Source organism: Panthera uncia, chromosome B4, assembly GCF_023721935.1.
Source record: "Panthera uncia isolate 11264 chromosome B4, Puncia_PCG_1.0, whole genome shotgun sequence".
Classification (NCBI taxonomy): domain Eukaryota; kingdom Metazoa; phylum Chordata; class Mammalia; order Carnivora; family Felidae; genus Panthera; species Panthera uncia.
This window is the reverse complement of record NC_064809.1, coordinates 2988477-3060565: the sequence shown is the minus strand read 5'-3', so window position 1 is coordinate 3060565 and position 72089 is coordinate 2988477.

Below are 72089 nucleotides of genomic sequence, written 5' to 3'. Positions count from 1 at the left end.
TGTGGGTTTGCTGGCTGCAGATGTTCTCCTTAAAAAAATGGGCATTGCTTTAGCTCAAAACACAGGTGAATGTTCTTTTCACAGGACATGGCCTATTTGGATCTCATTTACAATCCTGTTTGCAAGTGACAGTCTATTTGCAGACTTAATACAGTCCTGGGAAATCACAGGAGTTGCAGGTGTATTATTGAGAGCACAGAGAGTTACATCATCTATTTGCACTGGAAATGTCCTTTGAAATGATTCGGGGACCCAAAACAATAGTCGTTTCAGGATATATTTATCTTTTATGACTCAAATGCCTGCCCCACTTTTCAGGAGACCTTGTGAGGTAGACATTATGTGTGGATGAAAGATAAATTGGTGTTAAAATGCCACGAGCAAGGGCTGACGAAATCACCAGTGATATCACACATTTATATATTTATCAGCAGCTATAAACCTAAATTTTAGTTTCCTTGAAAACATAACAATCATTGCAATCTACGCTGGCTGTGAAACTTTGAGGTGAAATGAGCATGCAACGTAGCACAGGGTCTGACAATTTGGAAATGATTCCAGCAGCTAACATTTCACTCGTTCTCAATCTTGCCTTTTAGTGGGAGTGTCTGTCACCAGTAGATGGGGTGGGTTAACCCTCTTGGCAAAGCAGAGCTCCTGAAAGGGAAAGGACGCCACGAGTCCTTTGCTCCTAGACAATTGTAGCAGAGAGAGGGGTCGACAAGCATTAACTTCGACCGGGCAGAGGTCTGCGCCACCCCACGAGCTGTGGTCGAGCCGTGCTTGGGCTCACCCCACGGTGCCTCATCACACCCCGTGCGTCAGGGTCAGAACCTCCCCAACACGGCAGAACCTGCACCCTGACTGCCACTGCTCCTGATCGGGTCTCCCTGTGTGTCCATATTCGCCTTTGAAATAATCAACTGCATGATCTTGCTTCAAATGAACAAAATCCCAGTTCTCCTAAAACCACAACATCGTGCTGTCTAATTCCACGACCACGGGTGATTTTCTATGGTGCTTTGTCCTCTCCAGCTGCCAGTCGTGGCCACGTGGACTTGGCCTCTGGGCTAACAGGTGTGGGCGTGGCCTCCCGAGTCTCTAGAGAACTAGAATTGTGATCTGTTTCCCAAAGAGTCTTGTACCAGGGCCTCGTGTTTCCCTTTGCTCAGGGGCTTACGGGGGGGGATCTGTGCCTGTATGCTGACTGGCCAGTGGCAATGTTAAAGACACTATAAATAATAAAACTTGTCAATTATGTTATAACACTTGATCAATTTACCGCTGCCACGTAATCGCTACGACTCTGAGATGTAGGACTGAGCACTGAAAGATCTGTGCCCAGGGCCTTTCTTCGTGTGTCTCCTGCAGACGCAGGTGTGAAAGTGCCCGGAACGGGAGTGAGCCCAGGGAAGAGCCTATCCAGGTGTTGAGTCCATGGCCCCATGACTTCCTTACAGAATCTGCACAGCCAATCGGTCCGGGGCTTGGACGGGAGCAGCCTTTCTCCAGCATCAGTGTTGGGACCCCAGGGACCCCCAAGACAGAAGCCCATCAGGTCAAAATTATTTTTATTATTAATCCAAGACTGTTTTGTCCTTCTCCTCTCACGGATGAACGTAGGGTGGAGGGCTCACCGGCCGTGTGGGGCAAGGTCTCGCAGCTGAAGGCAGAAGCAGACCGGAAAATCCGGCTGCCTCATTTCAAGTCAGATGTGAAAGAGGTTTGTGAAAACATGAAGTGACACGTTCTGCTCACTAATGTTTTGTGGAAAACAGGTATCTTTCATGAAAACATTTACCCATATTAACATGGAACAGGTTCATTATTCTTTTCTAAAAAATGTTTATTATTGAAATCTACTTGATAATTAAAACTATGCAAGTTTTAAGAGCCTAGAGGCGTCTTATGACTGAAAGGTTTAGGGGCGCCTGGGTGGCTCAGTCGGTTTAGCGTCCGACTTCGGCTCAGGTCATGATCTCACGGTCTGTGAGTTCGAGCCCCACGTCGGGCTCTGTGCTGACAGCTCGGAGCCCGGAGCCTGCTTCCGATTCTGTGTCTCCCTTTCTCCCTGACCCTCCCCCGTTCATGCTCTGTCTCTGTCTCAAAAATAAATAAACATTAAAAAAAAAGAAATCTACTTGATAATTAAAACTATGCAAGTTTTAAGAGCCTAGAGGCGTCTTAAGACTGAAAGGTTTAGGGCACCTGGGTGGCTCAGTCGGTTAAGTGTCTTTGGCTCAGGCCATGATCTCGCGGTTTGTGGGTTTGAGCCCCGCATCGGACTTTGTGCTGACAGCTCAGAGCCTGGAGCCTGCTTTGGATTCTGTGTCTCCCTCTCTCTCTGCCCCTCCCTGCTCACAATCTCTGTCTGTCTCTCTCTGTCTGTCTGTCTCTCTCTCTCAAAAATAAATAAAAATTAAAAAGACTGAAACGTTCAAAAGCCATTGGATTTGAGCAGCCTTGTTCACACTTTAATGACCAAATAAATGACCCAGGGTTTTGTTAAAGTACAAGTTCTGGGTCAGCACAGCCAAGTGGGGCCTGAGAATCTGCATTTCTTTCTTTCTTTTTTTTTTTAATGTTTATTTTTGAGAGAGAGACACAAGAGTGCAATCGGGAGGGCAGAGAGAGAGGGAGACACAGAATCTGAAGCAGGCTCCAGGCTCCAAGCTGTCAGCACAGAGCCTGACGCGGGGCTTGAACCCATGAACCGTGAGATCATGACCTGAGCCGAAGTTGGACACAACCGACTGAGCCACCCAGGCGCCCCCTGAGAATCTGCATTTCTAACAATGTGCACACACGCCTTCTAGGATGGTGTTGACGCTGCTGTTCCACGGTTTGACTGGAACAGCCGTCTGCCTTTGGTCCACCGATTTTTCTCGGAATTGGTGAGAACCGAGGTTCCTTTCTGGCCTTATCTGCCATAAATGTAGGTCTTTGCCTCCAGAGCTGGCTCCCAGAGCCACGGGGGGGTTAAATCCAAGCTGTGGCTTGTCTTCTGGGCCTCCGCAAGTTCCACAAACATTCCCGGGGCCCTGGGGTGTCCTTGTACATCCCGTCACGCGGTAAGCACGTCAGCAAGACGGACAACAGAAGGCTGTGGGTGAGCGGAAGGGGGTTCGGTTTCAGGACTGGGGAGCCCGTCGATCCCGGCAGTTGGAGAGAGAGATGGACAATATCTGGTTGGGGGTAGGGCCTTTCTGTTCTCACTGACTTCGTTGACTTCGCAAGACTTTTATATTGTTCCTCCCAGGACGGTGTTCATTACAAAGCAGGAGTTTCTCCCTATTTATTTGGGTCTCCATCCACTCACAGTTACCCCGAACCATTAATAAATACAGACCTGTTGCCTCTTGAAGACTCATGAACACTTTAGTAGAACTGGTTTCTGGGAAGGCGGGGCCCCAAGGTGTCTTCCGCCGGGTGGCTGAGTGTTAAAGTCGGGCGGGGAAGCCCAAACAGCGTTCACAACCTCTCAGGGGGTGCTGATGAGGTGGAGAGAACAGAAGTTTGTCACCCAGAGGAAGAAACGGTTGAGAATTGCAGCAGAGGTAGACACTGAGCTCACGTGACCGGCTGGTCATCCGATGGGATGTTGGCAGACTGCTCTGTGCTGGCCCGTAGTCCTGAGTCAGGATTCCTGGAGACGGGGGAGGGGTTGGGGTCAGCATCTGCACCGACACAGAGGAGACTGTGAGGAGAGCCTCTCCAAGCAAGTGCTGGTCGACAGTAAACGAAAGGGGAGGCTGTCTCTCGAGCACATTGACTTCCTTTGGTGGCACACTATTCTGTTCCAGGTGGAATGAACCTCTCTACTGAGAGATTCAGTGCATTGCTCTATATTATTGCCCACGGACTTTAATGCCTTATTTCCTATGCTCTGATTGCAAATGCTCCTTTTGCGTGCTTCTGAAAAGGCTTGTTTGAGGGGCACCTGGGTGGTTCAGTTGGTTGAGCGCTCGACTTCAGCTCAGATCATGATCTTGTGGTTCATGGGTTCTAGCCCCACACTGGGCCCTGTGTTGACAGCTCCGAGCCTGATCCTGCCTCGGATGCTGTGTCTCCCTCTCTCTCTGCCCCTTCCCTGCTCTCTCTCTCTCTCTCTCTCTCTCTCAGAAATAAACATGAAAAAAGGCTTGTTTTAAACAAGACCCATATTTGGAGAAAACAATACCCTTGGAGTTTTGTAGAGCAGTGGGTGTCTGCCTGCTGGAACCAGACATTCATGGGTACATGTCCTGTATACATTGCTTTCTTCGTGAATATGCTTTCGATGTCTCATTGCAGCACAGAGATTTCAACACTCAATTCAGTGCACACCCTTTACAACAGATCTGCGCTAGACAGAAACATATCCGTGTGGCAGAAAAACTCATTACTTCTCAGCATTAAGCTTTTGAAAGTATTTCGGGTAGAGTAAAGGAAGAAACCTAATGTAGCTAAGCACCTTTGTAATAGTTTCTATACATCAAATTTCAAATAGAAAGAAGGACCATGAGCTTGGGCGGTGCCTACATATCACTCTCCAAAAAGGGAAGTGTCTGATTTAAGAAAAGACATGGTGTTTAAGTGGCTTCGGTAGAGCAACGGGCAAGAAGCGGAAAACACTAGGGGAACCCAGACGGGGCCACTGAGAGCCACGGATTTAGGGGTTGGACTATCACTGAAGCCTTAAGTCTGGGAAAGCTATGCAAACAAGCACTCAGAGCAGCACTCTAAATTTCTGGGCACCCTCACCCCAAACAGCCTGCTCTTCCCCCTCCTCCCAGCCAGCTGCCCGGAGTCCAGCCCACTCCATGCTTATACATCGGGGACGCCAATGTGAGGTTGAACTCATTAAATAAGTGTGAGTTTGTTAGCTCGTATCCTTGACAGCCCGTAGTGCCCCCTGTTATTTAAAGGATAACCAGGAAATTTCTCAATTAGATCATCAAAACCTTGGACAAATGAGGAGCCTAGATCACATCTCTAGCCCCTCTGACCTGTCTCTTCTCCACCCTTTTCCCCTTCAGTTGAGCAATTAGTCACCGCGTGAGAAAAATGTGCCATGCTGAGTCGATCTCCAGCAATTTGCCACCATCTAGTCTGTTTCTTTTTGGGGGTCCTGGTGATTACCTCAAATGATGCCTTACCCAGCCTCCCTCATCTCTGAAATAGGGCAGCATTTCAGTAACAACTGCATGTGATTTAGCACCTCATTATCTCCGCAATTTCATTGACATTAGTCTTGACTTCCTGACTTAGATACAAAATCCACAACACCTTGACCATTGCTGGTATCTCTGCTGCATCCCCATAAAACCTGGAGCAGGACTGAACACAGAACATGTTGATTGGCTAGTTCATGTAGCCACATGACCAAGAGGACCTGGGGTCAAAACAGTAATGACATGACATCATAGGGGATCGAGCCAATAGTCTTGTAATCACTCTGTGCAGTAACACATGGCAACTTCGCTTCTCATGTTGAGCTTTTCATAATATAGATAATTGTTGAATCGCCATGTTGTACATCTGAAACTAATATTATATGTCTGTTATAGTTCCACTTAAATAAAAAAAAGCGGTAATGAAATGAGATCAACATTTCATGGAGAAGAACATGCCCCGCTTAGCACTAAGATTTAACTTAAAATTTTTGTTTTAAGTTTATTTATTTATTTTGAGATAGAGAAAGTATGAGCAGCGGGAGGGGCAGAGAGAGAAGGAGAGAGAGAATCCCAAGCAGGCTCCACGCTGCCAGCCTAGAGCCCGAGGCAGGTCTCAAATCCACGAACCGTGAGATCGTGACCTGGGCTGAAACCAAGAGTCGGTGTCTAACCAACTGAGCCATACAAGTGCCCCTAAGGTTTAATTTTTAAAAATTGAACAAACATTTTCCATCACTGACAAGAAAATGGGAGACCCAAATAGAACCTTGCAATCCAGATTGGCTGGAACCTGCCATTTATGCAGTAACTATAAGTAAGTCAATGATGAGCATTATAACCATAGTCATGTGATTGGCATAAGATTCAGACAATAAAAGAGAAATTTCTACAAAATCAAATAATTGGATCTGGAAGGTGGCCACCCATGAACTAGGTAAAGGGGTTCTACTCAGTGAATCAAGAATACATTTCCCAGGGGCACCTGGGTGGCTCAGTCAGTTAAGCATCTGACTTTGGCTCAGGTCATGATCTCACGGTTCGTGGGTTCAATCCCCACGTACTCTGTGCTGACAGCTCAGAGCCTGGAACCTGCTTCATGTTCTGTCTCCCTCTCTGCCCCTCCTTCATTCATGCTCTTTCTCTCACAAAAATGGATAAACATTTAAAAAACTAATAAAAATAAAATAAAATGTTTAAGTAGAAAATTTGAGTTATGGTGAGGCCAACAAAGCAAGAGATGCCTGTCAATGAAAAGATTGTTAGTCATGGTCCCAACAGGCAGGGGAGTACGCACCATTCGGGGCCATGTGGGGAAGCACCAGGAGACCCTGGGAGTGAGGGGACATTGTAGGCAAGAGCCTTTATTGTTTCCACGGGAATGACGGGCAAGGCAGGGTGAGCAGACTTAGGTTTGGCTGGTTGGAGTAATTTCAGTGGTCTCTGTCTTGTTCTTGGGCCTGGGCGATTAGGGAAGGGGGGTGGTGGCCTGGAGTGTGACAGTCCCATAGAGGGAGTGGTCGGGGAGTGCGTTCAGGATGGGTGAGCTTGTACTTGAAAATACAAGAGGGAGGAGTAGGACTGCTCTTGAGTGTGTGGTGATGAGGGCGCCAAGGCACAGGGACTCGGGAAATTGTCTGGGTGTGCAGAACAAGGGCATGCAGGACAGACGTTAAAGCATCAAGTTTACAAAAGATGGATATGTGGTTAATACAATGACATTGATGAAACGGCAGTTAGACAACACAGAAAATGTAACAAGGAAAAATTAGTGTATGAATATAAGTATTTTGCCCTTAATGGGTTTAGGTATCAGGGCACCATTAAAATAGCAGAAAACTACCTCCTTTTGAAATATTGAAATATGGCAGAAAGCCTGCTGTCTGCACACTGGCCTGGTCCACTTTCTCCCTGGGTAAAAAAGCCGATTTGCAAAGTCACAGGAAACTAACAAGTGACCAAAATAGACCTTGATTGTAAGGGAGATTAAATGTAAGTGCAACATTGAGCCCATAGCCGAGGTAGTAAAATAAAATAAAGTGGAAGAAGTCACTCTGTAATAACGATTTAATATTCACCAGATTGTAAACCAAATCTAGGAGGAATCATTGTACATGCAAGAAGAAAATTACCACCCAATATAATCTGTGATGAGATATATTCATTGTCACCTAGAGAACTCCAAAATCTGAATGGTGATTTTCTTTAAAATGATGATTAGAGGCCGGTGGTACTTAATTCATTTCTCCAGGTCTCCCCGACCTGAGTGGTGCCCCACTCAGCTGTGCCTCATGTCAAGGATTCCTGCTATGACCAACTCAGGAGGAGCCGGGCTTGGGGACCCCCCAGCGGGGGTGGTTGCATGTTGGAAAGACACTGGCTGAGAGTCAGAAGACCTAGTTTTCACAACAGCCCTGACAGTAGGTAGCTGTTTGATCCTTAGTGCATAACTTAACCCTGTGTTCATCTGTTAAAATTGTGGGGATTTTCCATCTTCTTGAGGGGAAGGGTAGGATTAAATGACCTTTAAGCCTTTTTCCCACTGAAGCGTTACATTTATGTATGGTATTCAGGATCGAGTGTAAGAGAATTCTGTCATCTCCTAGACCCTTACTCCTTCTTGGTTCATTGGTCAGGAATGCCCCAAATCCCTTCACTGTTCCTCAGAACTTTTTTAAAACATCCATAAGCATATGGGATGGTATATAAGAGCGTCCATTATCAGCAGGAAGATCTTATTGGGCCACGATGAGCACATACAACATTCCAATCATGATGCAGAGTTGTTCTTCCTTTATTCCCATTGATCATGCGTTGGTCCACTCACAATTCACTTCATGTGGACCTTCACCCGTGGCCTCTTGAAGTTTATCCCCGCATCTCCTATCTTCCCAGCTCCCTGTCTCCATGCTGGGGGAATAACACCAGGTATTATAAACACCAACCCTGTACATCCCTAAGGCTTCTGGTTCTTCTGAATTCCATCCTACTAAAGATCTCCACCCTGGAAGAGCCTGGGGGGAAGGAAAGAAACACAGAGGGAATGGAGGGAGAAGAAAGGAAGGGAGGAATGGAGGAAGGGTGTAGATGGAGGAAGAAAGCCCCATTCCCTCGTTGTCAAGACAACTTTGTGAAGAAACTCTACTGCTGTTTGAATATGAGCTTGTCCTAAAATTTGGATATTTGTGACGCCCCAGAGTCCACAAAGAGCGTGATCCAACTGTGCATAAATGAAGTCTGCTCCCTGGTCTGGTAGGTGAGACATTTGGCCACAATTCTAGCTTTTTTTTTTTTTTTTTTTTTTTTCATTACGAGCTGGACTCCTACTGTTAGATTTTAGGAAGTCTGCAGATCCTTGCTCTTGATGGACATCTTTCCTGTCCAGTGTCTACATTAGCATGGTTCACTTAAGATGGTCATTCTTTGAAGATAGCCGATGAAAGGGCACAGATCCTTTGTCAGCATTAGAATTCCCTGTATCTCAAATGCTCCCTCAGCTACTCCTTCTGTGTCCTTGGCAAATGTTGGCAGACACTCAGCCTTGCTCGCATCTAGAAACTTTGCCTTGTTGTCCACAGGTAGGGCCACTTCACCACCTACCCACTCTGACCCCTTCATCTACCCACATCTGGTCGCAGCCTGTCTTCCTGTTTCCAGTTTTCCCCTTCAGTCTCCCTCTGACCACGGCCACTGAAAGAGCCTTGACCCTCTGTCAAAAGTCAGATTTTCCACACATTTTGCCATTTCCCTCCCGGCAGACCCTGCTGTGGCCCTCATTGCCACATGTCTCCTTTGCGTATCTATGCTGTTAGATGTATAGTCAAGGAACATTTATATTCTCCAAAATACCTAGTGCTTAGCTATTTCTTCGTTTTTTTAAAAATTTTTTAATGTTTATTTCTGAGCGAGAGAGAGAGAGAGAGAGAGAGACAGAGTGTGAGTGGGGGAGGAGTAGAGAGAGAGGGACACACAGAATCTGAAGCAGGATCCAGGCTCTAAGCTGTCAGCATAGAGCCCGATGCGGGGCTCAAACCCATGAACCACAAGACCATGACCTGAGCTGAAGTCGGATGCTTAACTGACTGAGCCACCCAGGCCCCCCTACTGCTTAGCTGTTTCTAAATACGTATATATTGAATTCCTACAAATGACAACTGGAGACCATTGTAGTATGGCCAACTGTGTAGATCCTGTTTTCAAAACTGTGGATGACATAGTCATCCCTCTTTCTACACCAGCTCTTAGCCCTCTGGGTGATGCTGGCACTGAGGCAAGGCAGTGGCCAAGCTGGAAAGAGGGCTTTGGAGACAAAATTCCAGGGCTCCCTCTGTTGCTAAGAGTTATATCACCTTAGACTAGTGTGCGCCCATCTACAAAAGTAGGGATTGACCCAGTTTCATGGTTTTGCAGCAGGATAACCCACAGAGACCTGCAGCCAACCCTGGGGCCCAGGCAGCCAGCGGGCAGGGTGCAACCAGCCTCCACCCTTGCCCCACCGAACAGCCCCATTGCTGCAACACATGCACAGCCCTGCTACAATCTCGTTTAGAAATAAGTTTGCACAGAACGCTCAATGGTTTGAAAACAGTGGTCTAGGTGACCCCCCAGGACCCCCAGCTTCTGGCGTGAATGTGACAGTTATGACAGCACTTGGCTGCCACAGCACCGCGGTCCTGACCAGACCCGTGCACCGCGGCCAGGACACGGCTCTTGGGCCAGGCACGCATGCCAGTGTCGCACAACATCAGGTCACGGTCACACTGCCCAAGAAAAGGCCGGTTTTAAGCCAACGAAAATGCAGAGTGGAAAAGCCCACTGACACAAGCTGAGAATTACTAATCATCAGGGAGATGCAAACCAAACCCACAATGTGATGCCACCTTACAGGCATCAGGATAGCCTTTATCAAAAATACGGAACACAACCCGTGTTGGCGAAGATGCGGAATAACTTAGAATCTTGGTGCGCTGTGGGTGAGAACGTGAAATGGTGTAGGTGCTATGGAAAACGGTACGGAAGTTCCTTCAAAAAAGAAATTCAAACCTAGAATTACCATATAGTCCAGCAATCCCACTTCTGGGTAGATACCCAAAGGGAGAAAAACAGGGCCCCAAAGAGATATTAATACCCCCATTCCATAGCAGCATTGTTCACGATGCGCAAAGGGTGGAAATGGCCCAGGTGTCCATGGACAGAACAACGGATTAACAAGATGCGGTCTATACCCACAATGGAATATTGTTCGGCCTCAAAAAGAAGGAAACTCTGACATGTGCTACAACACAGCTGAACCTCCAGGACGTTAGGCTCAGTGAAATAAGCCAGACACACTGGCTTAGGAGAAACACTGGAAGATTCCACCTGTAGGAGGTCCCTAGAGTTGTCAAGTTCACAGAGACAGAGACCAGAATGGCGGTTGGCAGGGGCTGGGAGAAGGGAAGGGCAGGTAGCCTTTAATGAGTATGGGGTTTCAGTTGGCATGGTGAAAAGTTCTGGAGGACAGTGGTGATGGTTACACAACACTGTGATCGTCTGCCACTGAATTGTACACTTAAAAACGGCACATTTTATGTCATATATATTTTCTCACAATAAAAAGAGTCCTCTGAGTCTCCTTTTTTGGTAAGGATAAGCTGAGAGACAGTAAGACAGGAAATGCATCCCGGATGACAGCTGGACTTCTCTAGCTGGGGAGAGTGATCTAAGCGGATTGGTCAGTATCCCTCCTTTTGGTAGCAGAGACCCAGCACCACAAAGGCTAGAATGTAAAGAACAAAGATGGAACCTCCATTCTTAGCAAGGTTGGAAGCACTGGAACTTTCGTGCAATCAGCAATATTTTCTTCTGTGTCCTCTTAAGAAGAGTCAGTATTTGATAAAGAATATCTTTTTGTTGTTGTTTATTTATTTATCTTTGAGCGAGAGAGAGAGAGAAAGCAGGGGAGGGACAGAGAGAGGAAGAGAGAGAATCCTGAGCAGGACACGGGTCTCGAGCCCACAAACCGTGAGATCATGACCTGAGCTGAAATCAAGAATCAGACACTTAACCAACTGAGCCACCCAGGCACCCCGATAAAGAATATCTCTTGACTTTGTATAAACCAACTGAGAGGCGCGATATAAATGAAATAGACACGTTCAGATTTGATTTCCTAAAATCAGGTTTGTACCATTCGGTTCCTACCACCTCTGGGGAGCCCGAACCCATAGGCATCAAATCCTACTTTCCAAAATACATTCTAACCAGAAATGTTTTTGCCTGAGGAGCAAACTTGGTGAGTTTGTGCCCCATCATTACCTCCACGCACACAGTGCTGATGGGTTTGCTGAAGTTGTGGGAGCCACACCCTTCCAACCAGATGGAAGGCTCAACAGGGTAACCTGAATGCCCAACTATTCTTGTTTCTCAGGAGCAAGGCCATCAGATGACAGGGTATTCTCTGAAGTTCTAGAATTATGCCCTACTTGTTACAGACTATGCATTTATCTGACACTTGCATATTTACTCAGTAATCACATAATGCAGCTTCATATGCTCAGACAGAAGTTCTATGGAAGCAGGTCCTTGACCTGGCGTTTTCAGCCTGTGTTTCTGGCACAGAGTTTAAAAGAGGTGGTCAAGAAATCGGGCAGTGACTTTTGCCACTATTTTTTCCCTTGTGAGCCCCTTCTTTCATATGAGTATGAGTACTCATATGAGTATTATCCACGATGAATTCTTATTTTATGAGACTTACTCTTTCCTTCTTTTTTACTTTTCTTTAATGTTTATTTTTGGGAGAGAGAGAAAGACAGAGTGCAAACAGGGGAGGGGTAGAGAGAGAGGGAAAGAGAGGGAGACACAGAATCCAAAGCGGGCTCCAGGCTCTGAGCTGACTGCACAGAGCCTGACGCAGGGCTCGAACTCCCAAAGCGTGAGATCATGACCTGAGCCAAAGTCGAACGCTTAACTGTCACAGCCACCCAGGTGCCCCCCTTCTTCTTTTAAAAGGAATTAGTATTAAAACATGTCCTTGAGCTCTTGAAAGTGCTGTCTGTGGCCCTGGGTAGGTGCCCAAGGAAGAAGTCAGTGCATTTGTCAGATGGGAACACACACAGCACAGGAGATGATGGCCCCTGCCCTCCTATGATGTGTGCCCTCCTACGACGTGTTGACACGCAGGTGGTGGTTTTGTGTCACAAAGGGAAGGCGTAGCTCATCAGCTAAAACCCCACTGTGGCACAGAAAGCCCTCCATCCACTGTTCTGTAGTGTTTACGGGTCAGAAACCTTAAACACAGAGGCGTTGAACTTCTCCAAGGCCACACAACTAGTCAGTAGAAGAATTGAGGACTAGAACTTACAAGTCGGGGCCCACTATGGGCTGAGTGTCGGCGTCCCCCCGAAATGCCATTTGTTGAAACCTAATCCCAAGGGGATGAAGTTAGGAGGCAGGACGTCCTCTGGAAGGTGATGAGGTTATGAGGCTGGAGCCCCCTTGATGGCATTCGTGTCCTTACAAGAGAGACCCCAGGGAGTCCTCAGCCCCTTCCACCTTGTAAGGACACAGCGAGAAGATGTCATCTGTGAACCAGGCAGCAGCTCTCACCAGAACCTGAATCTGTCGGCACCTGGATCTTTGGACTTTCGGTGAGCATCTGAGATCTGCCTTCAGCCTGGTGTTGGAGACTCCCTTCCTCCGGTTCCAGGTGCTCTACTAGCCAAATTCCCCACCTTTTCAGAACACACTCATGTGCACAGCACCAAGCCCTGCATACTGGGCCCTGGGAGGAGGACGAGGATATAAAACCACGCAAGACATAGACTTGAGTTTCAAGGAACTCCCAGCCCTCCATGGCCTTCGCTCCCGTCAGGTACTTGTCCTCCCAGAATGCCCTTCTGGAATGCTCTTCAAGACTTCCTCCACCTTATAACTCCTCTCAGAATGGACTCCAACATTGTCTTCTGTATGAAGCCTTTCCTGAGGCAGTCATAATTAATCTTTCTCTCCCGTCAGCTCCCACATTATTTACAATATTGTGGCCATTCTGTTTGTATGAAAGAAAATTGCAAAGAGTTTATCTTCCCTTTCGTATTGCAAATTCCTCGAGACAAAGACTACATTTAATTAATTAATCAGAGTACCTAGGCACTGGGCTTGCATTCATTCATTTACCCATCCAGTCCTTTTTTTCCCCCCTTTCTAATCAAGTATTTATTAAGGGTCTACAATATTTTATATGCTCAAGAAACAAAAAAATTTAATTACTCTTTCAGCTTCACTGTGTGACGTTTGCAGTTCGTGCAGCACAAGCCTAGAGGAGGGAAAGAGCTGGTCTCGCATTTTCCTGCAGTCACCGATCCCCTGGCGTGTCCGTGTGCAATGTAGGCTGTGCATAAAATAAATACCAGTGGCACGTAAGAGACGAGAGGAGGTCTGGACTGGAGCTGTTGAAGACTTCAAGAAGGTGGAATGTCTGCTGGGGTGCAGACTGATTCCTGAATGCCAGGGGGATTTGGAAGGTATGCAAGGAGAGAACGGGGCGATCGGAAGCCCCAGGCTCTGAGACGGGCTGAGCGGAGGCAGAGGAAATCCAGGAAGACCAGAGGAGTGGGCTCCTGTCAGAAGGATGTGCAACATTCACAGAGGTGGAATGAGAGCCAGATTCAGGACTTTGAAAGGCCGGCAGACACATTCCATTTTAACAGGGATCAAACCCTAAGCTAAGGTGTCGAGTCTCTAACAGTGGAAATTCAGGCTCTCTTTACTATTTGCTGGGAGTTTCAACCTGGCCCCAGAAAAATCAGCGGCCCGCCTGGATTCCTCACATTCCAAAGCCTCCTTCTGGCCACGAATGGGGTGGGTCAGTGGACACCTGCAGGCTGCCCAGGGGTGGAAGCGGAGTGCGCACACCGCGTCAGAGCGAGATCCGGTCCACTCGTCACATCCTCAGCACACACAGAGTTTCAGGATTCGTGGTGCAGGGTGGGGGATGTTTGAGGGACCAGAGAGGCTAGGGGAAGAGGTTTTCAGTTGTTCAGTGATGTTCTTTATTCCCTTCTTCCCAAGCTCACACAGACCCAAGAAAGAAGACCTGTCTTGACTTCATATTTCCCCCTCCTTGGAGATCCACACAGCCCAGTAGATACCATATACCATCCTGTTTCGCCTGTAAACACCTGGCCTTCTCAGAAAGCCCATGAGGAGGTCATGTTACCTTCAGCACACGGCTGAGAAACAGAGTAGACAAAGGAAGAGATGGGCCCACTCACATAGCTGGTATGCACCTCAAGTCCCTAGGGGTGTGTGCCCCCCGCTGGTGGGAGCCATTGTACTGCGTCCCTTCCCCCACCCCCACCCCCACCCTGGGCACACGGTTTCCATCCACGGTTTCTTTTTTGGGTTCATTGAAGGTGTTGGGATAGATGATCTCAGCTATGCATTTCTTTCTTCCTCTTCGTTGCCTTTCCAAAAAGAGTAATGAGGGGAGGGGTGCGGTATAAGGGTTGGGGACAAAAAAGAGAGGTATGGGCAATGGTGGTTGGGAGAAAGGAAGATTTTGTTTCTTCTCAAATCACTTGAGATGACAAAAGAAGGTAAGAATCTTGGGACTCAGAGGGGCAGTGCTTGCTTTTTCCTTATGGACAGTTCACTTACGACAAAAGTTCTGGGAGTCAGCCCTCAAGAGAAATGAAATCACAAGACATAAGGGTCAACATGGCCACATCTCATAGTATAGCACAGGTATTTAAAAATAATTATGACATGTCCTTCTGATTAAAAAAAAAAAAAGATCTACCAGAATCCTTGTAGGTGGTGATACGAAACTATTACTGTTTGAATAATCCACTACAGTTGTTTCCGTATTTAAATAATCATAATATTTCCATAAAACTGGCTCGAAAGTATTTTCATGAAGTATTAGTTTGATTCGTTTGCCATATCTATAAAGAATATATTTATCCATGTTTTTTTCATTTAGATGAATTTTTGGAAAAGTTTACTACGATAATTTTATTGCCTGGCACTGTCTTGAGAAAGCAATCCTTGTCCAGTACTTGAGAACAAACTGTTACGCACAGTGCATGATTATACTCACTTAGATTCTTTACCTAAACCCTATTTTACAATTTGCATACTAAAATTTGTGTACTGCTAGGATGATGAAAGGAAACAAGCAAAGTACTTCATTTACAGAACGTATTTCTTTTTTTTTTAAATTTTTTAATGCTTATTTATGTTTTTTTTTAATGTGTATTTATTTTTGAGACAGACAGAGCACAAGTGAGGGAGGGGCAGAAAGAGAGGGAGACACAGAATCCGAAGCAGGCTCCAGGCTCCGAGCTGTCACCGCAGAGCCCGATGTGGGGCTCGAATTCACGAACCTCGAGATCGTGACCTGAGCCGAAGTCAGACGCTTAACCAACTGAGCCACCCAGGCTCCCCTACAGAACATATTTCCAGTTTAGGAGACGTTTCCAGCATTCTGGAATTTTAATGTGGATTATGTATATATTTCATAGGGTTCAGCTACCAGGAGCAGAGTTTTCCAACCTGGGTTGCCCAACTTAAAAGTCACATGATCTCTAGCCGTAGTATCCGCTGAGATGCTTTCCAACAGTGGTGTCAGAGGAGCAAAACTTAACTGCAACTATGATACCTGAGAAGGAAACCCCAAATGTGTAAGGGAAACGGGAAGGAAACGTTGATTTATTAGAGAAGAAGCCGCAGTTCTCTGCTGTGACTTCTTTTTATTTCACGGCTTTGTTTGTCCCATAACCGGGGTTACCTAGTAATTTCAGGGTTTCCGCTCAGTGATGCTGAACACATACAACAGACCTACATTTTCTGTGTCTCCAGGAATGTATTATGTCATAAAATAAACATCCAACCATATCAGAATAGATTGTGTGTCTTGGTTAATATGGCTTCAGAGGAGCCTAAGTATATTTCTGATACATAAAATGGACGCTCCTTTCCATTTGCTGGATCCGCATTTGAACTTCCCAACAGAAAGACTGGAAGACCGTCAACTTGGAAGCCCATGATATTTATGACTTTTTAGGGAGTAGAAGAATCAAAACAGCCTGGGTGAAGGGGAGGTTTGTGGACACATCTGAGGACCACGAATGCACATTTACCTGTAGTCTCAGGCAGTTCTTAAGATTAATTAGTTTGTTAACATGAGGGACGCGGTTGGCCCCAGACTTAAAGAACTTTGCGTATGTCAAACCTACTGAAATCCATGGGATTAGCCAAATCTCTGCTGATTTAAAGCACCTGGGACCTCTCCCATCCATATGTTTTCATTTAAGGGCCAATTTACCCCAGAAGAGCTCAAAAGAAATTTCCAGGGTATATCGCCGCAACATTAAATTTAACCAATTGGCATCCGTTAAGCAGTATGTAGGCATTTCACATGATATGCGTAAATCCTTTATTAACAGTGTCAGCTGTTGACAAATGACGTGTAATTCTGGCATAGCAGGAACCGTGTGCCCATATGCTGTGCTGCCCCCATCTCCGGTGGTGAAGGGAAGGGAGCGCACAGCCATTCAGGGGCTCATATCAATAAGAGCTGCCTGAAAAGGACCTTATTTAAATGACAATGGCCTTATGTGAATATCTGTTAGGCTCCCCAACTGCCCAGATCTGATTCCTAATCTGCAGAGAAATCTCCCTCCTGGGTTGAGGATGGCTCCTAGCCGCCCCCTGGTAACCCCATACTCTCTTGCCTCTTGAACACCCAGATGAGCCGGAGTGGGGGTGGGGGGGCAGGGGGCTGTGCAGGGCTGCTGCTGGCATCCCACCAGCGGTCCACAGGCCTGGTCATCGGTCTAAAGAACTGTGCCAACAATAGTTCCATTATGGCAATCGTGCGCTCACTGTCTTCACACTTCAAATGCTAGATCCAAATAAGCATAACTAATGGAGCCATCAAAGAAATCGGCTGAAAGTCCCGATTTGAAAACACCCACAATTGCACATTCCCCACCAAGTCTTTTCCCAGGGGAAAAACGGCCCCGGAGAGGCGGATGGGACACAGCCAAGAAGGCCGCAGAGTGCTCCCCGCTCAGGTTGCTTTCTTGGGGCTCTCATCTCACCAGACTGAGCGCATCCCCAGGGTCGTGGGGAGTCCTCAGCAGAGGGAGGGAGGCTGAGGGCGTCCGGGTTTCTCACACATCCCAGGGAGCGTGGGGACAGGGGGACATCCCTGGGCATTGTGTCCTAGGAGGGCCGTGCAGTCAAATGCCCGCGGTGCCGGGATGGAGAGCGGATGGACCACGCAGCAGAGCGAACAATAAAGGGTGTGGGTCAGGATCAAAAGAAGCTCACATTCAAATGAGGACACAGTATGCAGTTTGGCCGTAGGAGCCAGATTCCCACCCCATGCAAATGCACGGAATCCACTGCTGAAGAAAGGAGTAGTAACCATGGTATTTGTAGGCACTTTAAAAATTTGGTCCGAGAAAACCAAGTCTGGAAAGGGTTCTCAAAAGCACAGCGGTCTGTTTATTCAGACCGGTTAGCGGAGTCCCTCGAGCGTCTAAGCAAGAGACGAGAATGCTAAAATCCAGCTCTAACAAGAACCAAGCCGGCCAGAATGCATCAAGAGCAATCGGTCGCTTACGGACGATGGAAAATTACATTAAAAGGCAGACATGATGCTATCACGTTGTTGCAGCTTCTTCAAAATGACCCAAGAGTCTTGATGACAGATCGGACGGTTGACAAGCTGTAGGACTGCTTAGGCGGGCACTGCTTCATGACACACGTACTCCAGTTAATGAAATGAAATGGATTTGGCAGTCTTCTGCCTGAGCCACAGGTAGCAGATGACGTCCATTTTCCTGGGTGGCGATTCGGAACCACACCACTTTGCCATGGGGCTTGGTTTGCTGTTTCCCCCTATAGGAGTGTGCATGTTTTTAAAAAAAATGTGACGTGGGGAAAGCCAACGCTTTGCTCTCCAGGATTTTCCCATACTTTTTACGTTTTCTTTGCCAGTCTGTGTTACAAGGTGGCAAAGGAGAGGGGCCCCAAGGTGCTCTCTTAAACCTTCTGTCCCCGAGAAGAGAAAGCCAGCCCCCGGGATCCTGGACCTAGCGTGGGACTCCAAGCTAAGCCTTGGTATTCTCTCTGTGAGCGTAAACACTTGCCCCAGACACCAACATCAGTCACGGCCACTCTGACACCAGGGCGGGTCAAGACAGACATAAGACCTCAGTGTAATTATTTCTGAACACAGACGACTTACGAACACTGTACAACCCATAAAAATGACCAGACATCCCCTTATCCTGGTGAATAGAACAGACTGAAATGTCTTTACTAATTACAGCTTTTCTCTGCTTCCAGGTAAGATTTATGAAGCCTGATCAGTTATCAAGGCTGGGGATTTTCACTAAGCCGACAGGCAGGATTCGTGCTGGCACTGGACTGCGTGGCCCAAGGACAGAGCCCAAGTTGGGAGTCTGGTCGAGAACAGGAGTCAGAGGAACCTGACCCAGGTCTGGTCAAGGACAGTCTGTCTCCTTGTCTAGCCTTACTTACTCTTCTTTTTTTTTTTGTAATTTTATGAATATTTACTTCTCAGGGAGAGAGACAGAGCGTGAGCAGTGCAGGAACAGAGAGGGAGACACAGAATCCGAAGCAGGCTCCGGGCTCTGAGCCGTCAGCACAGAGCCCGACGCGGGGCTCGAACCCACAAACTGCAAGATCGTGACCTGAGCTGAAGTCGGACACCTAACTGACTAAAACACCCAGGCACCCCCCCTCCCAAAACAGTCTTATAAGGCAGGTACGATTATTTTCCTGTTTTTCCGATGAACAAAATGGGAGCCAGAAAGTTTAAGTGATTTGTCAAGGATACTCTATTTCTGTGTCTACAGCCTTGTTTATTCTCATTTATTTTTCAGAGAGAGAGAGACAGAGCACAAATAGGGAAGGTGCAGAGAGAGAGGGAGACACAGAATCCCAAGCAGATTCAGCTGTCAGCACGCAGCCCAACGTGGGGCTTGAACTCATGAACCAAGAGACCACGACCTGAGCCAAAGGTGGGCGCTTAACCGACTGAGCCACCCAGGCACCCCCCCCCCCCCCGCCCATTCATTCTTAGCATCTCAGTTTCTTCATCACGTGTGAAATGCTTTCAGGGGTAGGTTCAGTCACGTTGAGCATTCTTAGCAATTCAATGATCTTTGTTTAATAGAAAATTTAAAACCAAATGGCAGAAATGATAACATAAGTGTTTTTGGTAGAATCAAGGAAAAAATGAGACGCCTGGAGTTCTCTATTGATTTTATGTAAAATGCACTCCTCCTCCTGTGACTTTTCTTATTCTCATTCTTGTTCATCAGTTTACTGTTTCAATATCTTACAAATGCTTTTGTGAGTTGCCCTTGTCAACGTGATTCTACGCTTATCTATTCCTATGATGATCCTCCTTTCTAGACCATGAGGTTGGGTAGCTCAGACACAAGGCTGCGTTTATACTTGACCCTTTCCCTGCCATAGTATCTGAGACAGTATAGGAGTCAATACCGTCTTTATGACAAGATGGACGTATGAACAAGCACGTGAATGGAGAGATGGGCTGTCACTGAGAGAACGAGAAAACAAGACAAAGAGCGTCTTGCTACCCCACTATTTTAAAACATGAAAAGATTTTATTATATCGCAGGTACCTTTTAATTGTAGCTACTTACACATGACATAAAACCATCTTACCCATTTCTAAGTGTATATTTCTGTGGCATTAAGCACACTCACGTGCTGTGTGCCCAGCTCCACCATCCACGTCGAGAAACTCTGGACTTCCCAAACTCAACCTCTGTCCCTGTTAAACACTAACTCCCCATTCTCCTCACACTCCCAAGCCCCTGGCGACCACTGGACCCTTGGGTCACTTCCGCCTTTTAGCTATTGCAAATAATGTTGCCATGAAGATAAATGTACAAGTGTCTGTTCAAATCCCTGCTTGGATCGTATGATAAACGCGTGCTCAGTTTCGTGAGGAATCTCCATACTGTTTTCCACAGCGGCTGCACCAATTTACATTCCCGCCAGCAGTCCGCGGGGCTTCAGTTTCTCTACATCCTCCCCAACACTTTTATTTTCTGTTTATTTTTTCTGATGGTAGCCATCCTAGTGAGTGTAAGGCGGTAACTCACTGTAGTTTTCATTTAATTTCCCCAATGATTAGTTGATCGTTTAGATGAAACGATACCGAGCATTTTCTCCTTTGCTTCCCGGCCTTTTGTTATACTTCATCTTCTTGAAGATGTATTTATAGTAGTCAACCCCACAAGCAGGTATTTGAACTCCTTGGTCATACAATTCAGTTGTTCTATCACTGCTCTGAATGGTTTGGGACTAGCTTGGCTTTATCCTGTTGACCAGTTGTCCGACTGGTGCCTGGAGGTTTGCATCGGTTATGTCCTCTGATTGTCACTGAAAAAGGCAGTGGTACGGGCTGGTGTCTCCCATTTTGTAGATGAGGTCACACAAGCTAAGTGACCTCTCCAGGGCAGCATATCTCGTTACTGGCCCACCTGGAAATCAAGCTCTGGGTATCTACCATCAAGATAGTTGATGTGCATGAACAAGTAGGGTTCACAGGCACTGACCATCACAAAAACACAGACCCTCCCCCCAAGATCACATGAATACTCTTTCCTGTTTAGACTCATCTTAAGTAGTCTGAAAACAAACCCCGAAGACGAAATGTGTGTCCCAGGGAAGCCCTTTTGTTTCAGGGCCATCCTAACCCAGACTAGAACCCCTGGCACTTGAAGCCTACACGCAGCCTAAAACAAGTGCTTTAAGCTTGAATACAGAGGGTCCTTCAGATTGACTAATGCTATTAAGTAAAATGCCGTTATGCATAAAGAAAAAAATAAATATAAAGGCCTAGCTAAGCATTTTTTAAATTAGCCTTAGGGCAAGCTCATTAACCATGCCGAAACTGTTTTGCGTAATTTATGTGCAACGTGCACGTACGCAGACTGCCATATAAAATAGATCATTTACTCAATTAATAATAGCGGCCTCACCTCTCCTGCTGGGCTCAGGAATCTCTCGGAGTTTCTCTGATGAATCTAGTTTTCAGTAGTTCGCGCACGGGAGCGACCTTCCGACAAGAAGCATATATTTGGGTTTGGAAGAGGTCGAAGAGCATCTTTCAGCGGAAGGTGACTGAAGCAGCAGCATCAGCGGCTTTAAGTAATATTCTTCAGTATCCACACTCCTTCCACCTTGGGGGCTGTGTGCCCAGCTGTGAAATCCATTTCCTCAGCGGCTTCCTTTTCTGCTAGTTTCGCGGGTCCCTTGTGTTTCCTCTGGGTCAAAGAGCCGTTTTGAAGGCACTTGAGATAATTTCCCAGGAGTTCTGCCACATGAGGTGTCTTCTAACAGCTCTTGGTTGACTGTCAGGTCTCTGGGTCTGTGAAATGGGTCTCTCCATGACTTTTTTTTTTAAGTTACACTGGATTCATTCTATTTAGAAAGCAGCCCGTTGCTTTCGGGGTGTCTTCCTATTAGTATACAAACCCCTGAGAAAATTGGCACGTATCTCCCGCCTTTCTCCACGCACGCTGGCTCGACTGTCAGGGGACAGAGCCCATCAACCTGACACCTGGACAGGTGTCAGCACCTGAAGGTCATCCACACGAAACTCCTGTCCCACTCGGTCCCCAAGTGCCCCTATTCTACCACTCATGTATCTCCGTAAGGGCTTCATCGCTGTTGCCAGGGAAAATAAAATAAAAGTCGTATGTGAACAGAGGTCTGGTCTTGCCAGCGCAGCTCAGGACCACCCCAAAGAGCACAGCAAAGAGCAAGGGAATTTGATGGAAGAAACATCGCCCCCTGGGGACCCTGAAAATGACTGAGGGCTGCTTGAGATCACCAAGTTTCTTAGCAAAATTGTGGACGCTTAGGGAGCAAAGGGCACTCCAAGAAGGTGTCAGGTGGACGAGAACGTAGTTTTACTGTCATGCATTTGCCCAGCACGTGCTGACCTTCCTAAAATGAGCTCAGTGTACAGGAGGGTGTGGCGTCCGATCGTTTTCAGAATCAAAGCGGATGTTTGTGTCAGGAATGGCAGAGATTGCTGAAGCCCGACCCACGTGTGAAACGGTGGGCCTGAGCAGTGTTACACGAATCTCCTCCATAGGGGATCGTGGGGTCCAGTAGGGTCTGGCCACTGCTGGCCGCAGTTCATGTGAAGTGTGGCCGTCCGAATCGAGATACGCATAAGCGCAAACATGGACACCGGGTTTCTCGGTCTAGACATGATGAGAGGAATGTAAAACATCTCATTAACGTTTTTATATTGATCATGTGTAGGTTATTGTCTGAATTATGCTATTAGTATTCATTTCACCTATTCCTTTTTTTACTTTTTCTAAAAAAAAAAAAAAAAAAAAAAAACGTGGGAGAATCCTAGATGGATTTGTGATTCCCATTGCATTTCTGTTGGACGGCATTGATACAGGACTTCTCAGAGCCTTTCATATGCTGCATGACCTTGCCTGTCCCTAAGAGAAACTGGGGCACCCAGCATTTCCAAAACGAACTCGACCTCTAAACTACTTTGTAGAATGTTCACACATCTTCCTTGAAATGCCAGTTTTCCATGGTAAACAGTTTCAGAAAGCTGTCATAATAACATTTTCATCTTTGGCTCAGTCTAATGCAAACTCAACTACCTGTCACACTGCGTCTTCTGACAAATCCACAACAATTGTATATTTGATATATTTGTCAGGACTAAGCTGCACCCAGGAAGGCAGGTCCTGCTGGCGATGCCCGCTGTAACACTTCATTGATTTGTCTTATAACCTATTAAATAATTAATACTCTTTAAATATTAAACCATCAATGTTCCTCTAAATATTTGCATACCTTTACAGATATTTAAACAGAACAAATTTATGCCATTCAACTCCCTAAAACATAACTAAAACCATCAGCCTATTCTATAAAATTATTGCCAATGCATTAATCATCCTAAAACACAGGGAAAAAATATGCAAAATGTCAAATGGCTTGCGAGCTTTATTATTAGAAACCCATAATTCAGTTAGTCTCAGGAATACTATTATTTAAGTTAAACTTCATGTAAGAGGTGCATTTGCACAGTCTTTGGGTGGCCTTGGAGAGCTCATGCATCGGGGAGGTGGACTGAGCAAAGGCCAGAGGAGAAGCCAGAGCTGGCTAGGAAGCTCCGCCCACAGGGTCAGGGGGCGGGGCCACCACACCGCTGGCTCCACTCACCAGGACAGGGGAGCCAAGGCTCACTCTGCAGGGCCATCCCCGGAAGCCCGGGTAGCCCCCAATCACATCTTCATTTCTTTAGGAGATTAAATTAAACCTTTTGCACCACAAAATAGGTAAGGATTCGTGCGTGTTGCAGGAGAAGTGCTCATCAACTGGTAAAATAACATATCGGCCGGTCCAGTCTGAGTGGCGCTGGAATCACGGGGGTTCGTTCCTTTTCAAATGCACGTGGCTTTCAGCCTCCAAGTGACAAAGGCATTGGCACTAAATGCACCCACGATGTTTGTTAAGTGCCTCGCGGAGTATTTGCCTCAACCTTCTGCTTCTTTCAATAATCCCTACCTCGGCCACGTCTGAGTGCACGATTTGGGGAATGACCCACCGTGTTTGGGGACTTGTATTCTTCCAAAACGCTGGCCCTATTCACAGAGCCAGCTGCCACAAAGCTGGAATGTGTCTCTTTAGCTGACTCTGGATTCGTACGTGAGACCCCGGCAGAGGCCAGCAGGGACTAGGAGCTGGCGGGCGTGGGTCTGCTCTGGAGTCAGCTTCTGCCGCCATGGCATCTCTGCAAAGTCCGTCCCCAGCCCCTGAGATGAGAGAACCAGGCTTCGAGGCCAGACAGCTGGGTGCAATTCTGGTACCTTCTCCCACCTGTCCTGAGATCTCCTCTGAGCTCCCCACCTGTCTGTGTCTCAGTTTCTTCATCTGAGCAGCCATGATGATGATGATGCCCACCTTGCAAGTGTGCGAAGGGCGTTGAATGCGCCAGGAGACGCGCGACTCTTACACCGGCATCTGGCTCACTGCCCGCACTCCATTAAACACCAGTTGTTGTGCTGGTCTTCGCGGCATAATAAAATGATAGGACGGCAGAGAGTAAGACCGCCAGGTAAAATACACAACGCCCAGCTGCATTTGAAATTTCAGATCAACAGTGAATATATGTATATTTTTTTGTATGAGCATATCCGTGACATATTTGCATTTTCATTTGGCTAACTCCGCAGCCCTCACCCAGAGCCGGGCTTCTCAAACTCAGATTTCCAGGGGCCAGGGAGTGCAGCAGCCGCGATCTCCCGCCCCAGGAAACACAGTCCGGCCTATGTACTTTGCAGGGCTCAGTGCAGACTGAAAATGGGGGTCGCCGTGTTCATAACGCATGAAGACTCTCCAGACGGATTCCAAGCTCGTCACCTGCCAAGGTTGCTCCCGGAAGCTGGCCCTGTGCCCTGCGTGGGGTGGTTTGCTGTGGAAAAGTTTAAGAAGCTCTGAGCTATTTTATCTCTAAGGTTCTTGTAAATAAAATACTCTTTGATCCTTTGGCACAGGGATCTCTCCACGTTGGCTCTGTCTCTTCGCCCGTGTTACTCGTTTGCATGACCAGGCTGTCGGGATTAGTGCGGTGACAGTATTTCTTATGTACTGAGCACTCCAAGCCACGGTTTGCAGTGAGGGACCAGCCTGAGTCCGGCCCCTGCTGTGTCCAAACTCCGCTTTTCATCACCGACTGTGCCTCCCAGAAAAGCTGATTAACAAACACCATTCTATCCTCAATTCCGTGTCCTACCATTTAAAAAAAAAACAAAAAACAAAAAACAGAGGCACCTGGGTGGTTCAGCCAGTGAAGCGTCTGCCTTCGGCTCAGGCTCAGGTCACGGTCTCACGGTTCGTGGGTTCGAGCCCCACATCGGGCTCCCCGCTGACAGCTCGGAGCCTAGAGCCTGCTTCCGATTCTGTGTCTCCCTCTCTAGACTCTGCCCCTTCCCGGATCGCTGTCTGTCTCTCTCAAAAATAAATACAATTTTAAAAAAGAATACAGAAACTGGCCTTGAAAACTGGCCCGGTAAAGACTGACCCCGTGGCCCCGAGTAGTGAGGGTGCAGGAGTGGCCAGCACCCCACATGTGCAGGGAGAGGGCTGGGCACTTCCAGGAGCATGGTCCATCTTGTACGATTCCAGAATCTTCACCCCCCCTCGAGCTGGAAGACCCCCAGTTCCTTCTTCCTCGGCCGGCCTTGTTCAGAGACGTGAAGCTTTATTGCATCTTTAATTCTTTTTATTTTCTAAGCTGGATTGATTCCAGATAAGCATTCCTTTTAATTATTCATTAACGTTTATTGCCTTTCCTTATCAAAAGGTGGTGGCGAACTTAAGAATTCTTTTTTTGTTGTTCCTGCAACAAATCAGGGGGCTTGCTCTCCAGCCCTTGCTGCATTTCAGCCCCTGGCGAGGAGGATTCCTGGGGTGCCAGGGGACGTCCTCCCCCGACAGCCACACCGAGGTCAGTCCAGAACCCGGTGGGGCTTCCAAAGCTGCTCATCTACAAAGAGGTTTCACAGCCTTGTAAACAGCTCTGTCAGCAAGAATCTCCCCCTCGGAATGGCCAAATAAAGCAAGATTGGACTCATTTGATTTTCTTTAAAGTGGGCTTTTAGAAAAGAAAACAAAAAGCATTGACCATAATTCGGTTTATTTGTTTGTCTGTTTAAGCAGCTAATGTATTTATGGCCTATTGTTTGCGCAGAGCTGGCCTCTCCCGGTTCCACTTCATACCTGTGTGTGCAAGGGAGTGATCTCAGGACACTGGGACCATTTCTGAGCAAGGTCTCAGTGCATCCTTTATCCAGAGAGCAATTCACCGTCCCCCTTCTTCCTGACGTCAATAATCCACATAATAACGTCTGGTTCTTAATCGCATTTCCACACACTCCGTCCCCACCAGAGACTGCGTTATCCGGGACGCAATGCACCAGACTCCAGATCTGACGTACAGACCTCATTTGGACTGGTAGGTACTGTGTGTGCTCCGTCCCCTGCAGACCACAGAAGGGGCTCATGCCTCTTAGTTTTACCTCCGACGCTGTCAGCTAATGACGTAGCTGTGCCACGCTTAGGTACCTCCTGAAACTCTAACCACGTAGCTGAGTACCTAAAGCAGAGCCATCAAGGGACAGGTGTGATAAGCTAGATGTTTTCACTTCGGTTCAGACAACATCCTTTCTTCTGTCTGTTGAAATATCACCCCGGTACCCTGACAAGAATTCTGTAAAGCAAGAACTTGGAGGAGAGAGGGAAGAAGAAAGGAACAGGACAGAAATGATGTTACCCGGGCCAACATTTTCCCTGAGTTCGCTCATGAGTGACATGGCAGTAAACCTCCAGATTTCAGAAAACGAACAGAGGCCAAAAATAAACCAGGCACAGGACCGGGAAGAGGAAAGGCGAGCAGGGGTGCCGCTCTGGGACCATCTGCCTCAGTGTAGGGGTGGATGAAACCATTGGATTCCTGCAGATCTGAGGAAAGGGCCACGTGTGAGGTATGCCCTGAGAGATGGAGACAGAACTCAGACAGACCTGGGCCTGATCTTGACTTACTAGCTGCTTACACCCTTGGGACTAAGGTTCCCCACTCAAGGGGGATAACAATAGCACCTTCCTTACAGTGCAGTGGTAAACATCAAGTAGGATAGTTCCTGGAAAGCATTTTGTGTCACTCCCAACACAGAGAAGATGCTCCCCAAAGGTCTGTGATTCCTACCTACCCCTCTCTATCTCCTGCCCCTCTTTCCCTTCACCTTGAACAATACGGAGAGTCAGCGCTGAGTTTTTTTGTGTTCAGGGAGAAACTATTTTCAATCAAATGAAAAATGAGTATCTCTTTTGGGCTTAGATTTCATACTGAGAATTGAGGAAATGTCTTTGCCTTCCATTCTGTAGGGATTTACAAACTCAAGCTCTGAAACAAGACTAATAATAATAATATTGAGTAATATTGAATAAGAATGAATCAATTGGTTTTATTATACATTACCAAATATTGAGGAACACAAAGTATGTGAGATACTATATAGAAGAATCCATAAAACCAAAGCCACATGAAAGGAGAAAATGTTGAGCAAGGTAGTTTACTGTGCATTGCTAGGTTTAGAGGAATAGCGTCTGTGCAGTATCGCATACAACAGGAAACTGATGTCTCAAGGAAGAGGAAATTTGTGCGGGTTGGAGCCACCTAGGTAGGATTTCCTGTCATCCACTTGGTATTGTTCACTCACCTGTTTGCTGTCGGGCTGTGTTACCATGGCAGGGGGTGTAGTTATGGGCGAGGGGAGCTGGGATCAGTAGATGACGCCATGGGATGGAGGCCGTCAGGCAACTGTTGGCCCCAGAAGGAGCCTGTACTCAGGGAGACCAGAGAGATAATGATAAGGGTCAGATCATGGAGGTCTGCTCTTCCAGCTCTGAGTCAGAGGCCTACTCACTGTTGACTTCCACCATTCACCCTCGTATTGGTCACCTAGTCTTCTGACCGAGCACTTTTCCCCAAGGAAGACCGAGTAAGAGAGAATTTCAATACCTCATGCAAAACTCTCCAATCTTAGGGAAAACTCAAAACACATACACCATGGGAAGAGTGATGCCATATCCCATACAGTCATTAAAAGAAGCAAGATTCAATAGAAAAAAAAAGATTATATCACTTATCAGATAGATGTATATATACTTATGTATATATACTTAGTGCATATACAGCAGCCCAGTGTTCATTATCTGGAAGAGAGCCACCAGAACTCTCCTCAGGTTTTAGGCCACCCCCAGCACCTGTGGGTGGGCTTCTGTTCTGTGTTCTGGAACTTCTGACCTGGGAGCACTCTGGCCCCTTCCTGGCAGCTGTGTTACACATCATGTCATGATTCCCCCTTCTGGCCCTGCAGGTATTTCTGCAGCCGGGTTGCTCGGTTTCCCATGCCGGTGCTCTGCAATTGTAGATGTCAACACACTCCATCCACATGGGGGACATCACGTTTCCATAGCAACTAATGTATTTCAACAGGGGGAAATGGAGGGCCCTCAACTATAAATAGAGTAAAGATTGAAGAAAATGAGTAGGAACACAGCGCGTGATAGGCCGTCTTGAGGCAGAGAGAGGTTGGGTGTTGGGCGGATGTGTAGTGAATTCCAGGCCGGCTTGGTCTCCATCATCAGTTCATGGCCGGGTCCATAGTCACCAGGTATTTCACTGTGTCCTGGGAAAACTGTTCTCTTCAGACACTGTTTTTACTAGATGAAGACAAGAATTACAAAAGACTCTAAAATTTTAATATCGTTGGCCATAAATTACCGAGGAGAATCCACGGAGGATGGAAATAACTGTCTTTCTCCATGATCCGTTGTTTCTCAAGAGAAATGGGAAGAAAAGAACAAGAAAAGCACTGTTGATTGGTTAAAGGCAGGTCGGTAGGGGTGCACTGATGACACAATCTGAAATGAAGTTCCTGAACCACATACATTGACTCACAACAGATGCAAGCAGGCAAATCCCAACACCTCAATGACCCACTGGAGTGTGTGTAGCAAATATTCCTCCATAACTGCCTTTATGGATACCGTCTACCCTGAAGGGGAAAAATAATTACAATTTAGAGCATCAATTATTCAACTAATCACAGAATCACAGGTTTGGAGGGACCTTGAAAGGCTGTCCGGTTTTCTCTCCGGCCCCCAGGCTGCATTGTATTAAACACGTCCAAGACAGACTGGTTCCCTCCTGATCTATCATAATAAATTATCCGTCATGATAAACACTTCCCAACAACGATTCTGCAGCTCCCCCTAGTTGCACGCAAGCCCTTCATTCCACCGGTCACTTTTCAAATTTTTAATCCAGATGCTTCTTGTGTCTTAAACAGAATCATAGCCTCGGAGAATTCTTTGCCAAAACATTGTGATAGCCTTTCCTACTACACTTTAATTTAACATCGTCTTCTTTTAGTGCCAGACGCAGGGAGAGAATGTGTTCCTCCTTTCTTGTTCACACTCCACATATCTGCAGCGACTACTACATCTCTCGGCATCCACATATAATGTCATTTTATATGAATGATATCTGCAGAATGTGGCTAAGTGAAAAAACAAGGTCATATTTCTGGGGGGGCGGGGAACTAGCAATAACGGGAAAAACAGAGCAGTGGAATAGTTCTAACCTGGCACAGAACCGGAAGACCAGGAGCATGATGGATGCAAATGGTATCTCTGGATCCTTGAATCTGGATCCTTGAAGTAAGAGCTCAGGGTAATCTGTTAGTCTTTCTCAATATTTTGAAAGCTCCGCACATATTTTGGAATTACAGCATTACTGTTGTAATAATAATAATAAAAATAATGGAAAGGAATGAAAAGATTTATTAAAGTCAAAAACCAAAGGAACATCAGAGCCTGAGTGCAAACGCGGGGGGTTGTGGGCTGATTCCGAATCATTAGGTCTGTGCTCTGTGAGCCAGGTTCTCACAGGCTTGCCGTGGGAGCAGAGGAAGTGTGACAGCTTACCTTCTCCCCCTGAATGAGCAAATCTCTCCACTTCCAAACCCCTGTTGGGATCAAAATTACTACCTAAATGACCAAATAGCTCAATGTGTGTTAATATCGCAAGATCTAATTTTAGCCGACAGGATTGCATTTGGCAATCAATAGGGCTATGATTAAGGTTTCATCTGATGAGGGACAGGATGAGTAATTGTGGCTACGTCTTTACTAGGACCCATTTGGCCCTTGTGTAATTACCAATCTTTCTAATAAATTGCCACTTCCGAAGTGAATACACGTTTAAGTTAAGTCTTTGGCCATCTGAATTCGAGAATTCCTAACATAATATGGCTACGTACTAGAGAGACCTTTTGGTTCAAATTAATCTAGTGTCTGAATCTCAGATGATTTTCCACCAAAGGAATACTCCTAAATTTAGTCTCTCACCCTCCTTTAGCAACGCCTGCAAAAAGAAGGGGAGGGAGAAAGGGAAGAAAGAAAAAAAACACTTGTCCACTGTTTATTTGTCCATTGTCCGTGGCCAACCTCAAGCTACCATGGCGACATCACTGACCTCAGAATTGGGAAGGAATGTGCACAATTCACCCTTATGAGTTTGGTGAGCTTGTTCCAGCTTAGTTCCAAGGCCATTACAGAGGATTTCCTGAATTGCAACCTGTCTATGAAAACAGAAGAGCTCTGTGTAATTAAAAATCGTATTACAAACCAAAGACGATCTAAGTAAGTGAAAAACCATGCTGTGTTCAGGGATTGGAAGAATCAACCTAGGAAAGATACCATGCCACCCCAAAATGATCTCTGTAATTCCTGATCCCAACACAACACTGTGCAGATATAGACAAGTTTATTCTTTTATCGTGTTTTTTTTTCAAGGTTTTATTTAAATTCCAGTTAGCTGGGGTGCCTGGGTGGCTCAGTCGGTTAAGTGTCCAACTTCGGCTCAGGTCATAATCTCACAGCTTGTGGGTTCGAGCCCCGCGTCGGGCTCTGTGCTAACTGCTCAGAGCCTGGAGCCTGTTTCAGATTCTGTGTCTCCCTCTCTCTCTGACCCTCCCCCGTTCATGCTCTGTCTCTCTCTGTCACAAAAATAAACGTTAAAAAAATTTTTTTTTTTAAATTCCAGTTAGTTAACATACTGTGTGATATTAGTTTCAGGTGTAGAATTTAGCTACTCATCACTTACATACAATACCCAGTGCTCATCACAAGTACCCATCACCCATCAAGCCTATCCCCTACCCACCTTCCTCTAGCAACCCTCAGTTTGTTCTCTGTTGTTGACAGTCTGTTTGATGGTGTGCCTTTCTGTTTTTCCTGCCAATGTTCATCTATTTTGTTTCTTCAGTTCCACATAGGAGTGAAATCATATGGTATTTGTCTTTCTCTGACTGGCTTATTTCACTTAGCATAATACCCTCCAGTTCCATCCACATTGGTGCAAATGGCAAGATTTCATTCTTTTTATGGCTGAGTAATATTCCCGTGTGTGTGTGTGTGTGTGTGTGTGTGTGTATCACAACATATATATATATCACACATTCTTTATCCATGTATATGTATATCACACATTCTTTATCCATATATATATATATATATATCACACATTCTTTACCCATATATATATATATATATATATATCTCACATATTCTTTATCCATTCATCAGTTGATGGGCACTTGGGCTGTTTCCATTATTTGGCTATTGTTGATAGTGCTGCTATAAACATGGGGATGCGTGTGCCCCTTCGGATCTGTACTTTTATATCCTTTGGGTAAATACCTTATAGTGCAATTGCTGGATTGTATGGTAGTTCTATGTTTAGTTTCTTTTTTTTAAATTTTTTAATGTTTACTTTTGACAGAGAGAGGGAAACAGAGCACGAGTGGGGGGGGGGGTGTTGGGCAGAGAGAGGGAGACACTGAATCTGAAGCAGGCTGCAGGCTCTGAGCTGTCAGCACAGAGCCCGATGAGGGGCTCAAAGTCACAGACTGCAAGATCGTGACCTGAGCTGAAGTCAGACGCGTAACCAACTGAGCCACCCAGGCACCCCAACTATTTTTAGTTTCTTGAAGGACTTCCATACTGTTTTCCAGAGCGGCCGCACCAGTCTGCATTCCCACCAAGAGTGTAACACCCAGTGCTCATCCCGACATGAGCAAAACATAAGAGACTCTTAAATATAGAGAACAAACAAAGGGTTGCCGGAGGGGGTGTGGGTGGGGGGATGAGCTAAATGGGGAAGGAGCATCTAGGAGGACACTTGTTGGGATGAGCACTGGGTGTCATACATAGGGGATGAAACACTGGATTCTACTCCTGAAATCATTATTGGCACTATATTAACTAATTTGGATGTAAATTTAAAAATAAATAAATAAATAAATTTAAAAATAAAAAATGAAATAAAATAAAGTGATAAGTAAGAAATTGAAAACAAAACTAGTGCTGGAACTATTACGTATACATGGGGGGAGAACTTGGCTTCAACTTCACATTGTATAAGACACGTTTTTCAGTGGATTTAAATGTAAACATAAAACTGTAAGACCTTAAGAAATAAAAATAGAACATAGTCTTCAGGATCCAGGGCTGGGAACAGAGATTTTAGACCTGACGAAGACAGCGTGACCCTCCCCCCCACAAAAAGCAACCAATGAAGTGGATTTCACCAAAGTTAAAAACTTTCACACTGTGAAAATCCCCATGAAGAGGATGAGATGATAAACCTCGGGCTGGGGGTTACAGTTTGCAAACCGCATACCCGTACCCAAGAGAGAACTTGTATCCAGAACGTAGGAAGTATAGTCTCATACTTAAGTCTCAGCAGTAAAAATACAAATAACCCAGTTAGGAATCAGTCAAGGACATAAACAGGAGATACTGCTGGTAAACAGGTACGTGAAATGGTGCTCAACACCATCCTCTAGGGATGTGCAAACAGAGAGCACGGTGAGATGTCCCTCGCCGTGACCGAGGAGGACACCCAAAATAAGAGGTGTTGGTAGCACCCAGCTCTGGCAAGGATGTGGAGACGCCGATCCCTCACTCACTGCTGCTGGAAAGACCATGGTGTAGCTACTCCAGGAGGCACTTTGGCAGTTTCTTGAAATGTGAGACCCGAGCCCTACGACCCAGCAATTCTGCTCTTGGGCATTTGCCCAGAAAAACCAAAACTTACGTGCACAAAAGAACTATCCACGGATGCTGATAGCAGGTTTCTCCATAATAGGAAAAAAAAAACAAACTAGAAACAACCTCAGTTTTTCTCAGTGGGTGAAAGGTTATCCAACCGTGGTCCATCCTAGGTTGGAATGCTGTTCAGCAATAAAAAGGAACACGGTGACACGTGCAGCAGCCTGGACGGACCCTAAGGCATTATGCTCGGTGGAACACGTTAGCCTCAAAAGGTGCCGTGCTGCATGGTCCTGTTTCTGAAACATTCTCACCATGGCCCTGGAGGTGGCAAACAGGTTAGTGGCTGCCAGGGGACAGGCTGGGCTCTGGGACAAAGGGGCAGCTGGAGAGAGCTCTTCTGTGCAGAGCATGAAAAGGCTCTGCAGCTTGATCGGGGCGGTGGTTACAGAAATCTGTTCACAGGATAAAGCTGCATGGCGCTCCCGCCACACACGAGCATGTGAAAAACGGAGGGTAGCGCGTATGGTTCGCCTGGTCTGGCCCCCAGCGATCTGCCCTGTCAGTGACCTGGTTTTGAACTTGAACCGCACTCTTGTAAGATTATGTCATGGGGGGGTTGGGGGGGAGGTGGGTCCAGGGTACCTGAGACTCTCCAAAACTATTTTTACAACTTCCTCTTATGCTGTAATTATTTCTGAATACAGGGTGTAGAAATTAATCCCCTTACAAGCAGCACATGGGAACGGCCAAGGGAACGGCCGCAACAGTGTCTTAAAAGTTCATCGGATCAAAGGCGATCATTCCTCTGCCCCAACCCTGTCATGTCACAATCTCAAGTTTTATTAAAGGTTAAAAACAAGGAAATCCTGTCATTTGTGACAATATGAATGGAGCCAGAGGACATTCTGCTGAGTGAGGTAAGCCAGCGCGGAAGCACTAATGCTCTGCACGATCTTGCTTCCATGCGGTTCCAGAACGGCCAAAGGCACAGAAGCAGAGTCCGGGGCTGGGGGCGGGGAAATGGGGCAGACTTCCAGTTGTCAGGTAGTAAGTTCTGGACGTAATGTCCTGCCTGGTGACTCTGGTTAACAGCACTGAGTGTGTACTTGAAGACCTTAAATGGATTCTTCTTGTAACGCACGCGTGCACACACGCACACACACACACACACACACACACACACACACACAAATGGTCACTATGTGAGGTGATGGGTGTGTTAATTATCTCCATTGTGGAGATCATGTCATAGTATATGCAATTATCAAATGTCATGTTTTATACCTTAAATACATACAGTTTTATAGGTCAGTGATATCTCAATAACGCTGTTAAACAGAATTTTTAAAAAGAATATTAAGAGAGAAAATAATTCAATGTATTTAAAGAACACGTATAGGGGGCGCCTGGGTGGCTCAGTCGGTTGAGCAGCCGACTTCAGCTCAGGTCAGGCTCTCGCGGTTCGTGGGTTCGAGCCCCGCGTCAGGCTCTGTGCTGACAGCTCAGAGACTGGACCCCGGAGCCTGCTTCGGATTCTGTGTCTCCCTCTCTCTCTGCCCCTCCCCTGCTCATGCTCTGTCTCTCTCTGTCTCAAAAAAATAAATTAAAACATTTAAAAAAATTTTTTTAAAGAACACGTATAGGTAACTTTTATATTTTTAGGAGCAGTGGGGGCTGGTGCTGCGAGACCAGCCTGTGGTCCCAGGAGATGGTGTCACAGTGGGTTCTTCGCATGGGGTCATACTTACTCATCTGTCTTAAGTGGTCCTTCTGGGGAGGTATTTGGGTAATTTATTCCATTTTTGCTGCACTGAAAGTCCGTAACTAGGGCCAAACTATTAACCAGACCCTGCCGCCTGTCAGGGAGTGGCCTTTTCTACCTGGGCCGTGGATCTGAGGCGGGAGGACAGAGGATAATTGTGGGGACCCCCCGCCATCTCACCACACTGAGCTGAGACCCACAAGCAAGAAGACAGGCTGTTCCTTCCCAGCCTCTCTGCTCGGCTCCTTGAAGGGGGCAGCACTCACGGCCCTGGGGCCCCCGCCCCACATCCCGCATCCACACCTGTCGCTCTGAACACCGTCTCCCGTGTCCCTCTGTCCCCGCACATGACCCCCCCCCCAGCAGCATCCCGCCATCGTGCTAAATCGGATGAATAAATAGCCTTCTGATTGAGAAATGCACCACGCTTGGCAAGGGGCAAACGGCACGTTTCCCACAGAGTGTGAAAATATTGTCAGGGCTACCGAGAGTCTGGAGTGGAGACGAGCTGCAGGAATGGCACACGCATCACGCCCAGAGAGCCTCTCGTGACAGGTGTTCCCCAAACCAGCGCCTCCTTCCCATTCGGTGTACGTGTGGCTCGTAGAAATCTATCAGTATCTGTGTGGCCGCCAGACTCCTCTGGGAAGGAAACCTGGCAAGCATCTCTCCTCGCTCCCTGTGTGACCAGAGACCACGAGATGGAAAGAGCAACGAAAACACCTGCTCAGAGTTGGGGGGGGGTATCCCCTTTAACTCTGGAGGAAATGGGGCTCCAGGCGAGATGTCTTAGATCCCAATTGTTATCTTCCAAGCTGTGGCTTTCAGGAGGGAAGTGTCCACAGTCCTTCAACAGGTCATAACAAAGCAGACACACTCTGATCCACGGGCAACTACAGGGCCAGTGCCCTCAGGTTCCCCGGGTGGCAAGTCTCTGCACAGTGTGCAAGGGCATAATTACCTTCTGTGCAAGTCACTCCTTGGAAATTCAGTTGATGCGGAGTACAGAGCACCACCAGACAGCCATATGGGGCTCCCTCTCCCACGGTGATATTTTTATTCAGAAATTGCTGCACAGGCCCTGAATTTTTGGCTGCTGGATTCCCAAATCTGCCACGTGAGGCCCCCTTGCCCATGGTTACATCTTAGGAGATGCCTTTGGACACGGGGAAAAAATGATTCATAATTGAACCAAAGAGATTCTCTTAATGAACTTGCCCCAGGGAATATCAAGCTCTTTTTATGAGCAAATTTAATGAATCATAATGAATTTCATCATACGAAGCTATGTGGATACACCATAAAGGAGCCAGGAAGTAAACCAGTCTAGACTCAACGGAAGAAGCCTAGGGAACTGTTTGTTCAGAATAATACACGGGCACAGAGTGGTAAGAGGTGAGTGTCCCGTATGGATCTGAAATATTACAAAGTGGGGGGGGGGGTGTATAAAAGTAATTTTCTGCAACAACAGGAATGATTCTATGTACAAATTATTTTTGGTACTTTTCTATAGGAGCTCTTAAAGCTCGTTTTCAAACTCGGTTTTTTACATAAAAGAATCCCTTCCCTTCTATTCAAACAGCCACTTTATGGTGTAGCCTTTGCCAGCTTCAGATATGTGGGCCCCAGGCCCCGCAGGGGCGGTCTGATGGCCCCACACTAGATCAGGAACCTCTGAAGCCAGGGGCTCACAAGTCACAGCCCTCCCCTCGAGGAACTTACCGTGTGCAGGGAGAAGGCCGACAAGTGAGCGACGGCATAGCCCGTTTTTGTAAGTTGTGGTGACGGAAAGGACACCGAGAGGGTGTTCGCCGCCTCGTGGAACAGAACAGGCGTCTCGGAGATTATACTTGATCTGAAACGTGATGGGTGGTGTTGCCCTTCAGATAGACTCCGCGTCCCTCTCCATCCTGGTTGTGCTCAGCCATGGGGGGAGCCCCCCAGGGGACACGGGCAGGAGACGTGGGGTGGGCGGAGGAGGGGGCGGGTACTCATGCCCGAGGTCCCCCGCGGCATTGACACCATGCTTCCCCACCCCTTGCTGGTCCCCTCGCCCTCTGCACGTGTCACTAGGTGGCCCCGCCACCAAACATCCCTTCGTTACGCAGCGTTAGTGGGTAAGACATGCTCAGGACCCATCAGGATGCATCGGGGGCTCGGGTGTGGGGGCTGCGGCAGGAGCTCAGGGGACGGCATGTGGGTATCGTTGAGGCTTCAGGCAGAACACGCTGGGGAAGGCACAGAGCTGGCGCGGTGTGTAAGAGGGTGCTGCGTTCCCTGCTCAGGAGTCAGGGGTTATCCCCAAGGCTGCAGGCAGATCACAGTGGGGCCAGGGGGGCAACCGCTCCAGGACACAGTCTTCAGGATGAGCTGGAGACAGGCTGCCCGGTCACTCCAGTTTCCTCCACTTCACGCCGTGCGAAGCTGGCGAAACGTGTGGACCCCGGAAGGAAAGTCCCGAGAAACAATGAAGGGAACTCGGAGGAACATTTGAAGAAGTGGATGAACAAGACCAATTTTCCTGGTAGGAAGACGGTTGTGGCTCCCCGAGGAGGCTGGCTTGGGTTGGGCTGGGATGGAAAAGGTCATGGGACTGGGGCTGGCCGTGCCCTGATGGTGACCAAACGCAGGCAGACCCGGCTGCAACCAGGAGCGTGAGGGCAACCAAGGCAGTCACGGCCGGCCATGGGAGGGAAGGACTCTCAAAGCCCCAGGTGACCCCAGGTCCTGATGTGCCAGCTCCCGAGGACAGGCAGGGGGAGTGCCCTAGCTCCCAGACACCAAACATTCAGCAGTTTGAAAGTTCACATATGTGGGAGAAACAGGAAGATGGAATATTTTTATTTAGATAGCCCAACTACAGACGCCTTGATGTCTTGGATGTGTTATTTCTTTGTGGACAGGTAGGAAATACATGGCTATTTTCATGTTGTATGTGCATTCCCATCATTTATATGCCCCCAAACACTGAAAGCTGCTGGCGATTCCAGATTTCACATCTTCCTTGCAAAAGGAGAAACCCTGGGGCGCCTGGGTGGCTCAGTCGGTTAAGCGTTGACTTCAGCTCAGGTCATGATCTCATGGTTTGTGGGTTCGAGCCCCGCATCAGGCTCTGTGCTGACCTCTTGCTCAGAGCCTGGAGACTGCTTCAGATTCTGTGTCTCCCTCTCTCTCTGCGCCTCCCCTGCTCGCGCTCTGTCTCTCTCTCAAAAATGAATAAACATTAAACAAATTTTAAAAAAAGAAAAAGACAAAGGAGGAAACCCATTAGAGAGTCCACGCCTCCTTGGGTGATGGGATCAAAGATGGAAAGGTGCAGTGGCCACAGCAAAAGGACCACAGAGCCATGAGGAAAAGCAGGACACGTCTGGAAGAGGCGTCAGCACGGTGGGGCTGCAGGTGTCTGTTGACAAGAAGGCGAAGTCAGCGTCGTTGATGAGAACAGCAAATCCCCCAAACCCCAAATGCAACGTGCAGCTGCAGAAGTGAATACAAAGAGTGTTTTGCTGGTCTTATTATTCTGGAATATAAGGGACTCAACAGGAACCCAAGGCAGACTACGTGTGCTTCTTCCTACCGAGAACGCAGGACAATTTTTCTCCAAGATTTGTATTCATACGTCTTACACGGGATAGAGTTCTGGAGGGGAAGAACAAGGGAACTTTAGAACTTTTAAGCTTGGAAAGAGATGCTCCTTTTTTTGGTTTGTTTTGATTTCTGTGTGGTAAAAAACACGCAACATAAATTCACTGTCTTAACGCCCCTTAAGTGGACCCTCTGGTAGGGTTGCCTAAAGGTACGTCATGGTATGAGACATCTGTAGAAATTTTTCCTCTTGTAAAACTGAAGCTCTGAACCCATTAAACAACACCCTCCCTCTTCCTTCTCTGCCATCCCCTGGTGTCCAATATGCTACTTTCTGTTACTACAAATTTCTAGACATTAGCAATTACAGAATTAAAAATTCATTCTAAACTCTGGATTTTCCTCAGCTATCGAAGTTGCTTCATTTTTTCTTTATACTTAAATTCAATACCTTAGACACCCTCATACCAAAAAAAAGTCCTGCTTAATTGGTTTACCCCACTTTTGAAATACAGAGATAACAGTTGACTTTCACTTTATCACTAAAAATTAAGTTTAAGGTTAAGTACATTAATTATTTGAGTCTTTGTTTCCTAATCTATAAAACAGAGTCCACAGAAACCATCCCACAGACTTACTATAAGGATTAAAATTCACCAAAATCTACATACATCATACTTAAATTTATATATTCTATAACATATATATTCAACAATATTTAAATCTCTGCCACTCATAGCCTTAGAATAAAATTTTGTAATGTTATAATTGGATTTATGTTTTTATCTTTTCTTTCTGAAACAGATATTTTTATGTCATTGTACATTAACAAAGTTGTCTTATTAAATACACTTATAGATGCATTCATTTGTCTGTTTATTCACTTAACAAAGATTTATTGGGTACCGACACTGTTCCAAGCATTATTCAAGACACGTGAGACACACTACTGAGCAAAAGAAAGAAAATCGTTTCTTATATTTTAAATTTATTAAAGATTGTCTTAAAGTTTATTTATTGTAGACAGACAGAGTGAGAGAGAGAGAGTGTGTGTGTGTGTGTGTGGTAGGGAGGACAGAGAGAGAGGGAGACACAGAATCTGAAGCAGGCTCCAGGCTCTGAGCTGTCAGCTCAGAGCCCGACGTGGGGCTCGAACTCATGAGTCATGAGATCACGACCTGAAGTCAAGACGCTTAACTGACGATCACCCCCCAGGTGCCCCAAGAAAGAATATCCTTTATGTCACAGAGCTTACATGCTAATGGAGGAGTCAATGGGTAATAAATATGTTAAATAGATCATGTCATATGGTAGAAAGCTCTAGGTACTGCAGAAAAGAAAACTGGAGGGGTTCCAGCCTGCTCATGATACTCCATCATGACTGCACTACGGACTCAGACCCCCGAATCAGAGGCTAAGACTACCTCACCGGCCCCCACCACTGGCCAACCCCTAACCTGGAACAAATCTCTACTGGCTCCATTCTTCTGGTTGAATCTCACCAAGGCAAGTATGAGGCTCTGGAGATTCTAAGGGTTTTATGACTTGGTTCTTGCCATGGACTCAATGTTTGTATCCCCCAAATTCACATGCTGACCCCTAAACCTCATGGTGATGGGTTAGCAGGTGGGGTCTTTGGGAGGTGATGACGTCATAAGGGTGGAGCCCCATGAATGCAGTGGTGTCCTTATAAGGAGACCCCAGGGAGCCCCCTCGCCTGTCTGGCCATGTGAAGACAGAGAGGAGATGGCACCTACAAGCCAGGAAAGAGGGTCTCACCAGACACTGAATTTGCTGATACCTTGACCTTGGACTTCCAGCCTCGAGAGCTGTGGACAAGAAAGTTAATAAGCTCCCCCCAACCAGTCTAAACTGCCTAAGACTCATTAGCAGCCTAAACAGACTAAGATGTCCAAAGATGACTAAAATCTGCCTATTCTATCACTAAGATTGACCCAAAGATAATTAAAATCGAAATGGGTGGAGGTTGCAATCGCCCACGTGTGATTTGTTTCCTCAGATACAAGACATGCTCCCCGCAGACAAGCACTAAGCCTTCTATATGGATTGGAGTCTCTCATTCACGTTGCTCAAGGGGCCATGTGACCAAGGGAACTCACAAGTACTTGTGAGCTCGTGTGCAATTTCCTCCCAGGAAAAGACTAGCAATCGAGCAGCCGCCCCGTGGAAGGGAGGCCTCATTCAAAGGTCTGACCAGTGTGGAGAACCACCAGCTCACGGCAGGTGGGGAGGGATGCCGTCTTCAGATGGCTCTCCGCTAATGATGGTTGGTTTCACGTCTGTCTGGGGCTTACCCTGCGCCACTGGGGAAACCTCCCCCCCACCAGCTAAGCTGCTTTAAGTTTCCCCTGAAACCCGCGTGAAGTGTGTTCCAGGAGGAAAGCCCTCCTAGAAGGAACAGAGCGGCTGTTTGCAAAGCCTCGGTGCCTTTCCTCTGCTCGTTCGGCAGACAGGGAGCACAGCCTCCGCGAGTGTCTCTCAGAGGAAGCCGCTCGCAGACCTCCAGCTCCTCGCTCACGGTGCAAAAATAGCTCAGCATCATATGGCTCTGGGATTCATTTCCAGAGTCTGCCCGTTCCTTTCTGGAGGCATAAATCGGGTTCTTTTCAGTCACGTGAAGAGGTACCTAATTGCATAATTCATTCCACACAGACTTTTCTACCTTTAGTGATTCTGGCCTTATTGAAAGCAAAAGCCATTTCACTGTGATTGAGCTAATACAGTGTTTTGTGCAAACATGACCCCTTTATCAGAGAAGATCAAAGCCATTATTTCTAACACACTTTCCCAACAACCGGCGAAGTAGGTGGGTGGTGAGCATTATCATCCATAGCAGATGGCTGTGGCAAGGTGGGGTGCAGGTGAAAATAGCACCAGTTACTCTGACTTCTGGATCATTCTCGTTCACCTTTCCCTCCAAAGCCTTCGCTTCCCTCCTTCTCCTTGCCTCGCTACATGCACAGCAGGAAACCTGCAGTGAGCGGACAGGTGCTTCCGTAGGCAACAACGGTGGGTGGGACGTGCCCACCAGAAATGTACTTAAGGATCCCGGTTCCCTCTTCCTTCACTGGCGTCCTCATTAAAACTCTGCAAGTGATGGCCTTGGGGAAGCTACTGATTATTTGTTCATTGTCTTAGTCCTCAGGTCACTATTACAAAATACCGTAGACTGGGGGGCTTGAACTGCAGACATTTCTTTTCCATGGTTCTGGAGATGGGCAGCCCAAGATCCAGCACCCACGGGGATGGTTTCTGGCCAGGACTCCCTTGTTGACCTGTAGATGACCGTCTTCTCCTTGTGTCTTTTCTTATAAGGTCACTGGTCCCATCCCAGGGCCCCCCATGACCTCATGTAATCCCAATGAGCTCCCATGGGACTCATGTCCAAATACTATCCCATGGGGAGTTAAGGCTTCAACATTTGACTTTTGGGAGGAGCACGATTCGGTTCATGGCACCCATCTTCCTACTGTGGAAGGAAAATGTGGGGTTGGGTTCCTCTTAGTTCACAGCACCCGGCCTGGACTCCTCTGCCTTCATGGGGATGCCTGCTCTGCCAGCACGTGGCTCACAGCTCTGTCTGCTTCTTCAGCTCCACGGCGTGGGGCTGTCCAGGCCCTCCTCCCCCGCATCCTCCTCCACGTCACCTACTCCAGTGCAGCTTGGACCTTACATAACGCGGGTCCCCACGTAGGTAACTCATCTAGAACTTCATTTCCGTTCTTCGTGTCTTTGCGCATTCAGCTGTCCTCGCCCATGACATCGCGCCTCCCACAGGCACCCCCAGACCAAAATACAGTTGTGCTGAAGGGCCATGCTCTGGGCGCGACCCCTGTCCTCCCAGCTCTGTGGCGACCACACGGCTGTTCTCATTCTTCTTGGCAACACCAATATATGTCCACTCCACCTCCTTCCTCAGGTCTGGCTTCTCCCCACTTTCCTTCCCATCTGAGCAGGGTAGCAGCATTGCAATGAAAGCACAGTCCTGGCAATGTTCCAGTGCCCTTGGCCCATCGCATTGCGTCCATTGGAGACACCTCACTTTGGGATGGGCTTAACGATCCCTTTTTCATCTCTATGCACTCAGGCTGCATGGAACTCCTGGGGAAATTAGCCAAAGCAGACAGACTGACAGTGCTGGCGGTCAGCATGTGGAGCTCCGCCCCCCCCGCCCCGTTTGTCTTCATCACATGCTCTGCTTCACCCAGTGAATGTGAGCCCCCGTGTGGATGTTCCCTTCACCTTGTCAATCCCTCCATACGGCCAGGTTTTCTACCTACAGCCATCTACTCCATTCTCCTACTCACTATGGACGCCATTAGAAAACTTCTACATCTACAGTCTCTCTGCCCCGACTCTCTGACCTTCGCCAGACTTCCCATTATGTAGGGAGAATAGAAACCATTGTATAAAAAGTCCCCAACCTCCCAACATCTCATCCTATGTACCACCACACGTACCTAATCCCTTCTTTCTTATCTCTTTCCCTTCTCCTACATTTTTAACTTCCCCTGTTGCCTTCACTCCTCCCCATCAGCACTCAAATATGCTTTCCCTCTCCCACTTTGCAATAAATAAATTAAAATCTCTTCCGGCCCCGTGCTCTCTGAAACCTACCTCACTTCTCCTGCTCACATCTGAATATATTCAAACTACCTTGCACACTTGCTTCTCCCCCTTCTCATGGTCCACTCACGTGTGTGCACCTTGAAGTCACAGCTCGCCCCTAGCCACAGTTTGCGACAACTCCAGCCAAAGCCAATGCCAAAGGCCTCCAGGTCCATAAACCACCACGTGGTCTCCTGGGTCAAACATTGTGCCCAGGGCTTTGTAAGTGTTCGAGTTTTGCTGAGTGAACGCATGCCCCTCTCTGAAGAGGTTCAAGAATTAAGAACATCATGTCTTTCATCTTCTAGCTATTTTCCCGTAGAAAAGTTAGGTCGATGTATTCATTCACACACGCGTTCATTTATTCACACACTCAACAGACGCTGACTGGTTCTCTTGTGTGTTAGTCTCTGGTTAGAAGCTGGAAAAATAAACAATGTTCACAAGGATGTTCACAAGGATGTGTGCCAATGTTCACAAGGATGTTTCTAATGGCGTGCTGGAGCATTACGTAAAATAGTGTGCTTAAATACGTAACGGACTCACTCCTAACGTATTGCCATCCTTCATGATGCCAGTGGATGAATACAGAAGATACAGTGGCAGGAGGGACTTCTAAAATGAGGAATTTTTAAGAAAGTAGATTTTGGGGAGAGTTACCCTTCACCTCTTATAAAGGGATAGAGGCCTCGAGGCTCCCTTGCCACATTTCAAATTCCTCCTGCAAGTAAAGAAGTACTTCTCCTAGACCCAACTCTATCCAGCCTCGTGTGTCCCCGAGCTATTCAAATACAACCCCATAATTTTTTAAATCTATTCTTGAAGTCGAACACGATAAACAGGAAGTCTCCACATTTGCTACTGAAAATCGTTACCTATGCCACAGAGCACAGGCACCTGCTACCGTATGCTCCAAGCTCTCTGCAGGGCCGTTCCTTTCTGCTGATCACCCATAATGAAACTGTACCATATTCTACAGTGATTTTTAAACATAAAAAAGTAGTGTCAAAATAAGAAAAATTCCTCATCGAGGATGCCAACATTTATCATGATCGGGTTTGGCAACCAGTATAAAGCTTAGAATACATGGATTTAGCAATTCAATGATGTCAAAATAAGCCATAATGATCGCAAGTTCTTTTCTGACACCTCAGACTTCCTTTTTTTTTTTTTTTTTTTTTTTTTTTTTTTGTCATTCACACTTGGAATGGAGCTTCAGTCTTTGTCCCTAGTTGTGCAATGGGTCATGGTATCCAAAATTTCGCAAGGGGCACAAAAATTATAATCATCTCCACAGAAATTATCTTAATTAAAAAATAAAGGGGCGCCTGGGTGACTCAGCTGGTTAAGCATCCGACTTCAGCTCAGGCCATGATCTCGCAACTTGTGGGTTGGAGCCCCGCGTTGGGCTCTGTGCTGACAGCTCATAGCCTGGAGCCTGCTTTAGATTCTGTGTCCCTGTCTCACTCTGCCACTCCCCCTCTCATGCTCTCTCTCTCTCTCTCTCTCTCTCAAGAATAAATAAAACATAAAAAAAATTTAAAAAAAAACAGAAGAGAGATGCAACTCTCATCAAGGCAAAGGTGCCATGGAATGAATGAGAGCTAGGGCATCATCACTGTAGATGACTGGGCAGCACTGACCTAAGTACAATGTTTTGACATTCAGGTCAGCAACTCTGGGCTGTTCTATAATAAGGAACCACCACCCATGAGCATTCCTTATTCCAAAGCAAGATGTATGTTGGATAGCAGGTTGCTGACCTTCTTCTATCTTGCAGTTACCCCTAGAGTGGGTAATATGCACGGCGTGAGTTGAAGTTGTGCCCATCCCTAGAATTCAGACATGTCTGGGGAGCAACCCAACCCTAAGCCCAATGACATGAAGGGCTGTGGGGACTTGCAGGAAAGAACTCATCCCATCGCAAAGGGACGGACAGCAAGCAGCCGTGTGAGGGACCAAACCTCCAGTTGTTAGTAAGGCAGGGCGGTACATCAGCTGGGTGTACATTTTGTCAAGTGTCCCCACGTGAAGGCAGAGGCTATCAGCAGAAACTTCAAAAGATGTTTCAATAAAAACTCTGAACCTTCAAGTCTATCCAGACCTCCTTAGCCTTTGGGTACTCACATGGGTGACAGAACGTAACAACTCAAGTTTATTGGCCTCACCTAAGCTTCCAGCTTGCTTCAAGTTACTTCTAGAAGTCTGTGGGGTGCTGACCCAAACTCACTGACTTTCCTGTCATTTTTCCCTACCACGCCTCGCTCTGATCGCCCATGTTCCTGGTCCTGGGGGGGGGGGGGGGTGTCAGTGTTGCCATTGTCATCTTCCTGGATGCCCCTGACAGTGGCAACCCTTCAGGTGCTGTATTTTGTAGGCTATACAACGTCCTTTTCAGAAAAGGAAGTCATCCCCTTCACCCTCATTCTTTTTCCATGGGCTTCCATACCGGTAATCCAACCCCTGCTGAGGCCTTTCTCTCCACAGCGTTGGAGCCAGAGTCTATAAGGCATTGCATCATGCAAATACCCTCAGTCTAATGGTTCCCTGGGTGCCCATTAGTTCTGGGCAAGTGCCTCACTCCTAGCAAATTAACTTGCAGTATAGACATTTGAGAGCTTCCCCCTCTTATCCACTCACCAGCCAAGCTCAGACACGTCTGTAATCTAGTGTAAATATAAAAAAAGGCATTTTCCTTTACTCTGTAAGAGGTTAGGGGTGAAATTTCTCTGGCATGCCTGCAAAGAGCACTGGATTTGGAGTAAGGCAGCTCTACACTTACTTTCTGTGTCACCTTGGCTGAGCTAAATAATCTCTCTGAGCCTCAATTTCCTAATCTGCAAATTAACAACCTCAGCAAGAGTTTCTACCTCATGGGACTTTATTTAAATGAGGATTAAATGTGATGATACACATGAATATGCATATATTAAACCCCATAAATGTTAGCTGTCTTGCTGCCTTGATATCCAGTAATGGAGTATAACCCACAAAAACATGGAGGTAGGATTCCTCTTCTTTGTCATGGAATCTTGGGAATCCTTGGTCTTCTGATGGCTGGGGAGATGTGCCTGCCATAGGGCGTGCCCACTTGGCCATTGGCCTCTCAGCGAATGCATGCCCAGAGTGGGGCAAATATGCTGGTGGGCAGGGCGGTGCAAATGACAGAAAGGGTCAGACGAAAGGAGTAAAGAAACAGCAGATGCCACAAAGCAGCTGACCTGACAGCTGGCCAGAACTGTTGATGGACACATGTCGGACAATCTAGAAATGCTTGGGATGAGCTTTGTGGGGTGTCAAGTTTCCATGAGGGTCCAGGAGCCAGAAATTTGGGTACAGAGATGGTGACCCCTTGGAAGACATGGAAATACCACCATTTCTGCGCCAGCTCACCACTGGAAGAGTCAGAAAGATGTATATCGGATTTTCCTACTACAAAACCGTAAGCGACCACATCTGAACGTGCAGGGCCATAGACATCAGCAAGATCGCAAAGCCTCGTGTCAACACTGGTGGAGGGTCTACTTACCAAAGTCCACAGAGATGTCCACGCACGTTCCGTAAGTGTCCATGAGGCACACATCAAGGAGTGGGTGTTTGGAACTCATTCCACTGAAGGATGACAGTTCCATCTGACAGTTTTAACTTGACTTTGACTTTTCCCCCTATTCTCTTTCTTACCAGCCTCCCTCCACCTCTTTTCGCCATCTGTCCCTTTCCCTTTCCTTCTCCTTCTTTCTTGGTACTTCTGTCTCATAAAATTGTTCAATATTTTCTCCTGGAATATGTAAGAAATTAATAGAAACTCTCTGTCTTTCATTTATTTAGTCTCAGCCTTTTATTGGTCATTGGATGAGGTCGACAAATACAAAACGGACAACAGTGAAAATGGCAAAATTGTGCATAGTGAAACTTTTTTTTAGCTAAAAACAAACAGAGGGATCAAATTTTCAAAAAAACTCTGAAAGCTTGATAAGTGACTTAAAGGAAAATGGGACTGCCTTCTCAAAAATCATGCTTGCACAGAACATTGATAACGTGGAAGCTAAAATCAGTAAAATTTGATATGGGCAAAAGGTCGATCAATGCATAACCTTTAACAAAGGCTTAAATGGAAAATACATAATAGCAAATGGAATAATCTCATGAAAAAATAGTGTTTTATTTAAATGCTACACAAAGTTTAGAAATGAACTAGATTGCTTTAATGGGATTCATTTTCTCTATGCAAATTTGTCAAACTCGCCAAAAATTTAATTAAAATACATTTTTACAAAGATGCAATGTGTATGAATACAGAAAATCTGAGAGATTACATACACATATACACAGAGACTGCAATAATTATCTCTTCTAACATTGTTTTTGGCGTTTACACCACACACACACACACACATACACACACAAGTTGTTTCATTAAAATAGAATTAAATCAATTATGGTGATAAAATTAATAGCTCCTTTACATTTTGAATAAGACTATTAGCAGACTAATATGACTATGTAACATGTACCCAATCTCTCTCTCATCCAGAACAACTAAAGAAAGGGAACAAAACATATCTAATGGGTTTGAAATCATTGCAGAGATAACAAGGCAATGAAAATGAGATCCAGAAGAATATAAAACCCATCCTGATGAACCTGATATTTGGAGACAGTCTCCCCCAAGGGCTTCTGCTGATTTTCTAAACAGGGGACTGAGAAGTGTGGAAGGTGAGCAGAGATTTTGGGGATCAGGGGGCAGAATAACTGAGTCACTAAACCCAGGTAGTGATGGTGACCAGCACTCATCCAAAGCTCAGTTTAAAATCCTATTGGTCTCACAATTGGGTCAGATTATTCCAGGGTTTCTACTGCCTGCAGCCACTTGTCAAAAACAATGTGCATTCTTTTTTCTTTTCTTTTCTTTTCTTTTCTTTTCTTTTTTTTTTTTTTTTGAGAAAGGCAACATCATCTTGCATTAAAGTAGATTTATTTTTTTCATGTACAATGTCTAACACTCAATCACAAATAGTAGGCCACATAACAGAAAAATCTGTGCTACAATGGGCAATAGAAGCAGACGGGATTCAGATGCCCGTGCTATCAGGTCTGGTTACTATGTTTAAAGAGTTCGAGAAACGTTAAAGAAAAAAGAACTTATCAAGAAAGGGCCAACGAACACAAGGGCACAGTAACCGAAATTAACAACGCAGTGGGTGAGTCTCACAGCAGCTGAGGAGAGGTGAGGAGAGAATAATCTGGAAGATAAGCCAGGAAAACATATTACAAGTACTGCACAAAGAGACAGGGTGTAAATCGACTTCCCGTGGGAAAGAAGAGAGAAAAGCAGAGACAATTTTCTGAAAAATTTCCCAAACTGACAAAGAGCGTCAAGCTGCAGTGTGAGAGCCAGATAAAAGCCAACCGGGTGAAATCAAAAGAAAACCACAGCCAAGGGCAGACGGGCCTCCAGGCCTCAGCGGTCACGCACTGTTGCTTGAAGTGAGTCCCTCTGACTTCCGGTCTGCACAAGTGTGGACCAACGAGCTTCCACGAAGCAGGAGAAGATGCCGAAGCAAAAGGAGAGGCAGGCAGAGTGTGCCCGACACCTGCTGTTGAGCTCGTGTGAGCCATGCACCACAGCTGAGTCGACACTATGCATGCACCACCGAGGAGACGTGATACGGGACCAGAGGGGTTTCCTCCGTGCCTCGTCGAAAATCGTTATTAAAAACACAAAAAACAAAAAACAGGCACCTGGCTGGCTTGGTTGATTACGGATCCAACTCTTGAGCTCAGGTCGTGATCTCACGGTTCGTGGGAGCAAGCCCCACATCGGGTTCTGTGCTGACAGCGCGGAACCTGCTTGGGATTCTGTCTCTCTCTCTCTCTCTCTCTCTCTCTCTCTCTCTCTGTCTCTGCCTTTCCTCTGCTGATGTTCTCTTTGTCTCTCAAAAATAAATAAATAAACATTAAAAAAAAACCTTGCTAGTATAATTTTAGACCTCTGTGTACAGTTAACTTCTTCACAAAGTCATGCTCTCCATTTGCATTGGAGACGAGGTCTTGAATAATCAGTAATAACATACATTGCCCACTGTAACGAGAATGCTGTATTGGACAGATATCAAAGCATTCCAGATACGAGCAAGGAACATCAAGAAAGTTAGCTGGACGGATTCTCTTTATCATAAGCAATGCTGTCACTGCAGGAGTTAAAGGTACCCTTGGAGTCGTGCAAATCAGCATCAAAGGACATTTCCCGAGCACCATGGCACGTTTTGGAGAACAGCTGAAGGCTCTGTGCTTACCCACCGGGAGCGTATGATCGGTGGCTTAAATTATTCCCATTTGTTTGGCTACTGACTGTTTCTCTGACTTTTGCCAAACTCATCTAAACGTGAAGCGAATTGAAAAAGTGGCGTTGCGAGCAATTTTTAGACAGCTAGGGAAAAATCCCAAGTAGGAACCGTGGATCAGGCATCATCCACTGAACCTGCCATAGCGACCTGCTGTGGAGGGCGACGTACTCAAGCCAAGACTTCAGTCCATCAAAAGTCTGGCAGGGGCTCAGAGCCACCTGCGTTTCTTTCTTCCTTGTAACATAACCAGCCAGATTAATTCTAAATTGGTAATAAAATCAAAAGGTTTACAACCTGGCACCCCTCCCCCCCCACTGAGGAGAGCTCTCTAAGTCCACTATCATTTTGCATTTCTCCCCGGCCCCTACAACTTACTCTGAAATGCTAGTTCATATGTACATGACATTTTTAAAGAGAATAATTCAGGAAAGTGAGTTATTTTGACAGTAAGTTTTGCTCAAGAGAGAGGTTGTCATATGTAGTCTGTTCGTATCAAAGACAGGATCCATGCTAAGTCGTTGTTCCCTCTTTGCTCTTTATGGAAGGATGGTCTTTCTATATGGTGTCTTTTTTTTTTTTTTTTTTTGCTTGTTTTTGACTCCCTATCCTTTCCTTGTAGGTATTAGTATGATTGTACTGAATGTCCTAAACCTTAGCTCGCAGGAAGCTCTTTCCTACACGATGAACTATCTCAAGCATCACAGAAAACATACAGAACAAAATACCAAACACTCATAACCATTACAAACAATATTTTGCATCATTACTCCAGGGCTCACTATTTTAAAGAATTGAATCATATAGTTGCAGTCCAAATCTGCCACATAGATTTCTCCAATTCTTTCTATATTATGCTTTCTGAGTGAAAACCCTTACGATGTTAATATTTAATTAGCCCCAGTAATGCTTTAGTGTTTTCACTGAATGTGAGGGTATGTATTCGTAAATAGTATATTAAAATTTATACAGATGGTGTGAGGCTGTAAATGTCATTCTACATCTTGTATGTTTCATTCAATTTTTCGGCCATCTCTCCATTTTGATACATGAAGCTCTAACTCACTCATTTTAACCACAAAAAGAATTCCACCGTATGAATGTACCAAAATGCGAGCATCCGCTGTCCTGTGCATGGGCCCGTAATGGTATTTGTGGTCTCTCCGGGACCAGCAGAGCCACAGCGAATGCCCTTTTGTGGGTCTCGCCCTGCACACGTGCCTGACGAGAGGCACACTTTCTGGTCCACGAGGTGTGCACTTTCCATTGTACGAAATGTCTCCAAATCGCTTCCCAGAGGAGTGGTATTACCTCACAGCGAGCTCTCAATGCATAATTTGTCAGCCTGGCAGGACGGAGCCAGGACGAGCAGGCATCTCTAGTCCTGGCCTGGCCAGATGGGAACAGGACAGGTGGCACTCACAACTTCATCAGTGATCTCTACGGCGGAGTGCCCTGACCTCTGCCCGCAGGAGACCCTGACACGGAGCTGGAATATGTTGAGGATTTTGTGTGACGAAATGTTTAATCCCAGTTTACACGATGTGGCGGACAAGTGATTAACCGGCGGATGTGCATCCAAAACTCATCTATCGGAAAGTCGACCCACTCCGTTACAAAATTGAACTGCTTTCTGTAAGTTTAATTAGATTGTCACTGGCCAGGCCCTAGAGTTTTATTAATTTAATGGCAGCGAAATTAAATCCTACTCTTGTTGGAGAAGCACGCCTCGTTGTCTTTGAACAGGAGCACTCGTGCGGGAGCCCGGGGAGACCCGTGTCACTGCCGCAGAGCTCCCAGAGGTGGCTAGTCACCTTGCAAGCAGGAGCCCCCTTGGGAAAGGTGGGAGACGCTCGGAGGGAGCAAGGGAGGGAGGCAGGCTGAACCCCTGACACCTGCCTTCGTCATCCCAGGGCTCCCAGCTCCCTGGCAGACCAGCACCAGCCGACTCCGGCCGCACACAGGACCCCCAAGTGCTACCTGCAGCCACGGCCGTAACCTCTTCATGTGTAACACAGGGGTTATAATAATTCTGACTGTGAGGGTGTGTTGTGAGAGCTCACTGAGGGAGGTGCTCACAGCGGCGCCTGGCGCATCATCAATGCCGCACAGCCGGCTGCTCCGGGTATCCCTCTACATCACGGGGAGGGTGCAGGTCACGCCCAAGCAACCTGGTCCTGCCTCCGGCCCGCCTGGGGGCAGCATTTCCCCCATTTCCTGCTGAGCAAGGATCGTCTTGCCTGAGTCACTCTGTCTTCCTGAGTCCTGGTCGCCTCGTCTGGAATGCAGGCTGGTGGCATGTAACCCGCAGTCCCGTGTCTGATGGCATTGGACAGCGGGCGAGCATTTTACGCTCCTCGCCCCTGGAGGAGGAGACCCCGGGCTTGTCTGTGCTGCATCCCACCCGTGGCTCGTGAGCGGGCACCAGGAAGCACAAATCCCCCCAAAAACCAGAGCGGCAGGACTGGAAGTGAGCCAGCAGAGAGACTCTGCCCTCTTTCCCACTCAACTGGAGGAAAGACAGAGAACCTCACGGTCTTCCTGCCAGTCAGGTAGAAACATTGGCCCACTTGGCAAACTCCCCCTGGAATTTCGTGCTTCGCCAAGGCTCGTGTGTATCACCCGTCACGTCCCCTCATGTCCGCCGTCCCATCCTTGGCTCCCGGCTGGATGAGACGCTACACTTGTTCAGAGCCCTGAGAACATGAAAATGCTTTTTATACTTGATGTCTGGCCTTTTTCATCTGCTGTGTTACAGCATTAGGATCCTCCTCAAACCTTCCTGAGAGGGAGGCTGAATATAAATGGATAAACAATTTATCGCATTTCTAAACAGTCTTATTTTCTGCCCTCATCCGGAGGAAAGGCGTTGGCATGGGGGATGGGGTGTTGAATGTATTTTCGGTTTTCCACGTGTTGTGATGTTTTGACATCTTAAAAACCTTCCTGGCTGGAAGACGCTGCCCTCCCGGGGGCTGGTCAATTCTTAGAGACAGAAAAGGGCCCGGCCTGTCACACACCTGTGACCTGCAAACTGCCCAGTCCTGAGCCAGACCCCCATACGTGTCCTGCGTGCCCCAGGAGGCGATGTCCTTCTGCTTTCGTCATCCCAGGGCCAGGAGCTGGGCATTCAGGGACAGCCCTACAGCCGGGAGCCTGCTGAATTGTTCACACCAGCCTATCCTAACCTGTCACCCAGCCTTCCCTGGTACTTCCCCAATACAGGCCTGGTCCAGCGGGACTGTCACTCGCATGTCCTGCCTCCTGACCCCCTGAGCTTCACCATGTAGCCCAGGGTGGTGGCCATGCTTCCTGCCTCCAAGACCAGGGTGGGTAATAACCTTTGCTCTTTCCCTCGTCTGTCTTGCATCCCTCCCTGTGGCCGCACCGCACTGACCAGAGAGAGCCAGGGAGGAGCAGAGGAAGAGCATCCACGCAGCCTGGGCGAAAGAGAAGAACAGGAAATTTCTCACAAAATGGGGAGGAGACCCCCCCATGACAGCCTCCTTCCGATCACTCCCTCCTCCGGACGTGTTGTTTCCTCCTCCTTCCCCGTGAGCGCCCCTGCTCCGATGCACCAGGGCCAGCCCCTCGCGCCTGGTGGGGCCGAGCTTGCCGTGGGCGCACCTGCCACATGAGCTCTCCCTGTACCCAGACACTCCGCGAGGGCGGGGCACCCTCCACCCGTGCACTTGCTGTTTATCGTGGGACCGTAGGCATGTGACTCAGCCTGGTAACTTTTAGTTGTTGCTATCATGTTGTTAGCATGTTGTGGAGTCCATTTCTGCCTCAAGATGCTCATCTTTCTGCTTGCTTTCGCAAGGTGAAATCTCTTCCCGATTCTCTCCCACCCACGAGTCGGAAACAAGGACGGGGGCATTTCTTGGAACGTTGTCTTGGGATGTTATCTGTCCTAGTAATCCTTGTTGTGATTGGATGAGGAGGAGGGCGGTGGTGGCGTCATCCTCTAACGGTGCAAAGCCTTCTGGAGGTGCCACACAGAGGGCGTGACGTGGACAGCAAGCCCTGCCTCCTGGGGGATTGCACGGTGTGAAACCCGCTCCTGAGCGCCTGTCCGGCCCAGCGTGCAGCCCACCGCCACAAGGCAGAGACAGAATGTGACCCTTCTGAATAGCGAATCCCAAGTACTGACCTCAGATGCCTGACCGGGAGCGACAGCTGGAACGGCCCAGTAAAGCCAGTTCTCAACCTCAGGTTCTGCCTGGCTTTTGAGACAGGATGGTTCTACACATCACAGAGTGCACGTGCATTTGAATTGGGGCAACCCGGAGAAAACGCACAAGAAGTTTACTGCTGGGGGTGATTTCCACTGAGGTGGCCAGCCAGTGAGAACGCCCGGCCTGCCCCGCTGGGGGCCTTCCGGGCTCAGCCCAGGCCCAGGGCAGGCCCGTCTTGTACTGCTTCTAACCTGCGGGCAACCTGCTAACTCCACGCATGAGCACGAGCGCGAGGGCGGAGGGCGTTTGTGCAGGGCCTGCTGTGCAGGTGGCACCCACATGTGTTTCCTCCACGTTCCCATCTATCGGCCTCCTGTGTCTCCAAGGCCGATGCCCGACACCAAGGTTAACGGCATACCTGGCCGCTTCCTCGCCTTGGCCACGCACAAAATGCCCCGACCCCCATAACTTCTTCTCTCCTCCCTCCTCTCCCCCCCACTCCTTCCTTCCATAAGTAAAAAATATAATTTAAAGATGAAATATTATAGAAAGGCTCAAAATAAACAACCACCTCAGCGCTACCCTCCTCCCTCTGACCGTCCGCCCCAGAGCCTATGGCTTCTCCATCCTCGTGGCTTCTCTGCTCGCTGGACCTTTGGGCCTCTTCACCCCAGGCTTACATCACCATGTCCGGGTTGTGCTCCTATCTGGCTGGATGAGGATACCTCTCAAATTGCCACCCTCTGTCATTTAGGGATGCCGTGCGAGTGCCCATGTAGGACAGGCTCGTAATGGACACGCACCATTCTGACTATGTAACTACTCTTCTCCAGTCCAAGTCGCGTCCTGGGACCACAGTCTCATTCTTGTGCTTTGTCTTGTTTTTCCCGAGGCTAAGAGCAGCCTCCTTTTCCCCCCACTTATGTTATTGTTTATGAGCCCATCCTAACTCTCTCCCCATCTTTTGTGTTAACCTTTCACCCCCCTCCTCGGGGTCCTGCTCCTCCTGGCCACTGCCCTGTCAGCCCTCTGCTCCCCTGCTAATCTGGAGCCTTCCCCTGCAGCTCCGATGGGTTTGCTCACTCTTTACTCCTTGGGCCTCCGTGCATGCATAACCTGGGAACTGGTGAGAAATGTGGACTCGCAGGCCTGACTCCAGCCTGACTCAGGCCCAGAATCTGTTAGCGAGATCCTGGGGGATGCTCATCTGTGTTAACGTCTGAGAAGCCCCAACCAGGAGCAACCTGCCAGACAGAACCTGACAGAACCGCTGCTCGAAGAGCCCAGTGAGGAGCTCACCTCAATCTGCACGTGGCATGGCGTGTGCCCTAACGTCCATAACAGAGGTCCTGGGACTTCTCAGTCCGTCAGCCTCAGAGCTGGCCTCTGTGTGCTAGAGAAGGGGCGGGGGGACCGAAGAATGTTGGTATCTGACTTTTTTTCAGCTTTATTGACGTATAATTGACAGATAGGAATTAAATGCATTTAAAGTGGCCAACGTGATGTTTTGATGTGAATGGACACGGAAATGATCACCACTATCAAGCTAATTAGCACATCCACCAGTTCACGTGGTTACCTTTGTTGTGTGTGTGGTGATAGCAGTTGGCCTCCACCCTCTTTGCAGATTTCAGGTGTGTGATACGATGGTGTTACCCATGGTCCCCTGCTTGGCATTAGTCCCCTGAACACATTTGTCCTGGGACGTGGCCTCTTTCGGCCAGGACGTGGAAATGGCCTCATGTACTGCTTACGGGAACGTAAAATAGTGCAGCTGCTTTGGAAAACAGTCTGGCAGTTCCTTCAGTGACCAAACAGAAGAGTAAGCATACAGCCCAGGAACTCTCCCCCTTGATTTGTACCCCAGGAGAAATGAAAACGTGGGTCCACATGGAACGTGCACGTGAATCCTCATAGCAGCATTATTCCTAAGAGACAAAAGGTGGACACAACGGGATGAGTGATCTATCTGCACAATGGAACATGACACCACCGTGAAAAGGAGCAAAGCACTGGCCCATGCTACCATGTGGGCGCACCTTGAAGACATGATGCCCAGTGAAAGAAACCAGGCCCAGAACACCACGTAGTGTAGGACTCCATTCATCCGAGAGTCTGGAATAGAGAAATCGACAGAGTCAGAGACGTCTATAGTGGCTGTTCAGGGCTGGCATCTGGAGGGGGTTGGGAAGAGAGGTGGGGACAGTTGAAGGACACTGGGTTTCTTTCTGACATGACAAAACGTTCTAAAACTGATCATGGTGATGATTGCACATGACTGTGACTAACCAACAGCCACTGAATTATACACTTTAAATAAGTGCAGTGCCTGGTACTTGAATTCTATTTCCAGAAAGCTGATTTTTAAAAAGGAACAAGAATGTTGGGGCCCCCGTGGCTCTGTGCTTGGAGACTACGGGGCGTGGGTCTGGGTCAGGGAGGGCGAGGAGGGGAAGGGAACTCCCCATAGAGCTGGTCAGTTTAGGGACGACCTTCCTCCACGCTGCAGACTTCTTGGGGGCCGCCATGGATCATAAGGATGTGATCCTTGGACCCCTAGAGTCACATACCCCAAATCCATCTGTTCCTTAGATGGTCTTGTCTTCTTCAGCCAGCTTGTCAAATACTGTCTTAAATGGCACTTGGATCTCAGGTGCACCTCAACCCCTGGCTTCTTTTTCTGATTTTAAAGTTAACATGAGGACTTGGGGAAATTTACTTCCTTTCTTGCTTCCTAATTTTCTCAACCGAACACAATATTGGGTGCCCTACTGGGGAGCTGTCACAATTCAGGCCCACGAAGTGCCTTAGGTTGAGAAAGGAATTCTTGTGTGCACATCTTATGGCGGGTTCTTTCAGATTCTTTTGGGAGGGACTCAAAGGAAAGGCATAAATACTCATGAGGCTTCTGACATCACACAAATACTGCTCTATATCCTGTTCACGGTAGGAGCGCCTCTGATTTAGACCCTGCTCCCCTGATTAACTGCATCCCGATGGCCAGCTCCAGTGTTAGTTAAGGTACACTTATCTTTCAAATTAGCACATCGTAAGTGGAACAGGAGGCTCCTGCGGCTCTCCTGTTCCAACTAGGCATGTGAAGGTGAATCCTGCATTCTAGAACAGATGCCAACACGGGGAAGAGCAAGCCCTATGTTGGTAAAACTATCAGGGTACAGTTTTGAAAGTGCTGAGTATCTCATGGTGAGTGTCTCACTCTTACTTCATGGTGAGGCAGTGCTCCTCAAAGCTGCCTCGGGAAGCATTTCAACCCCCAGTCTCTGTTCGTGCAAGCTCTGCTGAGACCAGCTGCCCCGGGTTCCATGAGCAGGTCACCGTCCCCAGTGGGCACATCAGGAATCAGGTGAGCTTGCTGCCACTTGTCACTCTGATACTTGGAACTGAACAAACAAAACACAAAGAGCTCAAAAATCTGTTTTCCTCAGACTTTGGAAAACCCTGTTTGAAAGTGTACCATTCCCTTAATGTTTCTGGGGCAAACATGAGACTACGTGTTCATTTCCTGACTGCCTGGAAGGTGATTTCATTGGCCTTGGCTGTCTTTTTTTTTTTAATGTTTATTTATTTATGTTTTGAGAGAGAGAGAGAGCGGGGAAGGAGCAGAGAGAGGAGAGAGAGAATCCCAAGCAGGCTCCGCACTGTCAGCGCAGAGCCCGACGCGGGGCTCGATCCCACAGATCACGAGCTCATGACCTGAGCCAAAATCAAGAGTTGGATGGTCAACCAACCGAGTCACCCAGGCACCCCTGCCTTGGTTGTCTTTAAAAAGCATGGATCCATCCTTTTACTGTGAAGAGAGCAGAAGGACACTGGCCATTGAGTCCAATCCCCTTGACGTCACATTTAACTCTATAGAGTTGATGATGAGTCTGCCCCAATGACTTGAGAACCATGTTTCCCTGTAGACCATTCTTTTATCTGACACGCCCCCCCCCATTTATGTGTTCTTCTGTATTAGAATGAATATGTCCTCTTTGTTGGACCATAAAAAATGTCAGCCCACAGGACACCCTGTTTTTACAACAAAACATCCTACCTATAGAGCTATAGTATTATAGAGCTATTGTATTAACTGATGTATTGTTATGACAGTTACCACTACCTATAGAGCTATTGTATTAACTGATGTCTGCGGACCCTGCAGGAAACGGGGGGTTTGCGTTTTCAGAGACCTGTAGTGTCGTTGCTTTAACTCCGGATGCTTGAGGGTTGCGGTCACTATTTTCTTTGCTGGGAAACATCTTTGGCAATTTTTAAAGGTAAAGAACTTGACTTTGTCGTTAGCAACTGCTCTAGACCGAATGCGTGTGTTCCCCCAAACCCATATGTTGACACCTACTCCCCCAGGGTGATGGTGGAGACCTCAGGATGGAATTAGATATAAAAGAGACCCCAGAGAGCCCCCTTGACCCTCCCCCATGTGAGGATACATGAACCAGGAAGCAGGCCCTCACCAAACACAGAGTCCACCACCTCCCGGGTCTTGAACTCGCAGCCTCTGGGGCTGTTAGTGATCAGTATGGGCCGTTTGAGGCATGCAGTGTCTGGGTTCTGTTATAGCAGCCTGGACAGGGTAAGACAACAGCTCTGAACCGGCAAAGAATTCAGAAGAACCATCTGGTAAGGATTTCAAAGGACAGCATGTAAAAATATGTGGCTTGTAAGGCGTGGTTTCTCTAGGTGCCTCTTTAGCACAGCTTTTGGCTGTTTAGATGTGCATCTAACTCTCTTGTCTGCTCTGATCCAAAGCAGCAAGAAAGATGTTGCCTTGAAAAAGACCTATTTTTCTGATTTTTTTTGTCATAGGTAAGAGAATGAATGGCCTCTTGCTCAACCTTATTTGCATTAGCCCTAAGGAAAATGAATCACAGCAAGATGGCATCCAAATGCTTTCTCCCTGTTTGGTGTCATTCACCTTTGCTCTGGGAAAGTCGCTGTAGCTAGAAAGTCACTTCCGTATCTGTCTGTCCTCCGGTGGCTTGTGTATCTCCAAGAGCACGCCAACGAATGTGCTGAAGTGCCTGCCTTGGAGAGGCCAAGTCACCCGTACTGTGGCTTTCTCTCATGGTGCCATATGTCTGGTGTCTCCAGTGACAGAGACACTGGTGGGGTCAGCAGGATGCACCGGGAGCCTGGGAGCCCAGCATGGCCCCAGTAGAGCACAACATCCCCCTGCCTGGAGGCACTCCTTTCTACCCGTTACTATATATTAGCCCTCACCTTGCTGGGGAGAATATTTATAAGAAATCTAATGGACCATCAATGCCAGAAGATGGCCTGAGCCTCATCCAGCCTCTGGGAGCCCAATACTCTGGTGCTCTGAGAAATTAGCCTCAGATTCTATCTCCTATTTGCAACAAGTACTCAGAACAAACCAGAACTTAAGTATATTTCTTTTGGCTCTCTTGCAAAGTATAAGCACCTTGCAGAATGCATTTGGTAGATCAAGACTGTAAGCGACTTTTATCTGCAATATCTTCCTGTATAAAAAAAAAGGAAAAAAATTACGGCACGAATATCGTCAATGAAGAAAGCTTTTGAAGAGGCAGCGGGCTATTACTTCTTAAACACTCTTCTCCCCAGCGTGCAGAATAGAAGATTGCTGAGGCAGCTGTTTATGGGAAGTAATTATTATTCTTTGCCGGCACCGAGGAGTAAAGGGAGATAATTTTTAAGAAGTAGAAGACACCCAATTCCAGAAGATTTTGCTGATTAATTTTCTCACTGCTTTCATTCAGGCTGCTTGCTTGATCCGGAAATGGGTTTCTGACTAGAAAAACAGCGCAAAGCGGGACAGTCAAAGAGAGCACGTTCTCAGGCAGCATTTGCAACAGACGCTCGTTCTGTTCTCTGCCCCTCAGCTCCTTAAATGGGAAGAGACTTGGGGCTTCACTCTGCTCCCCGCTCTGTAATGGTAAATAGGGGGTGATGTGCACCGGGACAGCACATGGAGAAATGTCTCCCCCCGCCCCCCATTGCAGACTATAAAAGCGGGAACTGTTGTGTATCATGCTGTTGGCACACAGCTTACAGTTAACTGCATGGAAACAGGCCATCGTTTACCATGGAGGCTTGTAAAAATCATTCATCTACAGCAATGTTACTTAAAAATAATCTGGAGTGCCAGGGTGGCTCAGTTAGTTAAGCATCCAACTTTGGCTCAGGTCATGTTCTCCTGGTTGGTGGGTTCAAGCCCTGTGTCGGGCTCTGTGCTGACAGTTCAGAGGCTGGAACCTGCTTTGGATTCTGTGTCTCCCTCTCTCTGTCGCTCCCCCACTCGTTCTCTCTCTCTCTCTCTCTCAAAAATATACATTAAAAAAATAAAAAATAATCTACCCTCCCCAACACACACACGCACACACACACACATGCACATCCTAATCCCAAAGGTAACACAGAGGACCCTGAATGGACAGAAATAGCAGTCTGACGTAGCGTTTGTAACTTGAGATACTCAAGCTTTCTCGGGGCTGTTCACATTCCAAGCATTGCATTCATGGAAGGAAGGACACTGGCCTGGGGAATATTCTGCGCATCTCTGTGCAGAACATCCGAATCTCAGTTTCCTCACCTGTAAACTGGGCCCTCCTAAGACCTGCACCACTTACCTTACAAAGTTCTCTTGGAGATCAAATGAGATAATGGCTCTCAGGTTGCGTTGATAACTTATAAATTAGATTCAAACATCGTAAGGTTTATTGTGACTTTGCTTCAAATGAAGCAGGAGTGTCTTGGGTATGTGACACTCCATGCACTAGGGCAATTTATTAATAGAGTCGACCTGGTTGTTTTTACTTCCTATATGAATAGTGGTTGTTTCTTTACCAGGTAATGTGAGATGAAAATGTACACCCTATTTCTCTTTTCTTAGCAATAATAATCACAGCTTATACTTTGTTATCATAGTTATAAGAAGTAATAATATACTTTTATGGGTAGGTTTACCTACCAACTTATACCCATGCGGGCTTTCTGCTGGCTAGACGCTTCTATGAGCATTACACAGATTAACTCACTTGATCCTAACCAACAACCCTATGCATACCGTTCTGCCCATTTTCTAGCTGGGGAAACTGAGGCATGGGAAATTTAGTGAGCTCGTTGATGGTTGCAGCTTGTAGTGACAAAGGCAGGACATAACCACGGGCAGTCAAATTCTAGAATCTGCATTCTTACCCAGATGCTGTCCGTGCTAGCTTTTTTTTCTATATCATCAGAGAAAGAACAGGTTTGTATTGTTGGGTATAGAAATTTCCAAATTGCCTTGTAATAACCTGAGTTAATGCCTTCCTTATGACATTCCTTCAAAGGAAACACAGTTTTATTTTGTTTTAGAAAAGGGGAAAAGCTATTTTAAAAATGAAGTCCTCTGTCTACAGTCATCTGCTCGCAGCCCTGAGATTAAAAGCTATGGTCTCTGATTCTGTGGCTTATTCACTGTTTCAATGGCCCAATGAAATGATCAATTATGTGCCGTAATTCTAAGGCCTGGACAGAGAACCCGGGCACCTGGGTGGACGCCAGCCACCAGTGCTCTGCTCAGACGGGAATCACAGCAGAATGCAGGGGAGAGTGACATCACGGAAGAGACGGCTCGAACCTACTTTCATTCTTGTTTTAAGTTGCCAACCGGCAACCTTGAGTATTTTCATTAGGAACCGTTGACGCGGCCTCTGCGGCTGGCCGCGGATGACCGTGGGTTGGCCTGCGGGTCGAGGACAGCTGTTGAGTGGCACACAGATGTGCGGTAGGAGGCATGTCTCCGGGGGCGCTTCCTGCCTGCGGAGCGGAGGTGTAAGGGCTCCCTTCCCCCACCCCAAGCCGACCTGGGCTGCCTCGCGGGCACTGAACAATTCTGGTTTTGTCCACCCCACGGAAATGACTGCAGGCAAAGAGGAAGGAGCGGTGTACCGGGACGACCGCGTGATATGCCGTCAGGGCCACAGGCGGCACAGGCACCAATAAAAGCTGAATCTCAGGGGCGCCTGGGGGCTCAGTCAGTTGAGCGTCCGACTTGGGCTCAGGTCATGATCTCAGTCTGTGAGTTCGAGCCCTGCATCGGGCTCTGTGCTGATGGCTCAGAGCCTGGAGCCTGCTTCGGATTCTGTGTCTCCCTCTCTCTCTGCCCCTTCCCCGCTTGTTCTGTCTCTCTCTCTCTCAAAAATAAATAAGCATTAAAAAATGTTTTTAGAAAGCTGAACTTCAAAAACAGCTGAATGCAGGTGGACAGCTAAAACAATAGATGAATGAATGAATGAAGCAGGTAGAGAAGCACGCACACATCACACCCACAGATTCAGCACATACACAGGCACGCATCTGTGTCTGTGTTTACAGTTCCACTTGTGACTTTTCTAGTAAGCGGCTGCCCAGCAGAACCACACTAGACCCTTATAAATATGTATGGTGACACTTGTCCCCCAAATCAACCCCCTTTGCCGCCTGACGGAACACTCAGGGAGCTGAGAGGCGGGTCCCTGGCTGCCTTTTCGGCCTGACATGGCAGCGGGCCGCGGCACCTGTGGGCGGACAGCCTAACGTGGCCGTGCCCTCGCGCCCCGCCTCGGCAGTGAGGGTGCAAACCCTGCGTGCGGTGCTGACGAAGCCTGCTCCCGGGTGTTCTCGGGGGCCCCGCCCCGCAGAAGTGCAAGTGACAGGAGCCTCTCCAATTCCTTCTCGTGCATCACACGAAGTCACGCCTAGAAAACGTAAGCCCGAACGACACGCGGGAGGAGGACGACACGTGGGAACTTTGTGCTTTTCTGCTCAATTTTTCTGTGAACTATAAGCCGCTCTCCAAAATAAAATCTTTTAAGTAAAAAGCCAGCCTGCGTGAGAAAACGATTGCACGCGCAAATAGCAGTGTTGAAAACACCTGCCAACCCGCCTCCAAGAAAGCCTCATTATACTTTTGTTTTATCAACCTGCTGTTCACTGTGGGGGGGGGGGATCCCGGCTTCCCTCGATTCCCAATGGTGACCTGAGACCAGCCCGCGGAACCTCCGTGGCCGGAGCCTCGCTGAGTGACACCCAGGGGACCCTTGCCGTGGTGCTTCTGCTCCGGGCATTTGGAGAACATCGGAAGGCATCCTCAGCCCAGACATAAAAATTGGAGGAACAAACAAACTGAACCCGTGAGCCCCTTCCAAGTATTCAACAGATACTTACTGAGAGCCCATGAGCGCCTCGTCCTCCGCTACCACTGGGTGGTTGAGGCCAGAAACGCTGCTCTCGTCTCTGTCCGGAGGCACAAAAAACATCCCGGAGTGCTTTCCGAAAGAGAAGGAGAGGTCACGGGAGGAAAGCAACTTTCACCCACATCATGGCTTGGGTTGCTCAGGTAGCCGCGGAATTCTTACACCCTGAGAGAGTATTGGGGCTTCATAGGGGAGGGTAACAAAGTCCCTCACTCTCTCTACACCTGGGGGTTAGGAAACCCCACCGCCCCCAGCCATGTGCGGGTCCTGTCTCCAGCCTCCTGCCCAGTGCTGGGTCTGCCTTCATCCTGCCCTGTACTTCCTCCCGGCTCACTGCATACCCCGTCCACACACACTCACCTCACCCACTCACCCCCACGCCCCAGCCACACACCCAGTTTGTTCATGTATTGAAGCGTCAGTTTTCTCACCTGAAAACACACAAAAAACAGTAGTGAAGTCTCCATTCAGGTAGATGTGTGGGTATATACAGAGGTGGCCACCAGCGCTCCCCTTCACTGTGTGTGAACAGTCCCCCTCCCACCCCGGGGAGGTCTATTTTTCTCCCCTCGAATCTGGCTTCTGTGACCTGGTTGACCAACGAGGCTCAGTAGAAGTGACCCTGTGACGTTTTCAGCAAACTCAAGGCATCCGGATTCACCGCCATGGATGGAGGCCATCTGGTCTACCACAAGCAGCGGAGGCGTGGAGGACACTGGTGGAGCCAGCTGGGACCCCAGCATGGGAAGGAGGCCTTCCCGGCCACCATCTGAACACAGTCTTGTGAGTGACACTACAAGGCCAGCAGGAACACCGTGTGCGCCCACACGCTAGTGGGAATGGACAAACTCGTGCTCAAAGCCCTTACGTTTGTGTGTGATTACACGTCTTTAATGTCTGCTTGGGGGCTGAGCGGGGGTCCGGTGAACACAGGTGTCGTTCACGTCCCATGCCCTCCCACCCTCAGGATGCACGACACCGCACTCACCAGGAAGGAAGGAGATGTGCCTGGCGTTGTTCCTCCCATTCTGTCCCCACGCTCAACACTGCACACGGCATCGTAAGATGTTTCAAGAAAAGGAACTCAGCCTTAAAATATGTTTAAACCTTCAGACCAGCCTTCAGTCTACCAAACACGGATGGTTATGGCGTCACAGCGGACTTGTGTGAGCAACTCCAAGTATTAGTGGTCCACAGGTTACACTGTAAACGCAGTATAGGAGTTTATGTGTTTATTTAGACTGATTGAAAGCTATTCTAAAGCAAAACCCTGGACCAGTCTCTACCTCTGTGGTGTCACACAGACTTTTCTATATTCTTTTGTCCACCATGTACTATCTTGCATTCACTCTTGCATTACTTAGAAGCTCTTATATTTCCCCCCTAAATTCTCCCATGCTTATGGAGGATTAACTCCTTGAGAACAAAGGCATGCATCAGAATTTCTTGACATGCATCAATCACGGTACTTAGCAGAGTCCTTGGCATAAAGAAGGAGCTCAGTAAATGTGCTAAGAGCCAGAGAATTCTTAAGAAATATTTACGGATGATCCCAAATTAGCACAGATGATTTCAAAACAAAGATATGGAAGATTTGCTCTAGGCTCGTGAAAGAAAAATATTTTTGAAAAGAAAAGGAGCAGATTAGCTAATTTTATCTAAAAATAGAATTTAAAAAATTCTTTGTTAAATTTAGTTTCCATTTTCTAAATAAAAAATAGAAGTTGCGTGTGTGTGTGTGTGTGTGTGCGTGCGCGTGCACATGTGTATTTGCCTCTCTGGTGGTATTACTTATGCACATTTATGGTCTTATGCTGGAGTTGGATAGTTTCGTATTGCTTTCGGGAAAGGACAGCAACAACACTGAAATTTTTGGTGTCAGAACGTTCCCCCTTTATTTACTGCAGGCTGAGCCAACAAACCTTATTATTCCCCATAAACAACAGCAACAACAAAAAAGCACCCCATAAAAATTAAATTGTGAAACCTGAATTATTTATGTGATTTCATTTGTTGGATGCATTTTGTGCCACTGAGCCTAGCTTCTTTCTAATGTCATAAGACCATTAGGAACCGTAATAATCTTCAGGGGATTTATCAACCCTTGCAGAATGGGGTGAGAGCCAAGGAAGGAGATTAAGGATACTGGTGAAATTAATCAAGCTTTTCTCCGCGTACGGGCCAAGAGCATGCGGTCGGTTATGATTCAAGCATTTTACACAGTAGGAACACAATTTGACCACTTCCATACGTTGAGTGTAGAATTATGTTAGTCTTTCCCAAAAACAATCCCATAAAAATGTCGATACTTGAGTGGACTACTAGCTTTATTCACTAAAAGGGGAGTTTACATACAGAAAGTGAATGAGTGTTGATACTCATTAGCTCACTGGGAGACATTACATTTTAATCCCACTACCGAAGCCAGGCTGGCTGATGTACACCAAGAAGACATGGAGAGATGTGGATACAGAGATGCTCATACATCACTGTTTTCTTGACCATAAAAGGAGCTGGCATATGTTCCCTTGTGAAATCTGAACGGGCTGCAGTCAGTGGCCTCGAAATATGAGCTTTTCCTTCTCACTTGAGGCAATGTTGAAGCTTTCTGGAATAGATAGAGGCCATCACTCCAGTCCTAACACAAAATGAAAGCATCATTGTGGGAGCAATTTTGAAAATGTATGAACTTCATAAAATGTTCCATTTTCCACATTGTGAGTTTGGCTGCACAATCAGATCATCAGAGATCAGGAAAACTACCTTATGAAGGCCCCAACCCTGTTTTTCCTATTTGTATGATGCTAATAGAGAATAAGGCATTTGCCATATAGCATATTTATCAATAATGAGAAGGAAATAAATACATCACCTTATATTCCATGCAAAACATGGCATTTTATATGCCAGGCAAGACCCAAGAATTAGGTAGCCAACAATTTCAGAGATATTTTTCAATGAAGTCATTACATATTTATCACCAAAACCATGTCTCCAATTTCCACATAACGAGGCTTAAAAAGACTCTTCATTAGGTCCACAGTAAAAGTGTCTGCCTCATCAGATGAATAAAAAGAAAACTTGGAATATAAATTTGCTCGTTACTATTTCTTGTTTTGTTTTGTTTTGTTTTTTTTTTCAAAATGAACCACCAGCTCCAATATCACTCCAAAAAAAAAAAAGAAAAGAAACAAACATAAATGTCAGAAACAAACTGACCAGTGGATGCTACACTTTCCAGCCTTTCCTTCAGATACCTCAGTAAAACAAACATGGGTGGCTTTCAAGAAAAAGCAGATTTATTTTTGAAAGGCTCTGACTTTGGGTCATCAAGAACACGGAGAACCTTCTATTTTCTCCCCAAAAGAGTTGAGAGCCCCCTGATGGTTCCCAATGGAGGACATAGCACATACCCGTGTCTTGATTGGTCAGGCCATGGGCTCACACGTGGTATTGAAAGAAACCTGGTAAATGACGCGCAAGTGAAAAGCCATGAAAAGTTCTCCAGCTTGGCGAAAGAGTTTGGAGTTGTTCTCCAGTTGACTGCCACAATTTCCTCAAGGGAACTGCTAATTTTCTGATGGGAGAGCTATCTTTTGTTCTGCAGAGACCCCCACACACCCCAACTCAAGTCAACACTCAAATAACATAGATATGGGGTGTTTTGTTTGTTGGGGGGTGTGTGTGAGAGAGTGTATCTCACACACAGAGGTGGTCCTACAACCTAATTCAACCTGGGGGCAGAAGAGGAGGAGGAAGACAGAAATAAGATGTTTTTGTTTATTTTTTTATTAATAACTATTTTTAGAGCAGTTTTAGTTCACAGCAAAATCGAAGATAACGTTCAGATTTTCCACATACCCACTATCCCCCCCCTTATGCCCACCCATTGTCAACACGCACACTGGTCCTATTTGTTACAGTGATGAGACCACACTGAAACGTCATCATCACACAGAGTCTGTAGATGACCTTAGTGGTCACCCTCGGTGTTGTCCATCCATTCTGTGGGTTTGGACAAATGTATAAGGACGTGTATCTACCAATAATATAATCATACAGGGTATTTTCTCTTTTCCAAGTTTATTTATTTATTCTGAGAGAGAGAGAGAGAGAGAGAGCAGGGAAGTGCAGAGAGAGAATCTCGAGCGGGCTCTGCAATGTCAGTGCAGAGCCCGACACGGGGCTCGATCTCACAAACCATGACCTGAGCTGAAACCGAAAGTCAGACGCTTCACTGACTGAGCCACCCAGGCACCCCTCACACAGTGTCTTCTCAATGCCCAAAAAATCCCCTCTGCTCCTGTTCATTCTTACACACACACACACACGTACACATACCCCTGACAACCACTCATCTTTTAGTGTCTCTAGTTTAGGCTTTTCCAGAATAGTCATAGAGTTGGGATCATGCTGCTGTAACCTTCTTAGATTATTCACTTAACAATAATATTATTCACTTAACAATAATATTATTCACTTAATATTATTATTCACTTATCAATATTACTATTCACTTAATAATATTATTCACTTGATATTATTATTCCCTTAACAATATTATTATTCACTTAACAATATTATTCACTTAACAATATTATTCACTTAACAATATTATTATTCACTTAACAATATTATTATTCACTTAACAATATTATTATTCACTTAACAAGGTGCACTTAAGTTTCCTCCATGTCTTTTCATGATCTGATTGCTCATTTCTTTTTAGCGCTAAATAACAAGTCTATTGTCTGAAAGGACCACAGCTTATTTATCCATCCACCTGCTGAAGGATATCTTGGTTGCCTCCAAGGTTTTGGCAGTTATGAATAAAGCTCTATAAACATTCATGTGCAGGTTCTGGTGTGGAATTGTTACTTTTCTAAACTTCTTATTTGAAAATAGTCGCAGATTCACAGGAAGTCACAAAGATAACACAGAGAGCTCCCGTGTACCTTTCACCTGGTTCCCCCCCGACGGTTGCCTCTCACACACTCGCAGTGCAATGTCAAAGGCAGGAAATAACCTGGGTACAACATACGTGCCTAGTTTTATGTCACTTTGTGCAGAATTGTGTAACCACCACGGGTTCTACCAGACACAGGATATTTTATCACCGCAAACCCCTCCCTGGTACTACCCTGGTGAATTGGATCCTGGTGAACGTATCCAAAGATACGTTCAATTCTTCACCCCCGTACCCGGGGATGTAACCTCGTTTGGAAATAGGGCCAAGGACCACCAAGGATTGCCAGCAACCACCAGAGACTGGGAGAGGTAAGGAAGGATCCGAATCCTCCCTCGCAGGCTTTGGAGGGACCGTGGCTCTGCGAACACCATGGTTTTGGACTTCTGCCCTCCAGAATGGTGAAGGAGTAAATTCCTGTTGTTTTTAGGCACGTGCTTTGTAGTCGTTTTTTACGGAAGCCCTGGAAAACGAGTGCATATCTCTTCTTAGCCACGCCTACCTCCTCTGTTCCCCACCCCTCTCCTTAGCCCCTGGCAACCACTACTCCATTTCCCTTCTCTCTAATTCTGTGGTTTTCAGAATGTTATGTAAATAGAATTATACCGTAAGTGACCTTTTGAGATGGGTGCTTTTTCACTCAGCATAATGCCCTTGAGATCCGCTCAAGTTGCCGTATCCACAGTCTGTTACGGTTGGTGGCCCAAGGACACTCCCTGGTAGGGATGTGCCGGCACCTGATTAACCATCAATCTACTCAGGGACACTTTGGTTATTTCCAGTTTGGGGCTATTACAATCCAAGCTGCTTTAAACAACTACCTACCTTCATTAGTGCTTCATTAGGCATAAGTTTTCATTTTTCTGGAATAAATGCTGGATTACACAGTAAATGTATAGTTAGTTTTTCAAGAAACCGCCACACTGTTTTCCAGAGTGGACCATACCATTGTATATTCCCACCAGCCATGTATGAGGGATGTAGGTTCTCCGTGTAGCTGCCAGAAGTTGACATTTTTTATTTTAGCTGATATAGCAGGCATGTAATAATAATTCACATGGCTTTTAGACCTGAATTTGCCCAAGAGCTCGCGATGCTGAACATCGTTCCATGTGCTTTTTTGCCATTAAAAATCCTTTTCAGGGACACATCTCTTCATGTTGTTGGGCCATTTTCTAATTGAATTGTTTGTTTTAATGTTAAGTTTAAGAGTTCTTTATATATTCTCCATACTAGTCCTTTGTCAGATATGTGGTTTACAAATACTTTCTCTGTCTGTAGCTCATCTACCCAGGGTCTTTCTCTCAACAGTCTTAAAGCTCTTATCAGAGTCCTTTACAGGGCAAATGTTTTTAACTTGATGGAGTCCAGTTTATGGTTTATAATTTTTTTTTCCTTTTCTGGATTATGTTACTGATGTCATATCTAAGGACTCTTCACCAAGTCCTAAGTTCTGAAGACTTGTTCCTATGTTACTTTCTAAGAATTTGATAATTTAACATTTTATATGTAAATCTATGACCCATTTTTAATCCTTTTTTGTATAAGGTATGAGGTTGAGATTCCTTTTTTTTTTTCATTTTACCTATAGATAATTTCTCCATGATTTCATTTATTTATATCCTTTTTACTCTAAAATTAAAATAAATCAGGGGCACCTGGGTGGCTGAGTCGGCTGAGCATCCGACTTCAGCTCAGGTCATGATCTCACAGTTTGTGAGTTCGAGCCCCACATCAGGCTCTGTGCAGACAGGTCAGAGCCCGGAGCCTGCTTCAGATTCTATGTCTCCTCTCTGTCTGCCTTCCCCACTCTCACTCTGTCCCTCTCTCTCTCTCTCTCAAACATAAAATAAAACATCAAAAAAATTAATTAAAATAAATCAGCTTTCCTCATTTTTGAGAGTTGTATAATAACTCCTATAACAATAAATGTAAGGACTAGTGAAAACTGAATGTCTAAGAAATAAATACTTGTGTGGAGCTTGTGATTGTTTTTAACTTTTATTTAATGATTTGGGCTGCTACAGCTTTAGAAATACATACCAACATAGCGAGTTGCTAGCAAGGTTTGCATCACCCAGGAGTTGATCTGAATCAACCTTAGCAACCTAGATGCTTAGTGCAGGTGCATATAAACCTAGAATCATGAGTTTTCATATCAGGAAACTACTTCTGGAACAAAGCAAGATATAAGAAGACGTTTTTTGAAAGCATAGGAAATTAGTATGTCATCTGGGAAGGAGTTAAGAATAATCAAAAAACCAAGGATGAGAGGTCTGTATGGGCACAGTGGCTTTCTTCCTAAGGGAGCAAGGCTGAGACACATTGCCAACACTGTCCCCTCTGAAAGCTAAGTCATTTATCTCCCCTGGATCCCAAGCATCATCTCAATCTCTACCAGAGCCTCCTTTTGGAATTGCCCTCAGTCATGTAAGAAATTACCAGGAATTATTTCTTTAAAGTCATGCACATGCAACACACACACACACACACATACACAACTATCAAAAATGTTGACACACTAGTTGGACATTCCTTATTTACCATAATTGACGGAATCTGACTTCTGACTGCAAAATATCAGCTCCACTTTCGTATGACACATTGCTAGGGTTAAAATTTTTTTTTAATGTTTATTTATTTTTGAGAGAGAGAGAGAGAGACAAAGTGTGAGTAGAGGAAGGGCAGAGAGAGAGAAGGAGACACAGAACCTGAAGCAGACTCCAGGCTCTGAGCTGTCAGCACAGAGCCCGACGTGGGGCTTGAACCCATGAACCATGAGATCATGATCTGAGCTGAAGTTGGACACTTAACTGACTGAGCCACCCAGGTGCCCCTTTGGTTAAAATTTTTTTAAAGATTGGGCTTTGCTTAGAAGAAAGAGAAAGAAGGAAGGAAGGAAGGAAAGAAGGAAGGAAGGAAGGGAGGAAGGAAGGAAGGAAAGAAAGAGGGAAGGGTGAGAAAGAGAAAGAAAGAGAGAGAAAGAAAGAAGGAAAGAAAGAAAGAAAGAAAAAGAAAGAAGGAAAAAAGAAAGCAGAAAGGAAATACAAACTTACATAGGTTGTCTCACTTTGGAAGTATGCACCCTTCCAAAGGGATTATCTTAAAGACAACCACTTTTTAGTGTATAAGTTTGAGTATGTCCTTTTAAAATCCATAAACACTGCTTTTATTTTTTTGAAAAATGGTAATATTTAATTAAACATACTTGGGAAAATTTACCTGATTAATTTTTCTTTTTACAAAATGCATTCTTGGGGCGCCTGGGGGGCTCAGTCAGTTGAGGGTCCGACTTCAGCACAGGTCATGATCTCGCAGTTTGTAATTTCGAGCCCTGCGTCCAGCTCTGTGCTGACAGCTGGGAGCCTGGAGCCTGCTTCGGATTCGGTGTCTCCCTCTCTCTCTGCCCCTCCCCTGCTCCTGCTCTGTCTCTCACTCTCTCTCAAAAGTAAATAAACATTAAAAAAAAATTTTAATGTGTTCTTTCCAGGTTTCGGTCCAGCTAGAGACACCCCCTTTCCATTATTATTTTTGGAGCTTTATATATTTTCCTTGGCCAGGAGAAGAACATTGTGGTTCAGTGAAATTACATGGGCCAGACTTTTATATAAAACGAGTGGATAACACACACATTTATTTTGGCCCTTTCATGAACTCCCACTGCAAAATATGGAAAAAGATGTTTTGAAAGATATAAACTCGCAATCATTTTTTTTTAAATAGCGTAGGAAAGAAAAGCAGCTACGTTTTTGGAAGCTATGCAGAGGGAGTCCCGTTTCCAGAAATAAGGCACACCGGGTGATTCAGATTATCTTCCCCTTTGAAAGTAATAAAAGGATGATTGAACTTCTAACGCAGTTCATTTTAAAGTTACTGGCCAGGCGACAGCGTAATAAGTGATTGTCAGGGTGGACAACACGCTGGGGACCCAGAGAGGTTAGCCAAGCACAGAACAACTTTTGTCCTGTGGGCACCGGCCAGACCAAGCAGAAAGGAACCGAAATTTCATGAGTTCTTAAGGTCTGGCTACGTACAGAAGCAGGGGCTTCACCAGGAAGTCCTGCCCCGGGAAAGCTGGGGTTGGAAAGCCCAGGTTCTCGGTCGAATCTCCAGCGAGACAGATGTAAACCCCATCCTGAAACACACAGTCCACTCGTGCCCTCGGAGCAAAAGGGAAGATGCCCTAGACCCCATAAAGGGCAGGTAGAAAACACAACGAAACAACGGCGAAACCACAAACCTGCCACAAAAGCAAGCTTATCGCGAAACGTCGCAGTCTGGCTCCTCCAGACCAAGGACAGGTCGGAGTGAGGCTCTCTGTCCGCAGCAGCATTGGGCGAAGGTACCAGGGGCAGCGTCAGGGTGACAGACGGACGCACGGATGGGGAGGGAAAGAACAAAGGGTGTGCCTTTCCGACGGCAGGACTGTGCATGTGGACAAAATGCAATACTGAAGTTAGGAAGAGAATCGGGCTGTTGTGTCTTCAACAGCAGAGGCAGAATGGGCCGTGGAGGGTGAGGGCAGGGGATGCGG